The sequence below is a fragment of the Microtus oregoni genome, unplaced genomic scaffold (assembly GCF_018167655.1).
Source record: "Microtus oregoni isolate MIOR12 unplaced genomic scaffold, Mior012 000018F_ref0000195, whole genome shotgun sequence".
Classification (NCBI taxonomy): domain Eukaryota; kingdom Metazoa; phylum Chordata; class Mammalia; order Rodentia; family Cricetidae; genus Microtus; species Microtus oregoni.
Window position 1 is genome coordinate 21,244,126 of NW_024543077.1, and position 72,089 is coordinate 21,316,214.

A 72,089-nucleotide genomic window follows, 5' to 3' on the forward strand; every position below is an offset into this window, starting at 1 on the left:
TTCACTGTGTAAAGGTGCACTACATTTTTGCTGCCTTTTTAATTATGCAAACATGTTTTACATTTTTTTCTTTTTTTATTGAGAAAAGGAAAAAAACTATCCATCTCCTCCCAGCCTCCCACTTCCCTCCCACTCCTCCCAACCTTCTCCCCCTCCCCCAAACTCCTCCCCCCTTCCTCTCCAGTCCATAGAGCAGTCAGGGTTCCCTGTCCTGTGGAAAGTCCAAGGTCCGCCCCCCTCCGTCCATGTCCAGGAAGGTGAACAACCAAACTGGCTAGGGTCCCACAAAGCAAGAACATGAAGTAGGGTCAAAACCTGGTGCCATTGTCCTTGGCTTCTCATCATCCCTCATTGTTCGCCATGTTCAGAGAGTCCAGTTTTATCCCATGTTTTTTCAGTCACAGTTGAGCTGGCCTTGGTGAGCTCACAATAGATTAGCCCCATTGTCTCAGTGGATGGGTACACCCCTCGTGGTCCTGACTTCCTTGCTCATGTTCTCCCTCCTTCCACTCCTCATTGGGACCTTGGGAGGTCAGTCCAGTGCTCCAGTGTGGGTCTCTGTCTCTATCTCCATCCATCACCAGATGAAGGTTCTATGGTGGTATGCATGATATTCGTCAGTATTGCTATAGGATAGGGTCATTTCAGGTTCCCTATCCTCAGCTGCCCAAGGGACTAACTGGGGACATCACCATGGGCTCCTGGGATCCACTCTAGGGTCAAGTCTCTTGCCAACCCTAAGGTGTCTCCCTTAACTAAGAATTGTGGTTCCGTGCTCCCTTGTCCAACCTTCCTTTTTCCCAATCCTCCTGTTTCCCCAAGTTCCCCCCCTCCTTCCCTTCTCACTTTTCTCTCCCCATCTCCCCTTACCCCCATCTCACCCCACCCCCAAGAACGCAATTTTCTCCCCGGCAATTTTGTCTACTTCCCATAGCCAAGAGGATAACTATATGTTTTTCTTTGGGTTCACCTTCTTATTTAGCTTCTTTAGGTTCAACAATTGTAGTCTCTGTGACCCTTATTTATGGCTAGAAACCAATTATGAGTGAGTACATCCCATGTTCATCTTTTTGGGTCTGGGATACCTCACTCAGGATAGTGCTTTCTATTTCCATCCATTTGCATGCAAAATTCGAGAAGTCATTGTTGTTTACCGCAGCGTAGTACTCTAATGTGTATATATTCCATACTTTCTTCATCCATTCTTCCATTGAAGGGCATCTAGGTTGTTTCCAGGTTCTGGCTATTACATATAATACTGATATGACCATAGTTGAACAAATGTTTTTGTCATATGATAGGGCATCTCTTGGGTATATTCCCAAGAGTGGTATTGCTGGGTCCAGGGGTAGGTTGATCCCGAATTTCCTGAGAAACCGAAACACTGACTTCCACAGTGGTTGCACAAGATTGCATTCCCACCAGCAATAGTGGTCCCATGTCCAATAGTGGTCTGCTGTTGTAGAAAATTATTTTCACTGTGTAAAGGTGCACTACACTTTTTGCTGCCTTTTTAATGATGCAAGCATGTTTTACATTTTATGATTAAATAAAATTAACCTGTGGTTAACAGGCAACATCAGCAACCATCTGACAGGAAGCTGTAGGGAGAAACTAAGTCTAGTGAGAGTTTTTAAGTGGGGACCGTGTAGAAAGACACTCCATTTTTCATAAATGCCAACAACAAGGACACATTAGGAACTTCTTATTCAACCTTTCTGAGCCAGCAGGAATTTGCCTCAACATTTAAATCCTGAGTTCAATAGAAGGATAAGAGATTTAGATATAGATTTACTTAGTGTCTTGTTGGGATCCCCTATCTCATATCTCTGTGAGTCTGAGGCCAGTGTCTGAGGGAACAAAATTCCTTCCTCACTGTATCCCATAGCATAAACTGCTGCTGATTAAGTGTGGAGTTGCAATTGCTGTTTGGGACAGAAGCTGCTTGAGGTACAGTCAGTGTATTGAATGCAAAACATCTGTGTGGCCCTCCTGCTAGCTGACTCCAGGCCACCACAGCCCCTCAAAAGCACTCTGTCTGCCCTTTTGTGTTGGCCTCTGTCCACTGGGACTCAGTGAGGCAGGCTAGAAAGAGCAAGGAAATAAAGGAGCAGGGCAAGGGATAGAAGCTGCTCTCCTTGGGGTCTAGTTGGTATATTTTCCTCACTAAGAGTCAAGAAAATTTGACACAAGTGATAAAACACGGATTTTCTGCAGAGGCAGTATGTATCATTCTAAAGATATCTCAAAGAGAATGTTCAAAATGATCAAGAACTCAAGATGGGCAATGGGGTTGTATGCCTCCAATCCCTGTATTCAGGAGGGAGAGGCACAAAGATCTCAATGAGATTGAGACCAGACTGGTCTACAAAGAAAGATTCAGGACAGCCAGAGTGGTTACACAGAGAAACCTTGTTGCCAGAATAAAAATAAATGTATAAAAACCTAACTACAAAACAATCAACAACTCTCTTTAATTAGGGCCAGAATGTCTATGTCTTGCATTTTACTGTGTTAGCATACCATAATCATCTCTAAATCTAATTAATACACCTTACAATTTCATTTAAAAAGGAAATACCTGACGATGAGGAATAAAACCTGGAAGGATGACTCAGCAGTTAAGAGCACTTACTGTTCTGCAGAGGATTCACACCCACATAGCAGATCACAACATAGATCCAGGTGACCCACTGCCCTCTTTGGCCTCCACAGACTCTGCAGAAATATGATGTGCATATATATACACACACACACACACACACATATATATATATGTGTGTGTGTGTGTGTGTGTGTGTGTAGGCATAAATAAGTAATTTTTAAATTTGTATACTTCTGCTTTCAATTTGTACTAAATCTTTAAGTTTTATAAATTACATTACATTATTTTTTTATTTTTTAAGACAAGGACTTTTGTAGCCCATTGCTTGTCTGGAACTCACTATGTAGACAAGTGTCAGCCTGCCTTTGTGGTATGGGAAGTCCCTCAATATACAGTTGCTTTTATTAGTTAATGAATTGATATATAGAAAGAGTAGACAGAGTCAGAGGAGAAACCATGTAGCTGCCACCAGAGACAGATGCCTCAAACTTCGGGGATTAAAGGCATATACCACTATACCCAACTATGAATTACATCCATTGAGCTATCTGACAAATATTTAAGCATCTATTGTAAGGACACCTAAGCACAGTATCTCTCTCTATGTTGTATCTATCTTAGTTATACATACTTTTTCCCTCTATGTCTTTTTGAATTTTGGTGAAAATGGTTTTCTCTTGTATAGCCAAGGATTTAATTTTACCCAAGTGGTGGTTCCTAAGTAGAGATCTCCCCAAGGGATTGGTAGCAATGCTGGACTGAATCTCCCCCACTGTAGTTGATACACACAGAGTCCCAAGGGGAAGATACCACTGCTCATAGATATCTTCTGAGCATGCACAATTAGGGGCAGCAGTGTGGCTATGCTACTTTTTATTCAGTCTCTTACAAGATACCATCTTCCCTTACACACTTAGTGAATCGGCTTTTCTGGATCATGTGCTTATTGTTAACTAAGAAGTGGAAGGGGGGCACAGCAGAGACTCGTCTCGACCCTTCCGTCGTCCGTCTTGGGTATCGTTGCAGGATTCGGAGTACGCCCGAGGACCTCAGGAACCATGCCGAAGCCACACAGCGAAGCAGGGACTGCCTTCATTCAAACCCAGCAGCTGCATGCGGCCATGGCTGACACCTTCTTGGAACATATGTGCCGCCTGGACATTGACTCCGCACCCATCACGGCCCGCAACACTGGCATCATTTGTACCATTGGTCCTGCTTCCCGGTCTGTGGAGATGCTGAAGGAGATGATCAAGTCGGGAATGAATGTGGCTCGTCTCAATTTCTCTCATGGAACTCATGAGTACCATGCGGAAACTATCAAGAACGTGCGTGCAGCCACAGAAAGCTTCGCCTCTGATCCCATTCTATACCGGCCTGTTGCCGTGGCTCTGGACACAAAGGGGACTGAGATCATCAAAGGGAGCGGCACTGCAGAAGTGGAGCTGAAGAAGGGAGCTACCCTGAAGATCACCCTGGACAATGCCTACATGGAAAAGTGTGACGAGAACACCCTGTGGCTGGACTATAAGAACATCTGTAAGGTGGTGGAAGTGGGCAGCAAGATCTACGTAGACGATGGGCTCATTTCACTGCAGGTGAAGGAGAAAGGCGCTGACTTCCTGATAACAGAGGTGGAGAATGGTGGTTCCTTGGGCAGCAAGAAGGGGGTGAACCTCCCCGGAGCCGCTGTGGACCTCCCTGCTGTGTCAGAAAAGGACATCCAGGACCTGAAGTTTGGGGTGGAGCAGGATGTAGACATGGTGTTTGCGTCTTTCATCCGCAAGGCAGCTGATGTGCACGAGGTTAGGAAGGTCCTGGGAGAGAAGGGCAAGAACATCAAGATCATCAGCAAAATCGAGAACCACGAAGGCGTCCGCAGGTTTGATGAGATTTTGGAGGCCAGTGATGGGATCATGGTGGCTCGTGGCGATTTGGGCATTGAGATTCCTGCAGAGAAGGTCTTCCTGGCTCAGAAGGTGATGATTGGATGATGCAACCGAGCTGGGAAGCCAGTCATCTGCGCCACACAGATGCTGGAGAGCATGATCAAGAAGCCCCGCCCCACCCGTGCTGAGGGCAGTGATGTGGCCAATGCAGTCCTAGATGGAGCAGACTGCATCATGCTGTCTGGAGAGACCGCCAAAGGGGACTACCCTCTGGAAGCCGTTCGCATGCAGCACCTGATTGCCCGTGAGGCAGAGGCTGCCATCTACCACCTGCAGTTATTCGAGGAACTCCGCCGTCTGGCGCCTATCACCAGCGACCCCACAGAAGCTGCTGCCGTGGGTGCTGTGGAGGCCTCTTTCAAGTGGTGCAGTGGGGCCATTATCGTGCTCACCAAGTCTGGCAGGAGTGCTCACCAGGTGGCCAGGTACCGCCCGCGTGCGCCCATCATTGCTGTGACGCGCAATCCCCAGACAGCTCGCCAGGCCCATTTGTACCGAGGCATCTTCCCTGTGCTGTGTAAGGATGCAGTGCAGGACGCCTGGGCTGAGGATGTAGACCTCCGTGTGAATTTGGCCATGAATGTTGGCAAGGCCCGAGGCTTCTTCAAGAAGGGAGATGTGGTCATTGTGCTGACTGGGTGGTGCCCTGGCTCTGGCTTCACCAACACCATGCGTGTAGTGCCTGTGCCTTGATGGCCCTCTGGAGCCCCTCTTCTAGCCCCTGTCCCATCCCCTCCCCCATCCCATCCATTAGGCCAGTAACGCTTGTAGTGCTCACTCTGGGCCAGAGTGTGGCGCTGGTGGGCTGGGACACCCCGGAAAATTACTGTTGCTGAAACATGGAATAGAGCCCAGCTGTCTGTCTATCATATGGCCCTACCCAAACCAGGGGTGACAGAGGAATGCAGAATTGGAAACCCTCTGGCTTTATCACAAAGGGGCAGCAACATCTCTTGTGTACTTTGCTCCTGTAGAAAGTTGTCCAGAGAACTCCCAGCCCTGGCCTGGAGTCAGGAGACAGCAAGAGTAGGGGCTTAGGGCGTGGGGCCCAGGTTCCTGTGTAGATAATAACCTCTGGCCCCCAGGCCGGACTTGCTTCCCCAACAGCTTTGGCCTCCCCCACTGCTCGTTGTGCACTTCTCAGCTGTCACTGCGGTCACACCCTGCACTCTCCACCTCCGTTCTACTGTGCAGCATCTCCAGGCCTGTTGCTATAGTGCCCACCTGAGTGTCAATAAACAGCAGCTGAAGCAAAAAAAAAAAAAAAAAAAAGAAGTGGAAGGGGTAATAAATCAATATAAACTTCTTAAACAGTAATTGCGAAATGAACAGACGACCTTAAATGTCAGATCTTTTCATCCTTCTCTGCCATCACTAGGAATCTAGTTTAGGAAAAAATGAAGGGCACATGTATAGCATCGTGGTGCATAACTATAATTCTCATACTTAGGAGACAGAGATGAAGAGATTAGAAGTTAAAGAAACTCCACAAGCACAAAGTAAGGTTGAGATCAGCCTGGAATACATGAAATACATTCACACATGCACACATCCACATGCGTGCATGCATGCACATATGCACACACACACAGAGAGACATAGAAAAAAGATATCGTTAATTCAATGATTAATATGTACAAATTTTACTTACAGCACAATATATGTTAATCCACATTACAAAAAATAATGAAAATTTGATGTGCAATTTGAAAACAATGTTTAAATAAATTTCTGTGGCATTCAATGGTGGTTTTCAACAGATATGAAAAAACATTTTAAAAGAAATATTGGATTATAGAAAATTATCATAGCTTAATCAGTGGGAGGGCAAAAGGGCAAATCATCAAATATTGCATTAGCTTCTGTCCTAATCTTATTTTATAAATTATCTCTCCCATGAAAAGTTGTAATGGCGTAAATGAATGCAGACAGATTGTAAAAATATATACAGCTTTAATGGGGAAATAGACTTACAGAACCACAGGTTCCCGCGGAGAACAGGAAAGCAGAGGGGGCGGCTGGGAGCATGCAGGCAATCTTTATAAGTAAAAAATATCCTTGGGGGACCCTGCCCCCAAGTAAAGTGATTGGCTAAGTCTCCCCTACAAAAAGTCTGTAGAAAATTCTGGAAAATTGTGGTGAGATGCTCACAGTTGCTTCCACTCTGCACAAAGATAACTACTCTTCTCTTCTCCTTTTCAATACTGTTAGATATTTCTCTCTGGTTCATGTATTGAAGAGCTACTAGGCTCCATTTCAAAGCAGCTGCCTAATTTTCGAACTCAGTAGCTGTGTGTAAGATTTTTGGTTCCTTGAAATTCTTAAAGATGTCTTTAAAGGTTCCTTCGCATCTTTCTTTTTAATATTTTGAGCAGTTTATGAGCAATTGGTATTGTTTCTTTAAATGCTGGGTAAATTGACCAGAAAAGTAACTGGGCTTCTGCTTTTTATTATTGCCAATTCAACCTTTTTATTGAGGATAAGTTTATTGAGGATAGTTTGCTCCCAACTGCTTTGAGGAAACAACATGCCAACAAAGCACATGGGGAAGAAACAACTTATTCCATGTTCTCGAAGCAGGAACTGACGTAGGTCCCATGGTAGGGTGCTGCTTACTGGCTTGCTCCTCAGGGCTTGTTCAATCTGATTTCTTACAGCACCCAGGGACACCAGACCCAGAATGAAACCACCCACAATGGCCTGGGCCCTTCCATATGCATCATTAATCAAGAAAATGCCCTACAGAATTGTCTTCAGTCTAGCTGATGGAGGTGCTTTCTCAATTAGTTTTCTCTACGAAGACAACTCTAGCTTGTGCCAAGCTAATGGACAATTAATCAGAACAAAGTCTACTCAGAATTTCTATTTCTTCTGGGTGGGTGAGTTTGGGTGTGTGTAACATGCATGCATACATGCATATGCATGGGTGTGATTAAATGTGTATGAATGCTGGTGTGTGTGCACTTCAAGTGTTACAGCTCCAGAAGAAAAGTGTCCTAACTTGTCAGGACGTCAGGTTATCCCTGAAAGTGTTATAACTTTGGAGAAAAAGTTATCCTAACTTGTTGGGAAGTCCAGATATGCCTACAAGTGTTATAGACATGGAACTAAAGTATCTTAACATCTCATCCACTCATGCTGTACCTACAGCAGTAAGGGAAGGTGTTCTGGGTACATCCAGCTATAAGAAGAAAGGTATCTTGACTTGTAAGAAAGGCAGGAAATATGAACAGCTGTGGAGGGAAATATCCTGTGTATGCCTACAGCTGTGAGGAGAAAGGTATCCTGATTTATTAGGAAGTGAGGCTATACCTACAACTGTGAAGGGAAAGTATCCTGTTTACCTACAAATGTATGGAAAAAGCTGTCCTGTTGTCAGGATGTCAGGCTATAACTGCAGCTGGGATCCAGTGTAGGATGGTCTCCCAAAAAATATGGCAAACCTGCTCTTCTCTTCGAGACAGCTGATCACTACTTTGCTCCCAATGGAGACTCACATCAGAAGCACCTTTTCCTCTCAGCTACTGCCCAAGTTGTTACTTCTGCCTCACTCTGCTAAGAGAATTCCCTGAAGAAATGTAGCAATCCACTGTGGGTATAGAAAAAAAGTTATTTCTTCAGCTATGTTCCCCTGAAGGAGCTGCCAAGCAGAGATTCTGATCTGTGCCAGCAATAGAAAATCTTCACCTAAAATGATTTCAAGATTCATTAGCAGAGGAAGCCAGAAATTTGAGTGACTCTACAAGAGTGTGGAAGGGAAACTCTGAACTAAGCAGACACAGAAACTTTTCTAGGGATACTTAAGGGTAGAGTTTCTCCAGGAAGATTTTCAGGAAGGGAAGTGTTCAGGTTTCAATCTCCTTGATCTTAGACAAGCTCAGATTGGATAGACTTTATACTCAGTGATTAGCTGGTTTTATGCTCAGTTATTGATGGTTTCTCTGCTATGGGAGTGTTTAGTTTTATGTTCAGTTGGTCAGAGTCTTATTTTGTTCTAATTCCAGTGTATTCTTTGGCTCAGGATGTGTTTGCTTAGTTCTGGTTTCAGGGTTAGGGTATACTTTTTTCACTGGTTCTGGTTTCAGGAATAGGGTTAGTTTATTTCACTGAATCAGGACTCAGAGATAGGGTGTGTTTTTTCACTGGTTATGGTTTCAGTGTCACGGTGAGTTTATTTCACTGGCACTGTGTCTAGAGTCGGGGTGCCTTCCTTTTATTGACTCTGTTCAAAGCTAGAATGGGCTTCTTTCACTGGTTCTAGTGGGCAAGGTTGGATTTCTCTGGTTCCAGGGCCAAGGTTGGTTTCTTTTACTAATTCTTATTTTGGGGCCATAATAGGATTTTTTTTACTGGTCATTTCACTCTACATGCACCTTGACACATGTGTGGAGGTCAAAGGACAAGCTTAGATGTGGATCTTTAGCTTCCTCCTGGTTTGAGATGTGGCCTCTTAGCTGTGTTCCTCTGTTACTTATCCCAAACATCCTGGCTGACTACCTCTCAGGATCCTCCCGTGTCCATTCCCTAACTCCCTGGGCAGACACAAATTTGGGGTTATAGACATGAGAAGTACAGTCAGTTTTTTTGTTTGGGTTTTGATAACTCACTGTTATGGACACTATATTTATTTGACAAGTGCTTTGACCCATCAAGCCATGTCCACAGACCTTTTCCCCTTTTCCTTCTTGGAGTGAGAACTGAAGCTGAGTTCTCATCATTACTAGGTAAGAACATTCCTATTGATCTATATGTCAAGCCTTATTTTCCACTTTTGGTTGGATAAAGGCTCTAACTGATTCATTCAAGATTGCCTTATACTCACTCTGTATTCTGGGAAGGTGTTTAAGTTAGAATTCTCCTGCCTCCCAGATTAGCAGATATTGCAGATTTGTGCTGAGGCCTAAGTTTGAGAAATTTTTTATTGCTTTAATAATTTTTATAGAAAATGTTCCATTTGTCTGAGTTGCCTAAATTTTTAGACTATACCTTAAATACATAGCAGCATGTTTTAATCTTATATAATGTGATGTATAAAATATATACACTATACAAATACGTTGTAAAATGTTAAATTAAACTACTTATAAAACACATTCCTTCACATATTTGGGGTAATAGATCATTATAACTACTATTTTTACACTTTTCTTTTTTTAAATAATTTATTTTATGCATAAGGGTATTTTGCTTACAAGTAATTACCAAGTACAAGCCTGGTAACTTTGCTGGCCAAAAGAGAGCAGTGAGTTCCCCAAGACCAGTATTACAAACAGTGGTGAGTTTCCATGTGGGTGCTAGGAATTGAACCTGGATCACCTGCTAGAGCAGCCAGTGCTCTGAACTGTGGAGCCATTCCTCTAACCCTACATTTACCCATGAATTGTGGCATCTTTCTCTTTCAAAATATATTACTTATAGCCACCTTCCATCCACCTTTCTCATCACCTTTCCCAAGCTTTGAGTAACCATAATGATACCCCCAACTTCTAAGGGAACTCTTTAAACACAATATGCAAGTGAAGTTAGCCAGGCGGTGGTGGCGCATGCCTTTAATCCCAGCACTTGGGAGGCAGAGGCAGGTGGATCTCTGTGAGTTCGAGACCAGCCTGGTCTATAAGAGCTAGTTCCAAAACAGGCTCCAAAACCACAGAGAAACCCTGGTAGTTTCACACAAGTGAATTCAGGTGAGATTTGTCTCTTTATGCATGTCATATTTTATTGTATAAATTTGGGAGTGTTGTCTCCCATATCTTTTCTGGTTCTAGTAATGAGTCTTGTTTTCTAAAGATTTACAATATGATTACTCTTTTCAAAAGAATCATATTATGACTTTATTGGTTTTCATCATTATTTTTCTGTATTCTATCATTAGATTGTCTCTAATCTTTTTCCTTGCTGCTGGTAAAGACAGGAACAGAAGTTGTATAGTTGACTTCTCCTTGCTTTTACCATCAAGAAATTTAAAATACCTCATGAATTCACTAGGTTTTAGATCCCCCAAGCCCCAATTCTATTTTCTTACATAGCATGATGTGAGTTCCCAGCTTCATATTCATGTGTTATGGGAAGAGACTCAGAATCCTTGGGCAATCTGCAATCCATACTGTACCTCTCAGTTTTCAATCCATGACTTGTGCTTTAGCCAAGGCTTCCTGTGGTCTGAGGCCTTTGGGGATCTCTAAGTACATAAACCAAAGTTTTAAGGGTCTTCTGCTCATACTTCTCAGTTCCCACAGCTCCAGCTCCAAAGGTTCAACAGGAAGGCCATATTATTTTCTCTGAGTACTGTCTCTGGAAGAGTTCTGTTGCTATGGAATTTCATGCTGAGTTCCAGGATCAACATCCAAGAAGGTCAATTAGACTGTGCTAATTGGTCATTGTTTTGATGATCTTTGTAATTATACAGACATCCTGCTAAGACCCAAGCTCTCACCTGATTGCAATCATTGTTCCTCCCAACATTATGTGACTTGGATTCCAAGAAATTCCCTGACCTTACCATAAGCAATAGAAAAAAAAATCATGTTGCTCAGTATAGGTTGTAGAATAGGCTTCAGATCACTTAGGCAGTAGGCAAAATTGAGAGTGTTGGCTTTTCTCTACCTTAAGGTTTCTTAGTAGCTGCACCAGTGGTACTTTGGAGGGGATCAGTCTACCTTCATGAGGATAGTCACTCCTTTGTAAGATACTTAGTGACCTCTGATTCTTAAACAGTGTGTACTCTATCATGCTTGCAAGTTCAAACATACTTATGTTTCAAAGTGTTTTCCAAGAAAATCCCTATGCCTGACCGAAGACATCAAACCTTATTCTCAACAAGGCAGTCAATGTGATTCACAGCAGCAGAAATGAACTGTATTTATCCACCTTGACTTGTTCCTGCATTTTCAGCTTTCTGACTTCAGTGACTTTGTTGGATTCATCTTTGATTCCTCCAGAACAAAATACAGCTTGGGACACTAGGTGTGAGGGGTGGTTCTGCCCAATAATATGTCATTTCATTTTTCACTTGTGTGATATAATTTACTGACATCTGGAAAAAGTGAATCTCAACAGAGAAAAGGCTCCATCAGATCTGGCCTGTAAGGGTATTTTATGAATTAATAATTTAAGTGGAAGCACCCAGACCACTGAGCATGTTGAAACCCCTGGCTAGGCTAAGCAAGACACAAGGAGCATGCCATTAAGCAGCATTCCTCTGCTTTAGTTCCTGCTGTGATTTCCTCAATAATGGGATGTGACAGGAAAATGTAAGACAAACAAGCCCTTTCCTCCTCAAGCTGCTCTGGACATTGTGGTTGAAATAACAACAGTAGAAAACAGGCACAAGTAGAAGAGAAATCACAGTCACATTTCAAGCTGCTTAGCAACCATAACAGAAATGCAGAAAGAAGAAATAGATATAACTTCAGTGTGTAAATAAGGTCACATTTTGTTTGCTAAGTATACTAACATTGACTGCTGAGTTTTGGAGAACAGACAGTATACAGTACTCACAGGATTTCAACTGAATCATGCTGTGTCTTCTTCCTGGTCATATAATTAAGGGCTGCATTAAAGGGCAACATGAGAAGTTCTCCTTACCTACCCACTGTTCAACAGTTGCCTAGTTTGCCTTCAGTTTTGCCAATTCTGTCTGTCTGTCTGTCTGTCTGTCTGTCTGTCTTTCTTTATTCCTTCCTCTCTTTCATTTCTTTCTTTTGTGTGTAGGTGTGAAAAATTTTCAACACATAAAAAATTGAGATAAACATACAATAAATAGTTAACATTCAATAGCTGGATAATGGATAAAGATAAAATAAACAGCTGTGGTGATTGGTTTCCAGTACATGTGACAAAAGTACCCATGAGAACAACTCAAGTACAGAAAGAGATCAGGTATTCAGTAGGTCAAGTCGATGATCAAGTCAATATAGAAACACTACTCCAACCATGGAAAGGACAACTGATGGTTTACATTTCTAAACAAAATGGAAATGATCAATGGCCCAGTTACAGGTTTCACTACATTCCTTCTTCCAGGAAGAATGCGGTTTTTGAAGTTTTTATAGAAACAGAATAAAGAACAGAATAATGACATTGTTTACATTTGGAGATCATTGTCCTCATATATTGCACAGTTGTTTATTATCTTAGTCCTCAAGTTAGATAGGTATTGAGAATTATAAATCAACAGGCATATATGTTTGGCATCTTTATATTTAGGATAATCAGCTTTTATAGATACATAGAGATTATATTTAGTATAGATAGTATATTCTTCGACCTCTTCAAAGAGCTGTAGAAAATGGCCTTTAATTTAACCTAGAATTCCATGCCAACCAGATACAATCACTCCTGGCAACACCGCTCTACTCCCGAGAGAACATTGAGCACCAGACACACTACTGGAAGCTTGTCTTCTTGGGCAAAATGGACTTTGGGTAAAGAAAAGCCCATACTTTGACTAATGAGAAAGATACAGACTATCCATAGATAAAACAGGATTGTCTTATCTTGCCAAGACAGGGTAGGATAGTTCTAAAAAGTTCCTTGCCTTTGATAATGGTATGTCAGTTATGTTAGGCCTTAGCCAAAGTTGGTTGACTCAACATTGCAAACGAGACTGCCCAGGTAGTCAGTTGTCTCTGTCATTTATTGCACATTTTGGAAGTTTCTCGTTTGTACTTCCTGGTTGCTTAAGTAATATTACTTCCCTTCTCAGATCTTTGATGGAGTTGAAGATTAGATAATTGGAGTTACTCTCTACATTATTTAGACTCCTTGAAAGAGAATGTTTAGTAAAACTTTTGTTACATATTTCTTGCTTAATATTGTTTGTTATTTGTAATTATATATTTATTATTTGTTCCTATTGTATATAATTTTATTTGGTTTGGTTCTGTCTTATTTAGAAAAAAGGGGGAGATGAAGAGGAAGCCCAGCCAATCACCTTGTTTGTAGGACGTGTTCCCCTTAGGCTAATATTTACTTTTAAAACTTGCAGGTGTGCTCCCTGCCTCCTCTGGTTTCCTGTGCTTTGCTGGAACTCTGGCTTTGTAAGCTTCCCTTTTCCCCCTTATTAAAGCTGAATATTTTATCGTAAAGCTAGTCTGGTTAACTCTATAGCCCACCCACCAACACTATGGCATTTGATCCTCGTACTTTCACAAACCTCCGTTCCTATCAGTTCACTCAAATTCCACACCACTTTGTCAATGCCTGATCACCTTAACCCTATACTGACTTCAGTTTTATGTCTCTGGAAGTCCTCACAACCTGGATGTCATCTTGAGTCATCACTGCTTAGAGCTCCCAACTGAATGTTTTTCAGGCACCTGGGAAAGAGAATATGATAACATTCCTACAAGGCAGGCTTCATGCCTGCAAGTTATGATTCTCTCTTTTCAAGAGGAATGAACTCCAGCACGGTAACACCTGGTATGTGAGCTTCTAGGCACCAACTGTAACCAATTGCTTTGATTAAATGGTTAATCAACTTTTAAAAACTTTACTGTTAGTGTGTATTCTGATTACTTTTTGCACTTTCCCTCATTTGGGGGAGACTTGGGCTCTGAAATTCTTTAAGAAGAAAGCCAGTCCAGGCTCTCTCTCCTCCACAGCCGAAGGACCCAGCTGGGAACATCCCCATGAACACCTGGAATCCTCTCCATAGCCAAGTCTCCTGCCAATCCCAAAACTGATCCCAAAATCAAGATATCTTCTTCCCTGCTCCCATATCCACCCCTCCTCCCTGTCCACCCTCCCAAGCTCTCCCCAATTCTCCCATCCTCCCCCTCTCTCCCTCTCTTCTCCCCTCCCCACCCCCATGCTCCCAACCCCTGCCTGACAGTCTTGTCTGCTTCCAATTTCCAGGAGGATCTATATCTGTCTTTCTTTGGGTTTACCTCATTATCCAGCCTCTCCAGGCTCCTGAACTATAGGTGCAATGTCCTCTGTTTATGGCTAGAATCCACCAATGAGTGAGTACATACCATATTCATCTCTCTGGGTCTGGGTTATCACACTCAGGACAGTGTCCTCCATTTCCATCCATGCATACAAAATTCAAGAAGCCACCATTTTTTACCACCGAGCAGCACTCCAATGTGTACATGTTTGACACCTTTTTTCCATTCAAAGATTTACACTTCCTCCCCTCCTCCCATTCCCCTCCCGCTTACCCACTCCCCCTCCTCCCTCCCTCTCTTTCCTTAAGAGAGAGCAAGGAAGCCTGATCTGTGGGAAGTCCAAGGACTAGGAAGCTTTGCATCCAAATAGACTAGGGTCCTAAATAGCCAGTACATGCAGTAGGAACAAGTCCCAGTGCCTTTATCAATTGCTTCTTTAGTCAACACCCATTGTCAGCCACAGAGAGTCCAGTTTTATTGCAGACTCATTCAGTTTCAGTCCAGCTGGATTTGGTGAGTTCCCATTAGAACAGGCACACTGTCTTGGTGGTGGACAAACCCCTCACGGTCCAGATTTTCTTGCTCATCTCCCTCCTTCTGCTCTTCAATTGGACCTTGGGAGCTCAGTCCGTTGCTCTGATGAGCATCTCTGTCTCTATCTCCATCCATCACCGGGCGAAGATTCTATGGTGATATTCGAGATAATCATCCGTGTGTTAGTGGGGCAAGGCCAGTTCAGACACTCTCTCCTCTGCTGTCCAAGGACCTAGCTGGGGACATCTCCATGGACACCGGGGATCCCCTCAAGTGCCAAGTCTCTTGGCAACCCTAAAATGGCTCCCTTAATATAGATATCTGATGTAGGTGGGCCTTCTACTTTCATTGGTTAATAAAGAACCAGGAATGCAGCCTGAAGCTCCTTTGACAAATGGCACCCACGTGGATAACTGCATCCACAGAAAGCCTGAGAAAGCTTGGAAAAGAATAGAGTAAAGCATGTTTTCTTGCTGGCAGCAATTTCTTGGGTCCGTTCTGCTTCCTAGAAGCAAGCAAGCACTCTCATCTAAGAGAGGCTTCCTGACTCAGTCTTAGCTGCAAAACCCTGCAGCTTCTTTAAAAGGTTCTGCCACGAAACACTTAAATGGTGTTGATGAAAAGTTGAATACATGCTTTTCGGTTTTCAGCCATAGCATGAAAAAAAGCTGAGTTGTTTTAAAATGCCAGCTTCCTGGGCCGTGCTGCCAGGACAGACTCTGACTCTGTAAGACAGACATTCTGACTGAGTGTGATCTGTGAGCAGAATGCTGCAGCTTGCTTACTGACAGGGACATTGAAATGCCATAGAGTTGTAGCAGTAAACACGGCTACAGCCGGTACCTCTGAAATGATGCTGGAATACTAAGGAATGGGCTGAATCTAGGCGGCAAAGCCATGGCTTTAATCCTCTCCTTAAGGACTCATGTAGTCAGAAAAAGACAGATATACAGTAAAGAGAGATTCAAAGACAAAGAAAACCTCTAGATGATTTACAGTGTGTTAAAAATATATGCCGGCTAAAAGTTAAAGTTCTTAAAGTAAAAAGAAAAAGAGTACTTGGGTGTGGTAGTACACACCTTTAATCCCAACACTTGTGAGGCAGAAGTAGATTGACCTCTATGACTTCAAGGTGTGGTAACACACACCTTTAATCCCAATGCCTGGGAGGCAGAGACAGACAGATCTCTGAGAGTTCAAGGACAGCCTGGTCTACAGAGTTATTCCAGGACAAAGATTTACAAAGAACCTGTCTCAAAAAGTAAAAATAAATGAAATAGAGGTTAAAAATAAAGCCACACAAAGATGGAAAATACACATATTATCTTAATACTGTATGCTATTATGCTCTCATTGAATTGTTTGAATGCTGAAAATGGAGCAACAGATGCTAAAAGATATTTGTTTATGAATCCTGCTGAACTAATCCAACATACATATTTTGAAAATACCTTGACTTCAGAATTTGGATCTAAGGATATGATGCTTTGGAAAAAAAGATTCTTCTTTTGTTTTCACAGAGAATGAGACCCTGCAGATTGCTTCTATCCCAATATGGTATGATAGACCACGCCCTCCTGAAAGGTTGCTGTGGAAACCCTCAAAAAATTACTTCAGTCAACTGCTGACTGAGATGAACCTGGCACACAGGTTACACCTTAAAAGACCTGATTAACAGTGCCCCCATTCAGCACAAAGCAGTTTGGAATGAAATAAAGTGCCCATATTCCCAAATATTGTTTATCAATATTCATTTTACATTTAAAGAGAGATATGATAGAGATATGAATAATTTGCATTGGTATGGATTTGACTTATTGATTTAAATTTTAGGTCAATCTTGTTATATGTATATGTATTTGTGACCTTTGACTGAGGTATTGTGATTGTGTAGTTCATGTGAAAATGTAATCTATATAGGTTGTTAATGGATAGTCATCTATAATAGTCAAGTTTGTAGTCATGTTAGATTTTCTAGATGTACATAGATATATTTTAGATAGAAATTCTTCATATCTTTTAAAGACTACAGAATATGACATTTAATGTTTTAATAACTTAGGGCTTTTCATGACAATGAAAATGGCAGCACCAATTTACTTCAAGAGGAAGATGGGCATCAAAGAGGCTCCTTATGGAGTTTGACAGCCATTTGGGCAAGAAAATGCTCTTGCCTGGACTGTTGCATGAACTGGACACAGAGAACCCTCAGAGGGAGGACAGCTGAACTTGCTTAAAGGTGAGATGGTTTTTTGGGGTTCCTGATTCATGAAAGAGTCTGTGAGACATTCTGCAGGACACAGAAGTTAGTGACTGAACTCTCTTTAAAATATTTTGATTCATGGAAATGTCTCTGGATACTATGGGCCTAAAAGCCAAAGATGGATGCCCCAATGGTCCAAAAGAACTTTGGGTGACTGTCTAGGCAGTGAGATGTCTCTGTCATTTCTAGAGTTTGGAAGTTGCTTATTTCTTGTTTGCTTAGGTAATATTATATCCTTCTGGAGTCTTTGATGAAGTTAAATAATATATAGATAGTTATAGTTTTCCTTAGTTGTGATAAAAGATAAAGTAGATGTAAATATTGTCACTTTAATTCTTGCTTTGTAACTGCTTTGTTATATGTAATTTTGCTATGTTAAAGTTAAAGTCTTACTTTTTTGTTTAAACAGAAAAAGGGGAAATGATGTAGGTGGGCCTTCTACTTTCATTGGTTAATAAAGAAACGGCCTTGGCCCTGATAGGTCAGAAAATTAGGTAGGTGGAGTAGACAGAACAGAATGCTGGGAGAAAGTGAGGCAGATGCCATGCCTCTCCTCTCCAGGTCAGATGCAACGAAGCTCCAGCCCAAGATAGACTTAGGCTAGAATCTTCCTGGTAAGCCAAACCTCATGGTGCTACAGAGATTACTAGATATGGGTTAAAACATAATATGAGAATTAGCTAGTAGGAGGCTAGAGCTAATGGGCCAGGCAATGTTCACAAGAATACAATTTCTGTATTATTTTTTCAGGGCATAAGCTAGCCAGGTGGCCAGGCTGCAGGAATGCAACCTGAAGCTCCTTCTACAAATATCTTCTTCCCTGCTCCTATATCTGCCCTTCCTCCATCTCTACTTCCCCACTCCCCCAAAGATCTTTCCAGTCTTTCCTTTCTCCCTTCTCTCTTTCTCTTTCCCCTTCCCAGAACCCCACCACCATGCTTCCAACTTTTGCCTGACAATATTGTTTCATTCCAATTTCCAAGAGGATCTATCTATCTATGGTTTTCTTTGGGTTCACCTTGTTATTAGGCTTCTCTAGGCTTGCAAACTATAGGCTTAATGTCCTTTGTTTATGGCAAGAATCTCCTAATAAGTGAGTACATACCATATTCATCTTTTTGGGTCTAGGTTATTTCACTCAGGATAATGTTTTCTATTTCCATCCATTTGCATGCAAAATTCAAGATGTCATTTTTTTTTACCACTGAGTAAGTACTACACTAATGTGTATATGTTCCACACCTTCTTTATCCTTCCTTCCATTAAAGGGAATCTAGGTTGTTTTCAGGTTTTGGTTATCACAAACAATGCCACTATGATCATTGTTGAACAAATGCCTCTGTAATATGACTGGGCATCTCCTGGGTACATTCCCAAGAGTGGTATTGAGGCAGACTGACCCCCAATCCCCTGAGAAACTGCCAAAGTGGCTGCACATGCCTTCACTCCCACCAACAATGGACAAGTGCTCCCCTTTCTCCACATCCTCCCCTGCCTTGTCCCATGGTCACACTGACAGGTATCTCGCATGTTTCCATGGTTCCTTCATCTGGGGATGGAGACAGGGACCCACATTGGAGCACTGGAGTGAGCTCCCAGGGTCCAGTTGAGGGGCTGAGGGAAGCAGAGGATGAGCAAGAAGGTCAGGGCAGAGAGGGGTTGGTCCACTCACAGAGACAATGTCCCTGATCTAATGGGAGCTCACCAATTCCATCTGGACTGGGACTGAACGAGGCTGTGGTCAGGCTGGAATCTCTGGGCATGACTGATGGTGAGGGCTGGCGGAGAAGACATTGATAATGTCACTGGGGCTTGTGTTTGCTGGATGAACTGGCTTTTTGGGATTCTGGTCTATTTGGATGCTTGCGTCCTTGGGACTGGATGGATGGGGGAGGGCCTTGGACTTCCAACATGATGGGGTATCCTGGGACTGGACAGGGAGGGAGGAAGATAGGTCAGGAAGTACGGGGAGGGGGTAGGTGGAAATTTTGGAATGGAAAAATTAAAAAAAATGAAAAATAAAATAAAAAATATCAAACAGAAAAAAAATAAAGCCATGCTACCACTCTTTTATTTCTTCTGGGTCATCAAGGCTGTGGTAAAGAACTTAGATCAACCATTCATACCACACTGGTACTGACATGTTCATGAGACTCAGCAGTTAGAACACTGGTGACTTATCCACGGGGACCAACATTGATACCCAGCACCCACAAGTGTGTGTACTTCCAGTCAGAGGTGATTAGACACTGTCTCCATGTCTACGTCTAAAGTAAACTTCATTCTTTTTGAAGATAACAGGCACACAGAGAAAACCTATTATAAATAAAGAATCACATACAGACCTTTCTGTTCAGCATTTGCATATCTTGTGCCATAAGAAACCAGAATAATGTACCACATATTCAGAACCTACAATTACATGGAGTTCTGACCAATCTGAAGTGTGGGCTAGGAATCACACTTGGGTACCAAGTACTCCTGAGACCAGTACTCCTGAGACCACTCTCCAGTTCCCATATGTCATAATGCTGAAGGAGAAGGTGTCCCAGTTTCCTTCTGTCTCTTGTCTCTTGAAAGATAACATCACCTCTAGATGGTTGTCAAAGGATCTAATAGACTGAATGTGAATGGAATTTCTATATTGCTTCTTATCTTCATTGTTAAAACAGATCTCTTTATGTGAATAAAGATAAAAAACTTGGTTAAAATAAACCTGAGTCAAGCCAGATTTGATTAGGAAAAGTCCACATAGCCAGGAATTTCAAGAGTTCATGATGGGGAACAAGTTGACCTCAAACTTACTGAGATGGGCCCCACACATACTCCTGTGTGCTATGATTATAGCCATACACCTCTAAGTCCAGCTGAAATAAGTGTTTTGAAAGCACTTATCATTGAATCAGAGAAAGAAATAAAATAAGATTTAGAGGGAGCACCATTGTTTTCATGACAAGCAATATTTCTTGAAATTCTATAATATGAACAGTCAAATAATTTCATATGTTCTCAATAATGGGTTATTTTCATTGCATTGTTAATTCCATCCATTTTAAAATGTTTGAAGTGTGACTGTGTGAATACACCTGTAATACACCTGTGCCATGATGTGTATGTAGCACTGACAGGAAAACTAACAGGGGTCTATGATCTACTTCCATTTTGTGAGTTCTAGTGATGATACCTAAGGAACAATTTGGCTGCAAGTGACCTCAATGGCACTTCTTTGTATTTAAAAATTGTTCACAAATGAGCTCATATAGAAGTGTGCACATGGAAGCACCCAAGTGAAAATATGGGAAACAACTGTAGAAGTCTTATCGGTAACCCAGAGATAGAACTCAGGTTCTCAGAATTAGCAGCAATGAACTTTACTAAATGAGACAATTCTCTGCCATATAATTTATTTTTTAAGAAAATGTTATAAATATATATTTAGCCTTCATAATGAACAAATTAGAAATGTATGGTAGTATAAATAAGTACATATGCAAAGATTTATTATTCAAGATATCCTGGGTCCTTATACCCTTGAATGAATTTACATTTACAATCTGAAAGACAATAATTAACTGATGTACTATTTCTTCAAATCAAATTTGATCATCACTGATATAGTTCTGTGGGAAGAAACTGTTGAATACTAGGCAAGAAACCCAATATTGATCCCAGCAGAACATCAAGCTATGGTATGAGATACACAACTGATTGCTGATTATTTTGCTTTATTATATCAATATAATATAAATGAAAATATTTTTTGAATACACACATGAGGTATTTAATGTTTCTTATAATCACATTTTTCAGTCATTTTAACATTAACATTGTTAAATTGTGTTGAGAAAACAGAACACATTGGGAGTTCATCATCTACCCTTGAACTTGTGCTCAGGTGGCAGACACAAAAGCATCATGACTTCAAATGTATCTCTGAATCATTACTGACATCCAAGCCAGCATGAATTATAAGCAAAAAGACCTCAAGGAATTTTGTGAAAAGATGAAAGTCAAAACCAGAAACAACAACTGACCACCCTTTCACTTACTTGAAAATTCCTTACTTGAAAATTATGATCAGACATGTTTTAATATTTTAATAACCAATGGGTCACTTCAATGATGGGGATGTCATCTTATACATTACATCATAAAAATACCTATTACTAGGGAAAGGCACAATAGAAGCTGAACAAAAGCCATAGAAGGAATATAAAGTATAAAAAATAAATTTTAGTAATTAAAGTTGTCACAATATAGAACACTTTAGTACCTACCTCAAATGTTTCAAAATAGAAACCAAAATGCAATGATTTCCACCATTAATCTTGAGAGAACATGTTACGTAATTTACTTCTTTCAAAGTTATGATGAAAAATAATTTTTCTTCAAGCTGAAGACAACGTTGATGGCTAAAGTCAATAAAAATTGTTTTCTGCTTATGAGTTTGTTCCTACTTCCAAAATTCAATGTAATATAAATAGACATTAAAATATTTATAGGACTAGAGTCATGTCTAGGTGACTAAGAAATCTTCATTCCAAGGACTCAGGTCAAATTTTTAAGAGCTACCAGTAATTTCTGCTACAAGAAGATGCAAGGTGTTAACGTTTTCAGAATACAGAATGCACATTAACATTCTATCTCTCTCACACACACATACACATGCACGTCATTACAATAAAAGCAAATTTTTTAAAAAAAATTTTCACACGTGGAAATTTTTCTCCTGTAAGCATTTATTAATGTAAAAGATGAGTCCAGGCATATTACAGCTTACTTACAGAGTTTTTCTTCATGAAGTATTGGTTCATGTAAAGAGAAATCAAATTAAAACTTGAAGTAAGAGAAATAAATCCTTCTAAGTTGGTGGTATCATTTGGGAAGATTTAGGACATGCTGCACTGCTGAAGGAAATATGTCACTGAGAGTAGGCTATGAGAATTTACATTCATACGCCAGTTCCAGTTCCAACACTCTGCTTCATGTGGAAGATTACGGCTTTGAGTTCTTAAGTTCCAGCTTTAGTGCCATGTCTGACACTTTTTATCATGGCTCTTTCATGGTGATCCTATTATCCTCTAGAACCATGACCTGAAGAAGATGCTTTTATATGTTGAAAGACATTATATAACAACTGAAAAGGAGGCAGTACACATCCATAAATATTTACACCTGAATTACATATTCCATGCAGTTGAAGAGAGTATAAAATCTAAAAGGGTTACATTATTGTTCAAATTCATTTTGCAAGTCTTAAAATTATGGAAGGAAGGATACGCTGACTACTGAAAGTTAGGCAACACCAACAGCTGTGAAAAGAAGTTTGCCCCCACTAGACATAGCAATTCTCTTTCTCTCTGAGAGAAAGTCATTACAGCTGGGCTCTGCTCCATTCTTCCATGAAAGCTTCCCAGCAGAAATGTCTGTTGCTGATCTGCTCCACTCTCCTAAGGGAGTCTCCCATAAGAGGTGTCCATTGCTTCTGTGCTCTTCTAGGCTAAGTGAGTTTCCAAACAGTTATGTCAACTGTATCTCAGTTCAACTCCACTAGAGATTTCCTGATCCATTCCAGTGAAAGAAGGTGTTCATATAAATCTCAGTCAAGAGATTTATTTAGGAGGGAAGAATCCAGAGTGTGAGTTCCTCTGCAAGTCTGGAAAGAGGCAGCTGCCAACTGAATGAGCATATGACTCATATAGGGCTTCTTGGAGGCAGAGCAGCTCTAAGGAGATTTAGAAGGTGAGAACTGGTGAGATTTAAATGCCTGGGCTTGAACAAGCTCAGAGATGGGCTGGATTTTGTGCTCTGGAGTTGGTTGGTTTTGAGCTCAGAGAGACAAGTGTAGATTGCATTTTTTTTGCTTTGGTTTGAGAGCCAAAGCAGATTTCTTTCAGTATCCAGATTTGATGTTTGACTGTGTTTTCAGGGTGATGTTGTATCTTTCACTAGTTCTGGAATTAGGAGCAAAGGGTTTTCCTTTGTATCTCATTTCACTACCAGGTTGCGATTCTTATCTTGGCTCTATCTCCTTCCCAAAAGACTTCATAAAATCACAAATTAGGTTTTGTCCATGAGTTTCCTGGTGCAAATAAAATAAAAGCTGGTATCATAATGCTTGAACAGATTGTTGACACTATCATTTTTTAAAGAATAAATACTGTTGGATAATAGACTGTAAATGTGATGGCTTAAAATTAATTTGCAATAAGAAACCCTCAGTGTCTTCTTCAGGTACCCAAAAACTTTATCAGATTGATTACACACAAAAAGTTTTACTCCTGTAACAAGTACAAAACATTTACCACACTAAGTTTATTTTTTTCACTACATTATGATTATTCTCATGTTTTTGAAGACTATAATCCTTAAGTTTACAGTTTCTCTCCAGGATAGTTTGATTCATGTATTTGGAGATTATTGTGACAACAGATTTGCGAAACAAATCCATTCACAAGTTTCTTTCCAATCTGTGTGCTTTTCTGCATTTGAAGATGAATAAGACATGAAAAGACTTTTCCAAACTCATTTCATGCATACCTTTTTGCACCCATGTGTGTTCTTTGATGCCTTTGAAGAGCATTGTTTTGAGCAAAGACCTTATCACACTGATTACATTCATAGGGTTTCTCTCCAGTATGTGTTCTTTCATGTATTTGAAGAGCATTGTGTTGAGCAAAGTTCTTACCACAGTGATTACATTCATAGGGTTTCTCTCCAGTATGTATTCTCTTATGCAATTGAAGAGTATGGGCCTGTCCAAATGCCTTACCACACTGATTACATTCATAGGGGTTCTCTCCAGTGTGTGTTTGCTTATGCAATTGAAGATGATTGTGTTGTGCAAAGGCTTTACCAAACTGATTACAATCATAGGGTTTCTCTCCAGTATGAGTTCTTTCATGTGTTTGAAGATGACTGTGTTGAGCAAAGGCCTTACCACACTGATTACTTTCATAGGGTTTCTCTCCAGTATGTATTCTTTTATGCAATAGAAGAGTACGGGGCTGTCCAAATGCCTTACCACACTGATTACATTCATAGGGTTTCTCACTAGTATGTGTTCTTTTATGGTATTGAAGAGTATTTTGTTGAGCAAAGGCCTTACTACACTGATTACATTCATAAGGTTTCTCTCCAGTATGTGTTCTTTTATGCACTTTAAGATGACTGTGTTGAGCAAAGGCCTTACCACACTGACTACATTCATAGGGTTTCTAGGTAGTATGTGTTTTTTTATGCAATTGAAGAGAATGAAGCTGTCCAAAGGCCATACCACACTGATTACATTCATAGGATTTCTCTCCAGTATGTGTTCTTTTATGCTTGTGAAGAGCACTGTGTTGAGCAAAGGCCTTACCACACTGACTACATGCATAGGGTTTCTCTCCAGTATGTGTTCTTTCATGTATTTGAAGAGCTCTGTGTTGAGCAAATATCTTACCACACTGATTACATTTATAGGGTTTCTCGCCAGTATGTATTCTTTTATGCAATTGAAGAGTATGGGGCCATCCAAATGCCTTACCACACTGATTACATTCATAGGGTTTCTCTCCAGTGTGTGTTCTTTTATGTGATTGAAGATGATCGTGTCGTGCAAAGGCTTTACCACACTGATTACATTCATAGGGTTTCTCTCCAGTATGTGTTCTTTCATGGTTTTGAAGAGTATTTTGTTGAGCAAAGGCCTTACTACACTGATTACATTCATAAGGTTTCTCTCCAGTATGTGTTCTTTTATGGGTTTGAAGAGTACTGTGTTGTGCAAAGGCCTTACCACACTGAATACATTCATAGGGTTTCTCTCCAGTATGTGTTCTTTCATGTATTTGAAGATGACTGTGTTGAGCAAAGACCTTACCACACTGAATACATTCATAGGGTTTCTCTCCAGTGTGTGTTCTTTTATGCGATTGAAGATGACCGTGTCGTGCAAAAGCTTTACCACACTGATTACATGCATAGGATTTCTCTCCAGTATGTGTTCTTTCATGTATTTGAAGATGACTGTGTTGAGCAAAGGCCTTACCACACTGATTACATTCATAGGGTTTCTCTCCAGTATGTGTTCTTCTATGCAATTGAAGATGATTAAGTCGTGCAAAGGCCTTACCACACTGATTACATTCATAGGGTTTCTCTCCAGTATGTGTTCTTTTATGGTTTTGAAGAGTATTTTGTTGAGCAAAGGCCTTACCACACTGACTACATTTATATGGTTTCTCTCCAGTGTGTGTTCTTTTATGATATTGAAGATGATCGTGTCGTGCAAAGGCCTTACCACACTGAATACATTCATAGGGTTTCTCTCCAGTATGGGTTCTTTCATGTATTTGAAGATGACTGTGTTGAGCAAAGACCTTACCACACAGAATACATTCATAGGGTTTCTCTCCAGTGTGTGTTCTTTTATGCGATTGAAGATGACCGTGTCGTGCAAAGGCTTTACCACACTGATTACATGCATAGGGTTTCTCTCCAGTATGTGTTCTTTCATGGTTTTGAAGAGCATTTTGTTGAGCAAAGGCCTTACTACACTGATTACATTCATAAGGTTTCTCTCCAGTATGTGTTCTTTTATGCTCTTTAAGATGACTGTGTTGAACAAAGGCCTTACCACACTGACTACATTCATGTGGTTTCTCTCCAGTGTGTGTTCTTTTATGTGATTGAAGATGATCATGTCGTGCAAAGGCCTTACCACACTGATTACATTCATAGGGTTTCTCTCCAGTATGTGTTCTTTTATGCCTTTGAAGATCACTCTGATATGCAAAGGCCTTACCACAGTGATTACATTCACAGGGTTTTTTTTCAGTATGTGTTCTTGTGTTCATTTGAAAAGAACTGTGATGAACAAAGGCTATACAACACTGATTAGATGCATAGGATTTCTCACTATAATATTTTCTTTCATTCCTCTGAAGCTGAGTATCATATGCCAAGGCTTTATCACATTGAGGATGTACTGAATATTTCTTTCCAGAATTATTTCTTTTAATCCTGCAAGTATAATTGGAACACATAAAAGTTTTACCACATTCAATACACTCATGAACCTACATATCTGTATGTATTATTTTTATAATTTAGTCTAATAGTAAACAGAATTCAGATATTAATGTTTTATAACTTTGTTTAAACTCATGCTTTCTTCTGTAATTAAGGGTTCTTTTGCATTTTTTAAGACACTTGTCATGGTAAATTCCTTTATTATGTGGTTTAAATTTTCACCTTTACAGAAACATTTTTCAATTTGACATATTTCACATATTTGAAGACAACTGAATAACCTCAGAACAACTTTATTGCATTCTTAAACTGTCCTATACTGTAAATCATACTACATTTGCTAAGTAAACTAGGACAATAAGAAGTATTTGCACAATTCTAGAACTCATGTGGCTTCTCTGCACTGTGACTTTTTTTATGTATTAACAGTTATGTGAGAAAACCAATTTTTTATATAGTTCAATCAATTTGAGAAAGGGTACTTAACATGGGGACTAATGCTTATCTTCTAATTGTTTTTAGAGAGAGATATGCTGTGATTTTCCATATTCCCATGCGCATAGGCTTGTATTGAGAGTAATTTGTGGTATACAAGGTAAAGGAAGAATCACAAACAAAAAATTTCCACACTGAATTATCACGGTGTGACATTCTGTTCCTCATAGATGTGCAGTAGAAGTTTCTTCACAACAACTGCCACTTAACTCTAACTGCTTCTGTCACCAATCTTAATATAGTAATAAGAAGTATATGAGTAATACAAGATTTACTATGTGCTCTCGATTTATTAGAAAGTCTTGCAGATATACTTATCATCACTCCAATGTATACACATTTTGTATTATGAGTAGTAAGAAATAAATGGATTGGTGGATCTACAGAATAGCTCTCATGGTTGTATGCTTCAAATGCTGATATCTGTTTAGCCATTTCTCATGATTTCTTAATTAAAAAAAATGCCTTGAAAATGTAATTCAACTACATGAAATTCTATATGGATTTTTCAGAAGTTAATAATCATAAATGCACTTAAAGCTGTGCTTATTCACACTGTTGCTTTTATTTAAATCTTCTAGGACACATTATCATTTTATTAGAGGATCATTATTTTCAGCATGCATAAGAAAATTACCTTTCATGTCTTCTAGAATGTTGACAATGTTCTTTACTATTATGTTCTTCCCAAATGTATCCTAAAATGCAGTACCAGAAAATGTATGTTATAATATTGAATACTATGCATCATTTAAGTAACTATTTTAACTAAACCTTAGAACCATTTTGATTTATTTACCTCATTCTTATTCTCCTTTCTAAATCAAATTATTTTTTTCTCATTTTTTTTTTGTTTTTTTCGAGACAGGTTTTCTCTGTAGCTTTTGGTGCCTGTCCTGGAACAAGCTCTTGTAGACCAGGCTGGCCTCGAACTCAGAGATCTGCCTGCCTCTGCCTCCCGAGTGCTGGGATAAAAGGCGTGTGCCACCACTGCCCGGTTTAAATCAAATTATTGAAGAACATCATTAACCAAGAAAAAGCTGTCCCTTTATTTTGAAACAAGAAGGAAATTAATTTTTACCTATAGTAGTGAGGTTCCTGTAGGTCTCCAGCATCACATCTTTGTAGAGATTCTTCTGGGAAGGATCCAGCAAATTCCACTCTTCCCAAGTGAAGTTGATATGCACATCATCATAGGTCACTGCCTTCTAAAATATGCCATACATGATAGTGACATGATAGTGACACCATTGTAAATGTATACTTCTTTGATAGTATAGTCATAAAATTCTGGTATTCCCTAGTCATATTCTAAGACATAGACACTCACTTTAGAAGGAAAGTGTATAGGAGAGTCATCTCTGTCATTTCTTTACTCTTTGAATGAGATATCACCTTACATGTGAAATATCTATTAGCAAAGAGAAACAAGAAAACATATCAACAGTATATAGTACACATGAGAAAATTTTATGAAGATTAACTAACTACAAATAGAAAAATAAGTTGGACAACCTGGTTGTATTGACTCATGCCTTTAAGCTCAGAACTTCAAAAGCAGAGGCGGGTATATTTTTCCCTGAGTTAAATGCCAGACAAGTCTATGCAATAAGGTCCAGGAAGGTGAAAGTACATAGTAAAACCCTGTCTTCCAGGAAGTGGTGGTGCATGCCTTTAATCCTACCAATCAGGAGGCAGAGGCAGGTTGGTCTCTGTGAGTTTGAGGACAGCCTGTACTTTGAGAGATAGTTCCAGGACAGGCTCCCAAGCTACAGAGAAACCCTGACTCAAAAATCAAATAAACAATAAACAAAAAACAAACAAACAAAAAGACACTGTCTACATTGCAAATATCAGTGAATCAAGCAAGAAAAATAGAGGAACTCAGAGGTTTTTACTGGAGTTCCTACAAAGAAATATACATTCACTCCACTTCTCTATTTATCTTCCAAACATCCGAAGTGCCCTAATTTAAATTGTAATGCCAATAACATTTTACAAACAGAGCTTTATGTTTAAACAGTTACAAATGGACAGATGAAAACATTAGCAATATAAAACTTGGGCATAAGTAATAAACACAGCTGGGAGAGGGATGACTGAGTAGTACCTAGCTTTTGATGGTCTTGAATAGATGTGGCAGAATTGCCAGTACTTATTTGGGAATCATAACTATCCATTATTCCAAGTTCACAAATTCTGTGATCCTTTGATCATGTTGAGGACCAGGTACTCATGTGGTCCATAGTCATGCCGATACATCAAGTTGTTATATTAATTTTAAAAATGTAAAGTAAGCATAACAAGCAGGAAGAAGTTCAAGCACCTACAATTCAATGACTCTGAATTCTTAGGCAGTACTAATGTCACACCTACTGAAAGACTTCCAGACCCCAAAATGGGGAAAAAAGCTACTTCTATCATAGCCAACACAGACCAGAATACCAAAGAGCAGATAGAAACCAAGGAATAAACGTGCATCCAACAAAGACAAACAGAGATACTGGCACCTAGACCTGCAGTCACCTCAGACCCAGACACCTGACAAGAGCACAATAACATGATCAACAACAGACAGAACAATATGTCACTACCATATTCCAACTCTCCTACTACAGCACACCCTGAATATTCAAACCCAGTCAAAGTACAATTAAGTTAGATCAACTATGTAGATGTTTTATGTCCTTAAGAAAGAAGTGAATGAATTTTTTAAAAAAGCAAAGGAAGAGGTGCTTTGTTTATGAGCTACCCATCTAGCACTGAGATCTGATCTGGGCACCAGGAGAGCCATCACCAGGGTGAATGAGTTTCACCTGCAGCAGCAGCCCTAGACATGGAACTCAGACATTCCTCATCCCCCTATACTTCCTGGACTTCCTGCAGGGGCTATACTCCCCAGATACTGCCTCTCTCTTTCTATCCCACCCAGCTTGCATCCAGAACCCCCCTTCTGCCTCCCTCCCCTCTTCAGGCACATTACATCACCCAGCTCAGCCTGTTTGGGCTCTGGGTCCAAATCGTGAGGGCAACCAGGCAGACAGGAGTTCCTTTGTCTCAAGAGCCTGCCTGCACCAAGAAAGGTAGGCGCTTTGTTTACGAGCTACCCAACCAGCATGGAGATCTGATCTAGGCACCAGAAGAGCCATCACTGGAGAGTGCCATCACTGGGAAGGTACATCAGTGGGCAAGGAGACCTGGTCCTGTAAAAGAAATTCCATAGGGGAGCATTTGGAGGAAGAGATGGGCAGGTGCCAATGCAAGAATTCACCCAACAATCTGAAAAACAACATGAAACCACCAGAACCCAGTGACCTCAAAACAGGAGGACATGAACACCTTAATCAAGAAAAAGTAGAAAAAATTGACTTTATGAAAGTGATTGACACCCTTAAACAGCATGTAAAAAATGCCCTTATAGAAATGGATGAGAAGTATAACAGAAAGTTTGAAGAATTGAATAAATCAGTGAATGATACCCTAGGAAACCAAGGAAAAACAATCAAACAGATAATGGAAACAGTTCAAGACTTGAAAACTGAAATGGAGGGAAGGAAGAAAACACACACAGAGGGCCGGATGGACATGGAAAATTTAAGTAAACAAACAGAGACTACAGAAACAAACATAGCCAACAGAATACAAGGGATAAAAGAAAGAATCTTAGCTTCTGAAGATATCATAGAGAAAATAAATGCTCTGATCAAAGAAAACAGCAAGTCCAACAAACTCGCATCACAAAACATTCAGGAAATCTGGGACACAATAAAAAGATCAAACCTAAGAATAATAGGAGTAGAAGAAGGAGAAGAGTCACAGCTCAAAGGCCCAGAAAATATTTTTAATAAAATTATAGAAGAAAACTTTCCCAACCTAAGGAAAGATATACCTATGAAGGTTCAGGAAGCAAACAGAACACTGAATAGGCTGGATCAAAAAAAATCCCCTCACCATATAATAATCAAAACACAAAGCAAACAGAATAAAGAAAGAATATTAAGGGCTGCTAAGGAAAAAGGCCAAGTTACTTATAAAGGTAAACCTATCAGACTTACACCTGTCTTCTCCATGGAAACCATGAAAGCCAGAAGGTCCTGGATAGATGTACTGCAAAAACTGAGAGACCATGGATGCAAGACCAGACTATTATATCCAGCCAAGCTTCCGTTCACTATAAATGGAGAAAACAAATTTTCCAGGATAAAAACAAATTTAAACAATATTTATCCACAAATCCAGCATTACAGAAAGTAATAGAAGGAAAATCACTAACCAAGGAGTCCAACAATGACCACAATAACTCAGACATCTAGAGACCCTTCACCAGCAAAACTCAAAGAAGGAAAACACACAAACCCTACTACTAAAAAAGTGGCCGGAGTTAACAACCACTAGTCATTAATATCACTTAATGTCAATGGACTCAAATCACCTATAAAAAGGCACAGGAGAAGAGATTGGATACGAAAACAGGATCCAACATTCTGTTGTTTACAAGAAACACACCTCAACCACAAAGACAGGCACCTACTCAGAGTAAAGGGCTGGGAAAAGGCTTATCAAGCAAATGGACCTAAGAAACAAGCAGGTGTGGCCATACTAATTTCTAACAAAGTTAACTTCAAACTTAAATCAATCAGAAGAGTCATTGCCAAATTCCTTTTATGAAGCTACAGTTACTCTGATACCAAAACCACACAAGGACTCAACCAAGAAAGAGAATTACAGCCAATCTCACTCATGAACATCAACGCAAAAATCCTCAATAAAATACTGGCAAACCAAATCCAAGAATACATTAGAAAAATTATCCATTATGATCAAGTAGGCTTCTTCCCAGAGATGCAGGGCTAGTTCAACATATGGAAATCTATCAATTTTTTTTTTTTGATTTTGCGAGACAGGGTTTCTCCGTAGCTTTTGGTTCCTGTCCTGGAACTAGCTCTTGTAGACCAGGCTGGCCTCGAACTCATAGAGATCCGCTTGCCTCTGCCTCCCGAGTGCTGGGATTAAAGGCATGTGCCACCCCCGCCCGGCATGTAATCCATCATATAAATAAACTGAAAGAAAAAACCATATGATCATTTCATTAGATGCTGAAAAAGCATTTGACAAAATTCAACATCCCTTTATAATAAAAGTCTTTGAGAGATTAGGGATATAAAGGTCAAACCTAAATATAATAAAAGCTATTTACAGCAAGCCAACAGCTAACATCAAATTAAACAGAGAGAAACTCAAAGCCATCCCACCAAAATCAGGAACAGGACAAAGATGTCCACTCTCTCCATACCTCATCAATATAGAGCTTGCAGTTTTAGCAATAGCAATAAGACATCATAATGGGATCAAGGGGATTCGAATTGGAAATGAAGAAGTTAAACTTTCATTATTTACAGATGATATGATAGTGTACTTAAGCGACCCCAAAAACTCCACCAAAGAACTCCTACAGCTGATAAACACCTTTAGTAATGTGGCAGGATACAAGATCAACTCCAAAAAATCAGCCGCCCTCCTATACACAAAGGATAAAAAAGCAGAGAGAGAAATCAGAGAAGCATCACCTTTCAAGATAGCCACGAACAGCATAAAATATCTTGGGGTAACTCGAACCAAGGAAGTGAAAGATCTATTTGCCAAGAACTTTAAGGCATTGAAGAAAGAAATTGAAGAGGATACCAGAAAATGGAAGGATCTCCCTTGCTCTTGGATTGGGAGGATCAACATAGTAAAAATGGCAATTCTTCCAAAGGCAATTTATTGATTCAATGCAATCCCCATCAAGGTCCCATCAAAATTCTTTACAGATCTTGAGAGGACAATAATCAATTTTATATGGAAAAAAAACGGGATAGCCAAAATAATGTTATACAATAAAGCAACTTCTAGAGGCAGTACCATCCCTGACTTTAAACTCTATTACAGAGCTACAGTAATGAAAACAGTGTGGTAGCAGCATAAAAACAGAGAAGTTGACCAATGGAATCGTATAAAAGATCCAGATTTTAACCCACAAACAGAGAAGTTGACCAATGGAATCGTATAGAAGATCCAGATTTTAACCCACAAACCCACCTCATTTTCGATAAAGGAGCTAAAAGTATACAATGGAAGAAGGAAAGCATCTTCAACAAATGGTGCTGGCAAAACTAGATGTCAATCTGCAGAAGAATGAAAATAGAACCATATCTATCACCATGAACAAAACTCAAGTCCAAATGGATCAAAGACTTCAATATCAATCTGAACACACTGAACCTGATAAAAGAGAAAGTGGAAAGTACCCTACCTCATATGGACACAGGATATCACTTCCTATGTATAACCCCAGAAGCACAGACATTACGGTAACATTATATAAATGAAACTGAGTACATTCTGTAAAGCAAAGGACACTGTCACTAAGATCAAAAGACAACCTACTGACTGGGAGAAGATCTTCACCAACCCTGCAACAGACAAACATCTGATCTCCAAAATATATAAAGAAATCAAGAAACTAGACTTTAAAATGCTAATTAACTCAATTAATAAATGGGGCATTGAACTGTATAGAGAATTCTCAACAGAAGAAGTTCAAATGGCCAAAAGACACTTAAGGTCATGCTCAACCTCCGTAGCAATCAGGGAAATGCAAATCAAAACAACATTGAGATATCATCTTACACCTGTCAGACTGGCTAAAATAAAAAACACCAATGATAGCCTTTGCTGGAGAGGTTGTGGCGAAAGGGGTACACTCATCCATTGCTGGTGGGAATGCAATCTTGTGCAACCACTTCAGAAATCAGTGTTTCAGTTTCTCAGGAAATTCGGAATCAACCTACCCCAGGACCCAGCAATACCACTCTTGGGAATATACCTAAGAGATGCCCTCTCATATGACAAAAGCATTTGTTCAACTATGTTCATAGCAGCATTATTTGTAATAGCCAGAACCTGGAAACAACCTAGATGTCCTTCAATGGGAGAATGGATGAAGAAAGTATGGAATATATACACATTAAAGTACTACTCAGTGGTAAAAAACAATGACTTCTCGAATTATGCATGCAAATGGATGGAAATAGATAACACTATCCTGAGTGAGGTAACCCAGAACCAAAAAGATGAACATGGAATGTACTCACTCATAATTGGGTTCTAGCCATAAATAAAGGTCATTGAGTCTATAACTTGTGATCCTAAAGAAGCTAAATAAGAAGGTGAAGCCAAAGAAAAACATATAGTTATCCTCTTGGATATGGGAAGTAGACAAGATTGTCGGACAAAAAATTGAGATCTTGGGGGTGGGGTGGGATGGGGGTAAGGGGAGATGGGGAGAGAAAAGTGAGAAGGGGAGGATGGGGGGAACTTGGGGAAACGGGGTGATTGGGATAAAGGAAGGGTGGATAGGGGAGCAGGGAAGCATATATCTTAACTAAAGGAGCCATCTTAGGGTTGGCAAGAGACTTGAACCTAGAGGGGCTCCCAGGTGCCCAGCGCAATGTCCCCAGTTAGTTACTTGGGCAGCTGAGAATAGGGAACCTGAAATGGCCTTATCCTTAGCCATTCTGATGAATATCTTGCATATCACCATAGAACCTTCATCTGGCGATGGATGGAGATAGAGACAGAGACCCACATTGGAGCACCAGAACGAGCTTCCAAGGTCCCAATGAGGAGCAGAAGGGGGGAGAACATGAACAAGGGAATCAGGACCATGAGGGGTGCACCCATCCACTGAGACAGTGGGGCTGATCTATTGGGAGCTCACGAAGGCCAGCTGGACTATGACTGAAAAAGCATGGGATAAAACCGGACTCTCTGAACATGGCAGATGATGAGGACTGATGAGAAGCCAAGGACATTGGCACTAGGTTTTGATCCTATGTCATGTTCTTGCTTTGTGGGAGCCTAGCCAGTTTGGATGCTCTGCTTCCTAGACCTGGATGGAGGGTTGAGGACCTTGGATTTTCCATAGGGCAGGGAACCCTGACTGATCTTCAGACTGGAGAGGGAGGGGGAGAGGAGTGGGAGGGAAATGGGAGGCAGGGAGGAGGCCGAAATTTTTTTTCAATAAAAAATAAATTAAAAAAAAGAACAATTAGTAAACCATAATTTCAGTTCCCCCAATCAAACTGTAGTGATCTCAACACTGGCTTTGTATTGTTGCATGTTTTTTAAGTAGTAGCACATTCTTTGTTATGTTTTTATTTGTTGTTGTTGATTTTATTTATTCATTTATTTTTGTTTTTTTCGAGATGAGGTTTCTCTGTACCTTTGTTGTCCATCCTGGAACTAGCTCTTATAGACCAGGCTGGTCTCAAACTCACAGAGATCCACCTGCCTTTGCCTCCTGAATGCTGTGTTTAAAGGCCTGCACCACCACCGCCCGGCTGAGTTATGTTTTTTTTTAGAAGTATCATATTCTTTGAGTTTCATCCCACATCATTTCAATAGATAATGTTTACAATAAATATTATTATGAATTTCAGTTTATATGATGTAAGATCAGAGAAGTTACCTAAAATAATAGGCAATGTTATAGTGAAACTACAAGTTAAAAAACAATAAACTCAATAGATTGGAAATAAGTGATATAATAACCACCTTTGCTTTATACAATCAAAGAAACTGAATATCCCACATTAGCTGCTCGAACAGATCAGTGGCAATGCTGGGTGTGCTCTCTGGTCTTCTAGTTGGCACCTGTCTAGTACATCCCCTTCAAGTTACTTCTAAATCTCAGGTTTATTTAAAATTAGCTCTCATTTATTATATTTAAGTTAACCTTATATTGTGTGTGTCTATTGGTTATAGAAAGAGAAGACATAAAAAGAAGGATACTAGTCAGAACTAAATGTGATGATAACACCCGTTCCATTCATAGTTTGTGAGATATGTATAGTTCATTAACCTTACAAAAAAGGTTTAATGATATAGCAATTAATATTTGACAAAAATGAAATTATATATCCTATAGGAAAATACATCAGATATCTTGCAAATTTTGTTTAAGACAAAGATACACGTGTTGCGGTAGCTCATTTTGCTCCTTCAGCCAATAGCCGATGAGATACCAGACCATTGGAGCGTGGTCTCTCTCCCTTTTTTTTTTTTTTGATTTTAAGAGACAGGGTTTCTCTGTAGCTTTTGGTTCCTGTCCTGGAACTAGCTCTTCTAGACCAGGCTGGCCTCGAACTCACAGAGATCCACCTGCTTCTACCTCCAGAGTGATGAGATTAAAGTTGTGCACCACCACCGCCTGGCTCTCTCTCTGTTAGGAGCCAATTTCCTCCTAAAATCATTGCAGGAACCATCACCCTGGAGAGTCTGCAGAGAACCCCACACCCTTAATTGTGTTAGGAATAGTTCTATTGACAGAGCCTACCCCACACCCAAATTGGCTGTTAATGAGAGCTATCTGTTAGCGGAACCCACCCCACATTCCAAACTATCTAGGGATCTAGGTGTGTCAACTCGCGACTTCCTGGCCTACAGTGACCTGACCGAAGACAACCTCCTGCCTACGTGACCAACTCGGACCATGTGACCAACGTGAACCACGCGGCAAGAGCCCAGGCCCCTGTGCCCACCCCCCAACTCTTTACCCTATAAAAGTTGTACCCCGTCTCTAATAAACGGAGGCTTTGACAAGAATTCTCGCTTAGCCTCATTCCTCTTTCCTAGCCCATGTCTTCCAGGTGGTGCCTCTCCGGGACCCTGGAATAACAGATTGCAGGGTGGGTTACAACCCCTAGACTGAGTAGCCCACCCAAAGGCAATCGACATCTCTCCCTTTCAAAAAGCTGCCACTTCCCTCAGCTCACTCTCTGGCTTCCGGCTCTGCTTTTGGCAACTGGGCTCCCTTCCTGATTACACAGAGGGCTGTTGTCTGGGACGGTGATCTGTAAGTTTTCCCCCCTTAAATAAATATCCATTCTATTAATCATAAAAAAAGCAAAGGGAAAGATAAATGAAATTTTGGAGAATAATAATAAACCCCTTAAAGAAAGTCAAACAAGCAAACAGTTGACAGAAATGAATAACTCAGTTCAAGAAGTGAAAATTGAAATAGAAGGATGTAAAAAACCACAAGCTGAAGGAATTCTGGAGATAAAAAACTAGATAAATGAAAAGAAAAAACTGGCAAATTAAGGTGAAGTTTATCCTATCTTTGTGAGTCTAAACTTTTATATATAATTTACACACACCATAACTAAGGAAAACGTTGGGGGCTGGAGAGATGGCTCAGAGGTTAAGAGCATTGCCTGCTCTTCCAAAGGTTCTGAGTTCAATTCCCAGCAACCACATGGTAGCTCACAACCATCTGTAATGGGGTCTGGTGCCCTCTGCTGGCCTGTAGGCATACACACATAATAAATAAATATTAAAAAAAAAAGAAAGAAAAACGTTAACGATATAATTGTTTTCAACTCAATCAAAAAACCCAGGGCATAACATTAGCCTGGAAGGTCTGTGGCAGCAAAAGCAGAGCCTATTTTCCAAAGTAACAAATTTTGAAGTCAAGATAACTTTAAAGTATGTGTGGGGTTACCATAGCAGCCCCAAATCAAATGTCTCTCTCTGCAGTCCAAAAATTCAAAGAAAGCACAAAGTATAACCCAGACTCTGTGTGTATTTTCTATCTTTTCAAGGTCCATTAATTGTTTTACTTACTTTTTTCTTTAAGAACCTTAGTGTAAATTCCTTAAAAACTATTTTGAATCCATGACTCGGTCTATATTTATCTTCTCTGTCTTAAGCCCATGGACATTTATCAAATAAACTATCACACCCACTCAGAGGCCTTTTTATCTGAATGTTTTTACTGTGTATCTGTAATCCTTTTCTGATGAGGAGTGTTTTTGTAATTGGAAGCTGCATTTGACTTCCATTTTTGTGCTTTTACAACCCCTCATTTTTAACTTTCTTAGGGTTTATGTGGATTTAGTTGCCAAACATTTGGTGTCCTAATGTAAATGGGGACTACACTTTCATCTTCTGGCTGCCTAGACCCAAATAATCACACATAAACTATATAATTATATCAGCATTTTAAAAATGCCTCAGGCATATTCTTAGTTAGATTTTACATGTTCAATTCATCCATTTCTATTCATCTATGTATCACCATGCAATGTTTTGGGATATTTCACCTTCAGTGAATACATGGCATCTCTTTGATCTTCCCAAATAGTGCACCTACCAGTCTGGTCTGTCTCTATAAAAAAAAAACAAGTAACAAATGCTGGAAAGTAATGAAATTGGTCTCCAGCTACAATCAGGTTTTTTTTTTCATAATTGGGACTCCAGCAGTCCTATTTTCCTGTGCAGTGCACACTCAAAACTGTTGCTTCTATTCTGGACTGAGGTAGAAACCACTCTCCACATGCAAATCCTTTTCCGTTACCTGCAATGGATATTCAGTTTCATAACTCAAATTTATAACTTTGAAACTGTGGTAGAATCATTTAAGATTTTAAAGGTGTAAAGTAGGACAAGGTCATTACTAAGGAGAGGAGAAGACAGGGACCAAATCCTTTTATGTCAAGATAAGATAGATAGTGTTAAAAAATTTTCTGAAATACTAGAAGTACAGCAGTTCAAGAATTAATATGACTTCCTAGGGAGAAATCACTCCACATGTTTGCCAGATTAATAAACAAAAAATCATTTAATAATATTCACATACATCTCTGACTAATGCTCAAAGAGGACCCAGGCTGGAATAAATTTTTGCATTTCACATATTTTCTTATCCTTATGTCTTTTAGGTTCAGGCTCCACACTCTGAACAATTTAAATAGGGGTGGAAGGCTACAAGTCTACCCACCTGGACAGATGGAATACTTACACAGTAAAGTCTTCCCAGCATTATTTCTTACATAAACCAGTGACCTTAAACAGTAAGACCATCTTCATCGACAAGATCATGAGATGTCAGACTTTTCTTCCATTTTTACAAGCTTTTCATTAGCCTCTTAAATGAGTTGATGGCCTGATTTTGGTACATTTCTGTCCAGAATTACAACATGGAGATTCCGGGGGATGTGAAGGATAGGAAAAGTATAAGGCAGAAAAGATAAAAACAGGTTAGGGAAGTCTTGCACAAGCTATGTCTCATGTCAAGTAAATTTCCCAAGAAGAATAAATTTGGGAGACGCACAGAGGCAGAGCGGCGGGGCGGCCAGACGCACAGAGGCAGAGCGGCGGGGCGGCCAGACGCACAGAGGCAGAGCGGCGGGGTGGCCAGACGCACAGAGGCAGAGTGGCGCCACAGCTAGACACACAGAGGTGGAGCGGCGCGGCAGCCAGACCATTCAGGAAGAGGCTTTGGGGGACCGGCGTGGCGGCAGACGCAAGCAGTGGGGACAGGCGTGCGATAAGCAGAGCAGATCGCCCTACTACAATTAAATCAAAGAGGTAGGCCTTTGGTTGGCCAGGTCACTGGCACACGGGGAGCCTGGTCCTGTCCTGAAGACCCTTCAGAGGGGTGAGAGGGTTCTTGTTCTGCAGCAGGAACCAGGAAACAGAGCGAGGGCATTTTGTAAGTGGAGCCCTTGGCCAGCAGGGAAACCTGATCCGTTTTTTTAAAAGACCCATTAGATAGGATCAATAGGAGGAGATGGGCAGGCGCCAAGGCAAGAATTCACCCAATAATCTGAAAAACAACATGAAAACACCAGAAACCAATGATCTTACAACAGAAGTATTTGAACAACCTAACACAGAAGAAGTGGAAAAAATTGACTTTATGAAGACAATAGAGTCCCTTAAACAACATGTAAAAAATGCCCTTATAGAAATGGATGAGAAGTATAACAAAACGTTTGAAGAAATGAGTAAATACGTACATGATACCTGGGAAACCAAGAAAAAACGATCAAACAGGCAATGGAAACAGTTCAAGAATTGAAAACTGAAATGAAGGCAAGGAAGAAAATACAAACTGAGGACCAGCTGGATATGGAAAATCTAGGTCAACAAGCAGAGGCTACAGAAACAAGCATAATCAATAGAATACAAGAGCTAGAAGAAAGAATCTCAGATGCTGAGGACACCATAGAGAAAATAAACGAACAGATCAAAGAAAACAGCAAAGACAACAAATTCTCAACACAAAACATTCAGGAAATATGGGACACAATAAAAAAAAAACGTAAGAATAATAGGAATAGAAGAAGGAGAAGAGTCACAGCTCAAAGGCCCAGAAAATATTTTCAACAAACTTATGGAAGAAAACTTTCCCAACTTAAAGAAAGATATTCACTTAAATATTCAAGAAGCATACAGAACACCAAACAGACTGGATCAAAGAAAAACATCTCCTTGCCGGGCGGTGGTGGCGCACGCCTTTAATCCCAGCACTTGGGAGGCAGAGGCAGGCGGATCTCTGCGAGTTCAAGACCAGCCTGGTCTACAAGAGCTAGTTCCAGGACAGGCTCCAAAGCTACAGAGAAACCCTGTCTTTAAAAAACCAAAAAAAGAAAAACATCTCCTTGCCAATAATAATCAAAACACAAAATATACAGGTTAAAGAAAGAATATTAAGAGCTGCAAAGGAAAAAGGGCAAGTAACTTATAAAGGTAAACCTATCAGACTTACACCTGACTTCTCTATGGAAACCATGAAAGCCAGAGGTCCTGGATAGATGTACTGCAGAAGCTAAGAGACCATGGATGCAAACCCAAACTACTATACCCAGCCAAGCTATCATTCATTATCAATGGAGAAAACAAGACATTCCAGGATAAGAACAAATTTAAACAATACGTAGCCACAAATCCAGCCCTACAGAAAGTAATAGAAGGAAAATCGCAACCCAAGGAATCCAACACTGCCAACACTGCCTACAATAACTCAGGCATCTAGTGACCCTTCACCAGCACATCTCAAAGAAGGGAGACACACAATCTCTACTACCAAAAGCAATAAGAATAACCAGAGTAAACAACCACTGGTCATTAATATCACTTAATATTAATGGGCTCAATTCACCTATAAAAAGGCACAGGCTAAAAGATTGGATACGAAAACAGGATCCAACATTCTGCTGTTTGCAAGAAACACATCTCAACCACAAAGACAGGAACCTATTCAGAGTAAAAGGTTGGGAAAAGGTGTTTCAAGCAAATGGTCCTAAGAAAAGAGCAGGTGTGGCCATACTAATTTCTAACAAAACTGACTTCAAACTAAAATCAATCAGAAGAGACCGAGAAGGTCACTTTATACTCATAACAGGAACAATTCATCAGGATGACGTCTCAATCCTGAATATCTATGCCCCCAATATAAAGCACCTACTTATGTAAAAGAAATATTACTAGAACTCAAGGCAAACATCAAACCACACACACTAGTAGTAGGAGACTTCAACACACCTCTCTCTCCAAGGGACAGGTCAATCAGACAGAAACCTAATAGAGAATTAAGAGAATTATTGGAGGTAATGAAGCAGATGGACTTAACAGACATCTATAGAACATTCCACCCAAATAGGAAAGAATATACCTTCTTCTCTGCAGCTCATGGAACCTTCTCAAAAATTGACCACATACTCGGAAACAAAGGAAACCTCCACAGATACAAAAAAAAATCAGTGTCCACCTGTGTCTTATCAGATCACCACGGATTAAAGTTAGAAGGCAACAACCATGCTACCCCCAAAAAACCAACAAACTCATGGAAACTGAACAGTCAACTACTGAACCACACCTGGGTCAAGGAAGAAATCAAGAAAGAAATTAAAGTCTTCCTTGAATTTAATGAAAATAAAGGAAACATATTCAAACCTATGGGACAAAATGAAAGCAGTGCTAAGAGGAAAGTTCATAGCACTAAGTGCCCACTTAAAGAAAATGGAGAGTGCATACATTGGGGACTTAACAACAAACCTGAAAGCTCTAGAAAAAAAAGAAGCAGACGCACCCAGGAGTAGTAGAAGACTCGAAATAATAAAACTGAGGGCTGAAATCAATAAAATAGAAACACAGAAAACAGTCCAAAGAATCAATGAAACAAAAAGCTGGTTCTTGGAGAAAAATCAACAAGATTGACAAACCCCTATCCAAACTAATTAAACGACAGAGAGAGAACACGCAAATAAGATCAGAAATGAAAAGGGGGACATAACCACAGACACAGAGGAAATTCAGAGAATCATTAGATCTTACTACAAAAGCCTGTATGCCACAAAACTGGAAAATAAAAAAGAAATGGACATTTTTTTAAATAAGTACGAAAGCTAAACCAAGACCAGGTGAATGATAAACAGACCGGTTTACTCGCGAAGAATTAGAAGCGGTTATCAAAAATCTCCCTTTGAAAAAAAGCCCAGGACCAGATGGTTTCAATGCAGAATTCTACCAGAACTTCCAAGAAGAACTAATACCTATACTCCTTAATGTATTTCACAATATAGAAACAGAAGAGTCATTGCCAAATTCCTTTTATGAAGCTACAGTTACCCTGATACCAAAACCACACAAAGACCCAACAAAGAAAGAGAATTACAGATCTATCTCACTCATGAACATCGACGCAAAAACTCTCAATAAAATACTGGCAAACCAAATCCAGGAACACATAAGAAAAATTATCCATTAAGATCAAGTAGGCTTCATCCCAGAGATGCAGGGCTGATTCAACATACGCAAACTATCAATGTAATCCACCATATAAATAAACTGAAGGAAAAAAACCATATGATCATTTCATTAGATGCTGAAAAGGCATTCGACAAAATTCAACACCCCTTTATGATAAAGGTCTTGGAGAGAATAGGGATACAAAGGTCCTACCTAAATATAATAAAAACTATTTACAGCAAGCTGACAGCTAACATTAAATTAAACGGAGAAAAAGTCAAAGCCATTCCACTAAAATTAGGAACACGACAAGGATGTCCACTCTCTCCATACCTCTTCAATATAGTGCTTGAAGTTCTAGCAATAGCAATAAGACAACATAAGGAGATCAAGGGGATTCGTATTGGAAAGGAAGAAGTTAAGCTTTCATTATTTGCAGATGATATGATAGTATACATAAGCAACCCCAAAAATTCTACCAAAGAACTCCTACAGCTGATAAACACCTTTAGTAATGTGGCAGGATACAAGATCAACTCAAAAAAATCAGTTGCCTTCCTATACACTAAGGATAAGGACGCAGAGAGGGAAATCAGAGAAGCATCACCATTCACGGTAGCCACAAATAGCATAAAGTATCTTGGGGTAACTCTGACCAAGGAAGTGAAAGATCTATTTGACAAGAACTATAAGTCTTTGAAGAAAGAAATTGAAGAAGACACCAGAAAATGGAAGGACCTCCCTTGCTCTTGGATTGGGAGGATCAACATAGTAAAAATGGCAATTCTACCAAAAGCAATCTATAGATTCAATGCAATCCCCATCAAAATCCCACCAAAATTCTTCACAGATCTGGAGAAGACAATAATCAACTTTATATGGAAAAACAAAAAACCCAGGATAGCCACAACAATCTTATACAATAAAGGATTGTCTGGAGGCATTATCATCCCTGACTTCAAACTCTATTACAGAGCCACAGTATTGAAAACAGCTTGGTATTGGCATAAAAACAGAGAAGTCGACCAATGGAATCGAATAGAAGACCCTGACTTTAACCCACAAACCTATGAACACCTGATTTTTGATAAAGGTGCTAAAAGTATACAATGGAAAAAAGAGAGCATCTTCAACAAATTGTGCTGGCAAAACTGTATGTCAATCTGTAGAAGAATGAAAATAGATCCATGTCTATTACCATGTACAAAATTCCAGTCCAAATGGATTAAAGACCTCAATATCAGTCCGAACACACTGAACCTGATAGAAGAGAAAGTGGGAAGTACTCTACAGCACATGGGCACAGGAGATCGCTTCCTATGTATAACCCCAGCAGCACAGACACTAAGGGCATCATTGAATAAATGGGACCTCCTGAGACTGAGAAGCTTCTGTAAAGCAAAGGACACTGTCACTAAGACAAAAAGGCAACCCACTTACTGGGAGAAGATTTTCACCAACCCCGCAACTGACAAAGGTCTGATCTCCAAAATATATAAAGAAATCAAGAAACTGGACCGTAAAAGGCTAATCAACCCAATTATAAAATGGGGAATTGAGCTGAACAGAGAATTCTCAACAGAAGAAGTTCAAATGGCCAAAAGACACTTAAGGTCATGCTCAACTTCCTTAGCGATCAGGGAAATGCAAATCAAGACAACTTTAAGATACCATCTTACACCTGTCAGAATGGCTAAAATAAAAAACACCAATGATAGCCTTTGCTGGAGAGGTTGTGGAGAAAGGGGTACACTCACCCATTGCTGGTGGGAATGCAAACTGTGCAACCACTCTGGAAAGCAGTGTTTCGGTTTCTCAGGAAATTCAGGATCAACCTACCCCTGGACCCAGCAATACCACTCTTGGGAATATACCCAAAAGAGGCCCTATCATACAACAAAAGTATATGCTCAACTATGTTCATGGCAGCATTGTTTGTAATAGCCAGAACCTGGAAACAACCTAGATGCCCTTCAACGGAAGAATGGATGAAGAAAGTATGGAATATATACATATTAGAGTATTACTCAGCAGTAAAAACAAGGACTTCTTGAATTTTGCATACAAATGGATGGAAATAGAAAACACTATCCTGAGTGAGGTAAGCCAGACCCAAAAAGAGGAACATGGGATGTACTCACTCATATTTGGTTTCTAGCCATAAATAAAGGACATTGGGCTTATAATTCATGTTCCTAGAGAAGCTAAATAAGAAGGTGAATCCAAAGACAAACACATAGGCATCCTCATGAATATTAACCTTCATCAGGCGATGAAAGGAGACAGAGACAGAGACCCACATGGGAGCACCGGACAGAAATCTCAAGGTCCAAATCAGGAGCAGAAGGAGACGGAGCATGAGCAAGGAACTCAGGACCACAAGGGGTGCACCCACACACTGGGACAATGGGGATGTTCTATCGGGAACTCACCAAGGCCAGCTGGCCTAGGTCTGAAAAAGCATGGGATAAAACCGGACTTGCTGAACATAGTGGACAATGAGGTCTACTGAGAACTCAAGAACAATGGCAATGGGTTTTTGATCCTACTGCACGTACTGGCTTTGGGGGAGCCTAGGCAGTTTGGATGCTGACCTTACGAGACCTGAATAGAGGTGGGCTTCCCACAGGTCAGGGAACCGTGATTGCTCTTCGAGTAGATGAGGTAGGGGGACTTGATCGGGGGAGGGGGAGGGAAATGGGAAGCAGTTGCGGGGAGGAGGCAGAAATCCTTAATAAATAAATAAATTTTAAAAAAACTAAACAATTTAATTGCATTTATGCCTACGTGTAATCAATTACACTTTCTAATAAAGTTATTAAACTAGAAAAATAAAAAAAGAATAAATTTGGGCTAGAGAGATGGCTCAGCAGTTAACAGTATTGACTGCTCTTTGAGAGGACCTGGGTTCAATTCCCAGTACCCACGTGACAGCTCCTAAATATCTGTAAATCCAGTTTCACAAGATCTGATCCCTACACACCAACACATATAAAATAAAATAGAATAACTCATAAAATATCCAGTATTTATACTGGCTGAGAAATAACTTGGGGCTCTTTCATATTGACTTTCAGTCGGCTCAGTCTGTTTTATGTTTATGTCTTCATTTCTCTTAATCTAACATTTCCTCAGCCTCAGCATCCCTTCCCAGAGAACTCCCAGCTGAATTCTGTTGGACAGACCATATGGGGTATCCAACTATGCATGAACAAAATTTACTGCAGTTTCTGTATGATGCTGCTTTTGATACAAGGAATTACTTTGCATAATCTGTCCATAAATTAAGAGCTTAGCTGGATAGAGCCTTACACATTAGGGCACCTTGTTAAGATTAAAATGTAAAGCAAGGGCCTTCTCCTTAGCTGTGTAAAATTCTTGAAAATCCCTCTTGCTTTCACTACTGGACAGCCATCTAAAACAACCTAGTGCTTTTTTTCCTCATCAAAAACCTAGATTTTTTTCATTCTTTTTATGTGTTTCTTTTTCACAGTAGATTTGAAGGAGTCAGCAGTAATAACCATACAGCAGAAATAATATTTTGTCTAAGATATCAGTCCATTAATTTTTAATTCTGCCTTTGTCACTTTCTTGGGACATGGAAAGATTAAGAAAGACTGGGGGCCAAAGTGTCACACAACTGATCTCCAGCAAACTTTTTATGAAGTCTTCTAAGTTCCTTTACTTACTTACCAGGCCAAAATAAATCAATAGGGCCACAAGGAATAAAGTCAAGCTTGGGATGGAGGGACCAGAACAAGATGAGGTTATGAGAGCAATCATAATTATTATATCTTTATGAGAAACAGAAAATAATGGCAATTTCCAGGATCAATACAGTGTAGTTGCCAGGATATCATGAACTGCAAGCTATACAGGGAATAAAGAATTGTGGTCTCAGATCAAGTGTACTGTTGAACTTCCATACTTCCTTGACCACTAAGGGATTACTCAGAGAAACACAGATTAGTCTGAATGACTCACTGCTCCAGAGAGTGCATCCCTATGTCAGCAACTTAAAAAAGCACACTGTGCCCCAGGAGCCATGGACTTTAATGTGACATAACCAAGACACACATCTCTCAGGGTAGATGGGCCAATCCAACTCCTTTGTTCCCTGCAGAGTCTTTGCCCACTAAAATCCTATAACCTTGAACTCTAGTGCCTGCCAACACTCCCATCTTTCAGGTCCTACAACGACAGTCAGTTAAGCTGTGTAGAGTTTTCTATGACTTTTGCCATCTAAAGTCCTGTTAGCTTTAAAATTCTTCCACAGTCAATATTCCCAAGTCCATTGCAGCAACAAAACCATTTTTCTGGTACCATTTTTATTTCAACTTGCTTCTTTGTTCCTGTGATTAAATTATCTAACCTAAAGCAACTCTAGTAATGGACAGGTTGATTTGTTACCCCTAAGTCAGAATCCACCATTGTGGGAGCTTAGGATAGGAACTCAAGTTAATCACTGGAGGCAAAACATTTGGAACCATTGTTTCTTGGTTTTCTCTTGTGCTTTGTCACTGTTTTGTGCTCAGCTAGCCCCCTTATTCAGCCCAGGCCCACTTGCTTAGAGACATTGCCAACTCAGTGGAAGAGTCTTCTTCAAACATCAATCATCAATCAATATAATCACTTTCAGACAGAAATCAGACATTCTGATCTAAGCACACACTCAATTGATAATTCCTCAGATGACCCTAGGCTTTGTCTTGTTGACAGCTGAGGCTAATTATCACACAGAGACAATATTGTATGAGAATGTTTTAAAGAACAAAAAATATAATGTATTATTCCTGTCAATCACTTAAGCAGCACGTACCCATGAAGGTAACAACAAATGGAAAACACAGATTGCCAGAAAATGGAAAGAGATAAGGATCTAAGATCAAGAAGAGAAAACTAAAACTTTCAATCCAAAGAAACTATTCAAAACAAAAACATGATAGCAGAAGAAATATTCTGAATACAAATTGATGAAGGTTCATTATTTTTGAAATTTTAATGATATAAATAGATTATGGTTCATAAAATCAACAAAAATGTCACCAGTGCCAAAACAAGACTCAAAGACAGACCTATGAATATACATTATGGTCCCTTAAAAAGAACTATAAGATTCTAGTCAAAATCGAACTTCAGAAAATCACTGGCCATCATTCATCCTGTACACTCCAGTTCTCTTCTTTAACAATAATAAAAAAAAGGGTTTTGTAAGAAGGGCTATTCCACCAAAATTCAAAAGATTCACTTGACGCCTTCTGATATTTTTGCTTTGTGGAAAGAATTTTCATGACTAAAAGGACCTCATTTTCTTATGATAAAGAAAATGATGTTTGTTAGGATCACTTACACAACATTTCATTTCGTACAATTGGTGATTGCCTCTAAGTCTGTATCAGAGTGAGGAAATATAAGCTTTTTAAATGAAATTTTAAGAGAACAGATTTTTAAAGAATCACTGTACATGTGAAGTAACTTGCTTTATTCAGACTGCTTTCTAAATCGCAAAGAATTTTGAAAACAAGGTTATTCCAACAATTTATAAGAGGAAAGCTAATTACAAAGTAACATTCACAGTGGAAACACTCAGAATGCTCATTGGGATTATGTGTTAATCACATCAACATTTAAGTAGCAAAGACTCAAATATGAAGATAGCAACAACTGGAACATATGCCAGGAAATGGAAAGATGCTGGCATCTAAGATGAAAAAAAAAATTCCGCACGGAAACATCCCCCAAACCTCAAACTTAAGGAACTGATGAAGTAAGAAATTTTCTGAATAAAATTGGTGAAGGTCCATCATTTTCAAGAAAGTGAATAATAAATTAGATTTCAGTTGTAGATTACAAAAAAATCATATACAGATTCACATGATATGGTTTCTGCATTTTTCACAAAGATCCATCAATCAAGAATGTGTACAATATTTGTGAAAGAATAAAGTGTTAAAGAGAAAGAACCGTGAACAAAAGCAGAAATATGTAGTCAATTTTAAATCAAAAGATCAAAGTAAACTTAGGCAAGGAAAAGTGTGATCTTGGTCAATGCTACCCAGCGATCTTTGGTTATATGTGTACAGAAATTAAATAAACATAAACTGTTCAACTTTCACAAAGATATCTCAAAGTGACCCTTAAATTGTTGTTTCTGACCACAGATCTGTCTTCTGAGATGCAGCCACATGATATAGATGCTCTCTTTGCAAATAGAGAGGATCTCTTGTTACAGCTCTCCAGATCCTTGTGCTATCTTCTGGTTGAAGGTAAACACAGTCCCACTAATGTCCAATCACAAAACAACCTAAAAAATGATTTAAAATCTGCTTCCTGCTACATGAATTATGACGGAATTGGTAGATTGTGCCCTATCTACCTGGCTAACACAACGCACACCTGAGAAATCTCTGCACATAAGAAACTCCTTAGCCGGGCGGTGGTGGCGCACGCCTTTAATCCCTGCACTCGGGAGGCAGAGGCAGGCGGATCTCTGTGAGTTTGAGACCAGCCTGGTCTAGAAGAGCTAGTTCCAGGACAGGCTCCAAAACCACAGAGAAACCCTGTCTCGAAAAACCAAAAAAAAAAAAAAAGAAACTCCTTTTGTCCCCTGGTAAGCTTCACTGGATCACACCATTGTGGCAAGTGGCAGAATCACATTAACAGAATTCTACTCAAGTATTGCTCTACCAGTTCCTAAACAATTTGTAATCTTTAGAACAGAAACCTGAAATTGGAAAGCAATATTCAGATATTCAATAGTCTAGAAATTAGAACTTCACTTTTCTAATCTCTCTTCTCACTGCACAACAAAAGCAGTGCCCATGTGTATACTCTGGACATAGATACAACCAGCATCATATCTTTCCATTCCAGGGCTGCAGAGTCTCCCCTTCCCCACTAAATCTACACACAGGGAGGCTCAGAGAACAAGGGCCACTGTCAGCATGAACCACATGAACCAACATAACCACAGTCTGGCTCATGATCCTTCCAAATCACAGCAGAAATAACAGTTCAACAGACCTGCTCTATACACCACCCCCACTCAGCAAGGGATAGCTTGTGGTCTTCCTTAAAGGTACCTCCTACAGAGGCAGAGGAGAGTCATGGAAATAACCCACAAACTATCTGCCACTAGTACTCTTGATTGTCAGTGCTTCCCAGAATTCCCTCATTGCCTAGGACCTCCCAGCTAAGACTCAAAATATTAGCAGGTTTTCTACTGGAGGATCAGAGATCAAATGACTCAGACAGCACAGCCCTTCCAGTTCTGCCCTCCCAGCCCAGCAGACAGGGCCCCAGTTTAAAAACTTTCTATTTGCCGGGCAGTGGTGGCTCACGCCTTTAATTGTAGCACTTAGGAGGCAGAGGCAGGTGGATCTCTTTGAGTTCGAGACATGCCTGGTCTACAAGATCTAGTTCCAGGACAGGCTCCAAAACCACAGAGAAACCCAGTCTTGAAAAACCAAAAACAAAAAAAAAAACAAACTTTGTATTTAGCACACATTATTCCACTCTCCTAGAGCACACACATCCTGTTCCTCATCCAAAGTGCAGGGCCCATTGTGTGCACATTCCATTACACACTTACTTTCCAGTGCAGCCATCACCTTGTCTGAGAGATGCGAAATTTTGGAGAAAATCATGTCAGATTCATAAAGTACACAGTACTCTTACTGTGTAACTGTGGTTACTTTGTAACTGTTGTCAAAATGACAGACCATGAATTAGAAAACAATTCAGGCATATTAGGACTTGAAGGCAGCAAAGAGAATGTAAATATGACATAGTTTTCATCTCAAAAATTATTTCGAAAACTTGAAACACACTTTCTGCCCATGTGCTCCAGAGACTAGGGAATTCATGCACATTAAATATTTCTCATATATTTTACTAAAGATGTATGTCCTAATGCAGAAAAGTAACAGTCCTTTTAAGCAGGGCCACAACATTTTAACTACATCTTCTATTTTAGATGAACTTCTGTAAATAGAGCAATTAGATTTAAAGATATGGTCAGTCCTTTTCCAAGATTCTTGACTGCTCTGGTCTATGGACTGCAAACAATGGTCAATCAGGACAGTCATAGAGCATCTACAATTGACTCCCTCATTCCACATAGCTAATCTCAACTTCTATTGAAGGAGGAAAGCTCTCACCCTCAGTCCAACCTTATTTTTTTCTTTCAACACAGGGTTTCTCTGTGGTTTTGGAGCCTGTCATGGAACTAGCTCTTCTAGACCAGGCTGGTCTCGAACTCACAGAGATCCGCCTGCCTCTGCCTCCTGAGTGCTGGGATTAAAGGCGTGCGCCACCACCACCCGGCCAACTTTTTTGTTTCTGCCCTGTGTCTCCACCAGCTTCAAGTTGGTCAATGAGCTCAACTTTTGCACAGGTCTCTCTGCTTCTAAGTCCCCAACAAAAGCCAGAAAGATCAGCAGACACTCATTAACTACTCTATTTTTCTTTCTCACTTACAAATCAAGGTCAAACCTGTAAGGAGTTACAGAACTGTTTTCCCAGCACTGGCAGCAGAGGAAAGATTGATTAGGAGTTCAAAATGATCCTCAATTACACAGCATGAGGCAAGCCTAAGCTATAGGGCACATTGCTTTACACAGAAATCAATAATCAACATCACTTGAAAGAAATAAAATGCAAATATTAGTGACTTTGAAATGTTGGAGAACTGCCTGGTGGTGGTGGCAAGCCTTTAATCCCAGCACTCAGGAGGCAGAGGCAGGCAGATCTCTGTGAGTTCGAGGTCCACCTGGTCTACAAAGGGAGTTTCAGGACAGGCTCCAAAAGCTACAGAAAAACCCTGTCTCGAAAAAGCAAAAAAAAAAAAAAAGTTGGAGAACAAAAACAGAGACAAGAGCAACAATACACTTAAAGAGAATAACTGAAAATGACACCAATAAGTGATTTTTTAAATGACAAATATACTGCCCTTTTAAGATTAAATAAAACTTTCTACATTGACTTTGACAGAGTAGGACCTTCAATAAGAGAGGGGATGTCATTAATGAAAGATAGATTGATGGTGCCCATATACATATGTTGGCTGCTGAGATCAGTAACCTGACACATAAGAGTTAGTCAATGGGGGGGCTGGAAATATGGCTCAGTGGTTAAGAGCACTGATTGTTCTTCCACAGGTCCTGAGTTCAATTCCCAGCAACCACATGGTGGCTCACAACCACCTGTAATAAAATCTGGTGCCAACGTCTGGCCTGCAGAGACACATGCAGACAGAACATTGTAAACATAATAAATAAATTGAAAAAAAAAGAGTTAGTCAATGGCCTGTTTCTCAGATCTCTGAGTTGACATAACTGTGTCAAGCAAGATCAACCACATCTGCACAGGATAGTGGCCTAATTGCAAATTCAATGTTCATTGGCTCAAGATGACCTTCCCAATCTGTACACCCCCACAAATGATATGCATTCAATCACATGGGATTAAATTAATAACACATGCTGGGAAATTACAAATTCACTGAACCTACCACAATCAGACCCTTTTTCATAATGGTGGCTTCAATAGTTGATTGCCTCTACTGTTTCCCCTGCAGTGTACACAATAAACTATTCATCCTATTCTGGTCTGAAGACAGAAGGTATGCTCCATATGCACATCCTTTACAGTGACTGCATTGCATGGTCAACTACATGACTCAAATGTGTAAGTCTAAATCTGTGGGTGGGCAATGGTGGCGCATGCCTTTAATCCCAGCACTCGGGAGGCAGAGGAAGGCGGATATCTGTGAGTCCGAGACCAGCCTGGTCTACAGAGTTAGTTCCAGGACAGGCTCCAAAGCCATAGAGAAACCCATTCTCGAAAAAACAAAAGAAAAAAAAAACCTGTGAGGTTTTACGGTCATTTTTTATAGGAATTTTGAGAGTGTAGTATACCAAGGACACCTGAGTCAAAATAAGAATTTGTCTCAGAAACTATTTTTCTAACAGGATGGAAATGCAGCTGTTCTAGAATTAATACACCTTTCCATTGAGAAATCACATCATACACTTAGGAGATTAATAAAGAAAGACCTCTTTAATGATGGTATACATCAATCTCTGGCTAATGCTCAAAGAAGAATCAGCTAGACAGATTTCACATTTGCTGTTGTCCTTAAGCCTCCTTTAGGATTAGGCTCTAGGTTACACTTTCAATAACTGAAATAGAAACAGACAACTTGCCAGGCTAGACATTTAGTCAGATAGGAGAGTTACAGAGCAAATACATTTCCAGCATAATTTCTTATGTACACTGGTGACCTGAATCAGCAGATCATGCTTCAGTAAAAGGGTCCTGAGTTGAAGGTCACAGGGGATGATAAGTTAGGAAAAGTAAAATGTGAAAAGTTAAAAATTTAGGGTGGGGAGGTCTTGCAGATGCCTAGTAAGCTTCCTGAGAAAAACAGCAACTTGCTGGGCATTGATGGAACATACCCTTGATGAGCCAAGGGAGATCTATGAGTTCAAGTACAGCCTGGTCTACCCAGTAAGTTCCATGATAGTCAGGACAGTCCTACAGAGAAAGACTGTTTCAAAATATTATTAAAAAGGAGTAAAAGAAGAATAGCAACTTGGATCCTTCCAGAGTGGAAATGGAAGGAAATGGGAGAATTATAAGAAGTCAGTAAACAATATCATGTGAATTTGGGAGGAGGTTCGTCAGACATTTCTACTCAATTGGAACACAGGTTATCTCAAGAACTTTACTAAAGAGCACAGTGGCCTGGGGATTGATAACCATAGCTCCATATGGTGAAAGGCTTGGGTTCTTGGTCCTAAAGGAACCCCTCCACAAAGGCCTTGGCACCAGATCATTACCAGCTCTCCAAAGAATATTCCTTAGAGAAGGAGCTCTGTTTTATTATCAATACATCAGGTCTTTAGGGAAACTCACAAGACTTAGCCCCCAGGCTGTTACTAGATCTTCTAGGAATGTCCCTGATCTCTGCCAGAGGGAATAAATAAAACCCTTGATTGATCAGGTAACTCCTTAGCAAAACAATGTTTGGCATTTCAAATATATGTCACCTGGTGTCCTATTGCCCATCTGGAAGAACTGTGCTTTTCATAAGAAGAAAACTGGAACTTTGAGCCACATCAAGCCTTAAGGTTGTTTAGGAACCTGTAATGCCTCCTTGAAAAGCTTGCTTGAGGGTTTTTTTTTATATGAGCATGTGCGTGGTGTCTGGTTTTAAATCAGTGGTGGCTTCTCTGTAGCAGTTTGGAGCTAAATATCTGGACAATCCAGTTGAACAAAGTGTGCCCTAGCATCCTAATCTCTAACAGCCCTGATTAAAATACATTTATCTTCTGGGTGATTTAGAGGCAGTCCTCCCCCAGCTAATTCTACTTTGTGAGACTGATCTATTTCCAAGGCATTGGAAAATTCTTTATATCAGCAATTCAACTCTTCTATGTTGCAGCTTAGAAGTGCAGCGCTACCCAACAGGTGAGCTGCCTTGATACCATTCAGAAGTTAAACACAAATCAAGATTTATGGAAGTACTCAATTTTGAGAAGACACTGGAGAAACTAGACCTCTCTGAGTAAGGCAAGTTAAAGTTGAGAAGAAAGATGTTTGTATACATAGCACCCTGCTCCCAATTCTCTAAGCAGATTAAGCACACAGCAATAGGTCTAGGAATTAACAGGACCACAAGGGACTTCACGAGGCAGGGAATATGGCGGCAGGTTCCCACACAGATCACGCAAGGATGCACCATGCTGTTTGCCGCACCTCACCCTCTGCTCCTCCCCATCTGGAGACAGCATTCCCTAGCTCACCATGTTGTGGTTCCCCAGATCGCAAAAGCTCTCAGACCGTCATCTCCCTGCAGCAGCAACTTCAGCACAGCACAGGAAACAACTGGCACAAGCTCCTCCACAAAGCCAAGTCTGAAGGCGGGTGCCCGGAAGAACCCTGCACTGTTTCTGACTGGCAGGTCACCTGGAGGGCCTGATTGGCTGGTGCGGTCTGAGTGGCAAGAACACTCTCCACAGGGCTATAGTGTGCTTAAAGACACAGTACAGTGATTCCTGGCCATTCCTTCCATCTGAGTCAAAGATCTTTTCTAGATTGTCCAAGCTTTGCATTTCAATAGCACTTGCCCCGTGCTCCAAAAGGAGACACTTTCACAATCTTGCACTCCATAGGAACTTTTCCTTTTTCCTCCAGGACACAGTGTGCCTAGCTAGCCTGTACTGTGCACTGTGCTGTGCTAGGTGTATGCAGGGATTTCTTGTCCTACAGGGGGATGGGTGCACAGAGTATTAACAGCTAAAGATAACTTTAAGGTCACTAAAGATGATTGTTCTGTGGCTTCATGCTGAGGTCACATGAACGTAAGGTACTTTTTACATGGTTTTCACAGGGATTTCACACAACAGAAAAGAGAAAAGGAGGAACCAGATCTTAAACAAGATGATTAGTCTTTCCCCAACTGATGGCTGGATGATGGCTCCATTGCCTAATGGGTTCTATTCCTGAAATTCAGGGCAAATTCGAGGCAAATGAATGATAATAAAAAAGTGTAGTGTTCATGAAAATTTGAATACATAGATAATAATGAAGCTAGGAATAATGTCTTCATGAGCACTATTGTTAGCCAGCACATTTCTTTCCTTGGTCAGGTAAATAAAATATACAACTGCAGTATTTAACATTCTACATGACCAGGACAGGTAGAATGAATCTCACCATTATGTAAAAAGTGAGTTTATTAGAATGTCTCACAAGCTGTAGTCCAGGTAACTTAAAAATACCTTGCTACCAATGGTAATTGGAAAAATCCAGTCCATCACTTCTCAACGTTTTGTCTAAGATCAAGTGAAGAATTCAGTAGTTTTTTCTGTCGACGAGACTGGCTATTGTGTGTGTTTTGTTTTCTGCTATAAATTGGAGTAGTGTGCTTTCAAGGCCTGGGAAGAAGAGTTTTGGGATGTTGATGGAGATTGCATAAATATATTAATTGCTTTTCGTAGGGTTGCCATTTTTATCAAGTTGATTCTACCTATCCAAGAGCATCTTTCCATTTTCTTGTATTTTCTTCAGTTTATTTCTTTAAAGATTTAAAGTTTTGTAATAATAGGTATTTCACTTCTTTGGTTACTGTTACCTGAAGATATTTTAAATTATTTGTGGCTATTGTAAATGGTGATGCTCCTCTGATTTCGTTCTTAGCTTTTTTATTTTTATATAGGAGGGCTACTGAATTTTTTGAGCTGATCTTGTATCCTGACAAATTACTGAAGGTATTTATGAGCTGTAGGAGTTCCCTGATAGAGTTTGTGGGGTCACTTATGTATACTGTCATATCATCTGTGAAAAGCAAAAGCTTAACTTCTTACTTTCCAGTTTAGATCCCCATGATCTTCTTTTGTTTTCTTTTCTCTCTAGCTAGAGTTTCAAGAACTATGTTTCCTAGGTATGGTGAGAGAGAAGAGCCTTGAATTGTTCCTAATTTTAGTGGAATCATTTTGAGTTTCTCTCCATTTAATTTGATGTTTGCCCTATGCTTTCTGTATATTTCTTTTATTATGTTAAGATACCTTCCTTGTATCTCTCATGTCTCCAAGACCTTTATCAAGAAGGGGTGTTGGATTTTGTCAAATGCTTTTTCAGCATCTAATGAAATGATTATTTTTTTTCAATTTATTTATATGGTGGATTACATTGACAGACCACATGCTTCATATGTTAAACCATTCTGCATCTCTGGGATGAAACTAGATTCATCATGGTGAATAATTTTTTTGGTGTGTTCTTCGATTCAGTTTGTCAGTATTTTATTGAATATTTTTGCATTAATGATCATGAGGGTGATTGGCATGTAATCCTTTTTGATTCTTTGTGTGGAATTAGTATCAGGGTAACTGTAACATCATAAAATGGAAATGTTTGTATGGAAATGTTCCTTCTGTTTTTATTTTGTGTAACCATTTGAGGAGTATTGTTACCTCTTCTTTGAAGTTCTGGCAGAATTCTTCACTGAAACCATCCAGTCCTTGGCTTTTTTTTTAGGGGAAGGGATGCTTTTCATGTCTGCTTCTATTTACTTGAAGGTTATAGGTGTATTTGAATTGTTCACCAGGTCTTGATTTAATTTTGGTATGTGGTACCTATTCAGAAAATTGTCCATTTACCTTACATTTTCCAATTTTGTGGAATACAGGATTTGAGGTATGATGAAATGATTCTCTGGATTTACTTAGTGTCTGTTGCTATGCCCACTTTTTCATTTATGATTTTGTTAATTTGGATGTTCTCTCTCTGCCTTTTGGTTAAGTAGGATAACGTCCCTAAGAGTCTCTGCTTTTACATTGTGATTATGGTTAGAAGTGGATTTGTTAACTGAGCATGCTCCAGGAAAGGGAGAACTTTGCATGACCATGTTCAGACTCCCTACATACTCCAAAACCACAGAGAAACCCTGTCTCAAAAAAAATAAAAATAAAACAAACAGACTCCCTACATAAAATCCCCATGCTTCATTTGTTGGGGAAAACACTGTTTTGAAAACAACTCCCATGTTTTTTGTGCCTTCTGCAGGCAAGAATTTTTTTCTCATTTCTTCTGTCTTGGCTGTTGAAATGTCTATTTTTGGTAGTCAAAACTGACTACCCCTGGGATATCAGACATTCTAATAAGCTTGCTTTTTACGTCATGGTGAGATTTATTCTATCTGTCCTGTTCATGTAGAGAATCTTGAATACTGCAGTTGTATATTTTATTTACCTGACCAAGGAGGGAGATGTGCTGGCTAACAATAGTGCTCATAAAGACATTTTTTTCTAGCTCCATTATTCTCTATGTATTCAAATTTTCATGAACACTACTCTTTTTATTACTATTCAGTTGCCTGGAGTTTGCTTCGAATTTAAGGAATAAAACCCATAAAGCAATGGAGCCATTATCCAGCTTTCTGATGGGGGAAAGACTAATCATCTTGATTGAGACATGGGTCCTGCTTTTCTCTTTCCTTTTGTGTAAAATCCCTGTGAAAACCATGTAAAAAGTACCTACAGTTCATCTGACCTCAGAATGAAGCCACAGAACAAATATTTCATTTTGTAATTTTAAAACTCTCTTTTGTTCTTAGTATTCCAGGCATCCTTACCTCTGTGGGACAGGAATTACTCCACCCACCTAGCACAGTGCACCGTACAAGTCACATAGTGTGCTGGAAGAAAAAGGGAAAGTTCCTAGGAGTGCAAGAAGATGACATTGAACTGGGCGGTGGTGGCACACGCCTTTATCCCAGCACGGGGGGGGGGGGGGGGGGGGGGGGGGGGCAGAGGCAGGCGAATCTCGGTGAGTTTGAGACCAGCCTGGTCTACAAGAGCTAGTTCCAGGACAGGCTCCAAAAACACAGAGAAACCCTGTCTCGAAAAAAAAAAAAAAAAAAAGAAGATGACGTTGACTGCTTTTGTAGACAAAGGCAAGTGCTATTGAAATGCATATGGTCTCAGATCTCTGTTGGGGTAAATGGATTGGACAGGAACAAGTATTGTGTCTCTTTCAGCACACTATACCCCTATGGGCAGTGCTCTAGCCACTCAGGACTCACTAGCCAATCAGCATTCCAGATGACCTGCCAGTCAGAAGCAGTAGAGGTCTCTTAAGGGCAGCCGCCTTCAGGCCTGGCTTTGAAGAGGAGCTGGCGCCAGTGGATTCCTGTTTTGGGTGCAGTTGCTGTTGCAGAGAGACAATAAGCTGAGAACTTTGGCAAAATGGAGAAGCATAACATGGTGAGTGAGGGAATGCTGCCCCCTGATGGGGAGGAGCAGAGGGCGAAGTCCGGAAGACACTATGGTGTTACCTCCATGGGTTTGGGTGGGAACCTGCTGTCATATTCCCAGTATTGTGAAGTCCCACATGGTCCCTGCTAACTCCTGAACCTAGGGGCAGGCCTCTGAATAACTTTGCTTTGTGACTTCATCTCCTTAGAGTATTGGGAGCAGTAAGCTCCAAAACTCCTTCCTAGTCAACTTCAACAGGGTTCATGCATTCATAGATACAAGTTGCCAAACTCAGAGAAGCCTCGTTTCCTCAGTATCTTCTCTATATTGACCACTTTGCATTTAAGCTTTAAATATAATCTGAATTAATATTTAAATTTGTGGAGGTTATCAAAGGCTTCTCACATGTTGTGTAGCTTTCGACTACTGTATCATAATGATGAATAGTAGAATTGGTGATACAATAGATTGACCAATGCTTAAAAAATAATTAAGTCCCATAAAGTAGAATTTATCAGAGGGAGAACTGCATCTAAAACACCCAAAATGTAAGTATATGCTAATTAGGGCTGGAAGAGATTAGAATGCCTGTTAGAATGATTGTTCACCAGGATTGTCCAGATATTTGACCCCAAACCATTTCAAAGAAGCCATCACTGATTTAAAGGTGGTGGTAGAGCATGCCTTTAATTCGAGCACTCTCGAGGCAGTGACAGGTGGATTTCTTTGAGTTCAAGGCCAGCCTGATCTCTCAAGAGTTCCAGAACAGGCTCCTCAGGTACTGAGAAACCCTATCTTGAAAAATCCCTGAGTGCTGGGATTAAAGTCGTGCACCACCACTGCCCAGCAAAGATGCTATTTTTCTTCAGAAGCTTACTCGGCATTGCATGTATCTTCTGCAACACCTCCCCACCCTATCATTTTTATCTTTTACTTGTCCAGTCCAGTCTTCCTCCTCCCTTGTGATCTTCACCTTAGAACCCTGTCAGTGAAGAATGACCTGCTGTAACAAGTCATGGGCATACTTGAGAAAATAGTCTGGGAATATTCTTGCCTAGATATTTAGACTGGCAAGTTGCCTGTTTCTATTTCAATTGTACAGAGTATAATCTGGATCATTATCCTAAGGGATACTTATGGATAACAGCATATATTGAATGCACAATCTATCTAACCTAGCTCCCCTTGAGCAATGGACAGATCAATGCATAACATCATTAAAGAGACTTTTCTTTATTAGTCTTCTAAGTCTGTGATGTGAATTCTCAGTGGGAAGACATATTAATTCTTGAAGAGATGCATTTCCATCCTGATAGAAATATTTTGCTGAGGCAACTTCTGTTACGTTGACTCAGTTGGCCTTGTTCCCTGTCTGTTGCTTTCCTGGACAGTGACCTTGAGTGTCCTCTATATTACACCATCAAAGTTCTTTTTTTGTTGTTGTTTGTTTGTTTGATTTTTGAGACAGGGTTTCTCTGTGGCTTTGGAGCCTGTTCTGTAACTCACGCTGGTAGACCATGCTGGCCTTGAACTCACAGAGATCCACCTGCCTCTGCCTCCCGAGTGCTGGGATTAAAGGCGTGCACCACCACCGTCTGGCTCACCATCAAAGTTCTTAAATAAGTGTACCAATTCACAGTTCTAAAATTATGTATTTGTCGGTCAGTGGTGGTGCATGCCTTTAAAGCAAGCACTCGGAAGGCAGAGGCAGGCAGATCTCTGTGAGACTGAAGCCAGTGTAGTCTACAACAGCTAGTTCCCGGACAGGCACCAAAGTTACAAAGATACCCTGTCTCAAACAAAACCAATAAAATAAAATAAAATAAAGCATTTGAACCATGTAGTTGACTGTGCAATGCAGTCACAGGAAAAGGGTTTGCATATGGAGCTTTTATTCTCTCCTCAGACCACAATAGGAAAAATAGATTATTGTGTGCACTGCAAGGGGCACAATGTAGGCAATCAGCCGTTGGAGACATCACTATGGAAAAGGGCCTGATTGAGGTGGCAGGAGAGGTTAGTAATTGCCCAGCATGTGTAAATTAATGTCATGTGAATGAACACAGACCAGATTGTGTGGGCGTCCACATTAGGAAGGTTATCTTGAGTCAAGTAACATTGAATTTACAATTATACAGTTATCCTGCAGATATGATTGATCTTTGTTTATTGATATTTACTGAGCTCTACAATTCTCTTTGCTTCACTCCCTGCCTCTCCACTCCCCCATTCAACCCTCTCCCAAGATCCCCATGTGCCCAATTTACTCAGGAGATCTTGTCTTTTTATACTTTTTACTTCCCATATAGATTAGATGTATGTAAGTCTCTCTTAGCATCCTCATTTTTGTCTAAGATCTGGGATTGTGGTTTGTAGGCTGGCTTTCATTGCTTTATGCTTAAAAACCACCTATAAGTTAGTACATGTGATAATTGTCTTTCTGTGTCTGGATTACCTCACTCAAAATAATGTTTTCTAGCTCCATCCTTTTTCCTGCAAAATTTAAGATATCGTTATTTTTTTCTGCTGTGTAGCACTCCATTGTGTAAATGTACCACATTTTTCTTATCCATTCTTCTATGGAGGGGCATTTAGGTTGTTTCCACATTCTGGGTGTGACAAAAAAAAAGCTGCTATGAAGATAGTTGAGCACATGTCCTTGTGGTACGATTGAGCATCCTTTGGTTACATACCCAAAAGTGGTATTACTGGGTCTTGAGAAAGGTTGTTTCCTAATTTTCTGAGAAATTTCCACACTGACAACCAAAGGGACTGTATCAGCTTGCATTCCCACACTGATTCTTTAAAATTCTGTTCTTTTGATAATCCAATTTAAAAGTTTTCATTTTCTCACTGTAATGCAGACTTGGATTCCATCACCAATTGTAGGAAACATGGTAAGTGATCCTAACAGACATAATTTTCTTTATCACAAGAGAATGAGATGCTTTCAGTAATCAAATCTATTTTCTCTAAAGGAAAAACATCAGAAGACTTCAAGTGAATATTGTAAATTTTGGTGAAAGAGCCCTTCTCACCGAACCCATTTTCTATTATTGGTAAAGGAGAGAACAGGAGTGTACAGGGTGCGTGATGGCCAATGATTTCTAAAGAATTGATTTTGAATAGAAACTTCTTGTTCTTCTTTAAGAAACAATAATATGTGTGTGTGTGTGTGTGTGTGTGTGTAGATTTGTGTTTGTCAATGGTGTCATCTATATTATTGATTTTGTGAACCATAATTTAATTATATCATTCATTGTTTGCAAAATTGATGGACCTTCTCCAGTTTGTACTCAGAATATTTTTTTTTTGATTTTTCGAGACAGGGTTTCTCCGTAGCTTTTGGTTCCTGTCCTGGAACTAGCTCTTGTAGACCAGGCTGGCCTCGAACTCACAGAGATCCACCTGCCTCTGCCTCCCGAGTTCTGGGATTAAAGGCGTGCGCCACCACCGCCCGGCTCAGAATATTTTTTATATTCTTTGGTGATAAACATTTTTACTTTTCTCTTCTTGATCTCAGATGCTTGCTTCTAATTATTTAATTTTATTTTTTCATTTATATTTTAACAATAAAGCTTGCTTGAAGATCATAAAGTAAACAGATTCCATGGCCCGCCTTACACCCCAGGCAATACTGACACACACCTTTAATCCCAGTAGTCACACTAGTTTGTTGTAGAGTCAATGCTGGTGTCTAATATCTTTAATCCTATCACTAAGGAACTGCAGATAGAAAGTGGCATGCCTGGGCAGAGAGAGGAATATAAGGTGGTACGAGAGAGGAGCTGAGGATTGAGTGTTTTGTAGAAACAGCATTCACTCTGAGGACTTACAGAGACAGGATACCCCATTTGGTGAGTCTAACAACATTTATCTAGAGCTTCCCTTGGAGGGAATGCTGAGGCTAAGGAAAAGTTAGATTAAGAGAAATGAAGACAGAAACATAGGTTAGACTGAGAGGATGAAAGGTCAATAGAAAGCAGCCTGAGTTTATTTCTCAGCCAGCATATATACTAAACACAGTCAAAAGGCAGATCAAAAAGCAGTACAGTCAGCTCCCCACCTCCCTGCACTGTGCTTGGAGGCAGCTCAAACCTGTGCATTATCTGATCCAGCTAAGCAGCTTCTAATCACTAACAAGGAGTGCCCCTGGCTGGCCTCCAAGCCCAAATCTTAATAGAAAAAATATGCTCTTTTAGCTGAGAAAAATGCTTTTTCTGTTGAGAAACACAGATGTTACTCATCGCCCACGAGTTACTGTAAGAACAGCAGGCATGCTTGAACTCAAATGGAATTTTTTTTTAAAGATTTATTTTTTATGTAAACAGTGTTCTGGCTGCATGTAACCTGCATGCCAAAAGTGCACCAGATCTCACTACAGATGGTTGTGAGCCACCATGTGGTTGCTGGGAACCGAACTCAGGACCTCTGGAAAAGCAGCCAGTGCTATCAACCCCTGAGCCATCTCTCCAGCCCCTCAAATGGAATCTTTAAGTCTGAAATGACTCCAGATGGAAACTGAGTCACACGTGGGCTCCCACATTGGACTGTGAATTTCATAAAGTTAAGAACTAGTGGCTGGATGCTGTGCTTCTCTAATCTTTCAGCCTTCAGCCCTACTATCTGACTACAGGATTTATGAATAAGATCAATTTGTACTACGTCTAAAATCTAATTTTAAGAAAGGCTTCTTCTTAATTCCTCTTCATGATTTTTGGTCTAAATTTTTGTCAAGTAACTTAAAATTAAGATTTTGAATTCTGTATATAAATAAAAAAAAACTATGCTCCTTTAACCTCTTTTAGCTTTACTACATACAGCCATACAGCACTTAAAAGGTTTTCTACAGTAAACCATGATCATTCTTAGCAGTGACCATTAAAATCTTAAACAAGGGCTAAGGGCCCCACACCATTGATTCCTCCTAGAGTGTGGTAATGCCACTAAACTGACTACCCTCCTCCAAAGGTCAGCTTTGGGCTATAAATTATTCAGGACAGTTCCAAGATTACTATCTAAGATGGTCCTCATGCACTACACTAGCCAGGACATGAGACAATTCCACCACTTTCCCATTACACAAAGACTGGACAATTCTCCCATGAATTGAAATTATCCTAGGTTTATTTCAGGGTCTCTTATAGATGTCATTGCCCACAAACAACCAAAAATAATTTTTGAAACATGGTGCCCATATTTCCAAGAGTTTGGGTAAGCAGTTTGGACATGCATTAGGTCATGATTCATGTGTTCATTGAGATGGAGGTGGTAACAAGATACTATGGGTAATGGTAAAAAATATAAACAAAGGAGATTATATTCAGTTGTCTTGAAAAGAAAAAGGGAAGATGTATAAATTATAGGATAAATGATAGATTACTAAATTGACTTTAAATAAAAACAACTATTTTTATTAAATATTTTACATTAGTATGGATTTTGTATATTAATACATATTTGAGATTATTTTTGTTATATTATAGATGTTTCTAATCTTAACATATTTGTGTATACTCATGCAAATTCACGGTTATTTTTGATAAAACATACTGTAAATACATTTCTAACTCTTTTTTTTTGCATTTCTCAGTTTTCATTTTTACTGATTTCAATCACAACCCATGGGGTAGTGCTTTGCATGTTTGTGACAGGTTTTCTCCATTCAGTTAGCTCTCTCTGGGAGAGCACTCACAGAAAATTCCTGAGACATGTCTTATGAAATGCGCTAGGCATTTGTTCATTTAATCAAGCTGACAATGGAAAGTAACCATAGCAAGCGTATCTGTTATCAACTTGATAAACAAATACTTTATTCCAAAAGATAACATTGCACTCATTACATAAAAATGCCTTCAGTTTGTCTCCAATATTCCCAAAGTCTTAACATTCTAACATTGCTCAAACGTCTAAGGTCAGTGTTTCAACTGAGACTTTGGCAGTTTCTTGACAGTGAGGCCTGTAAGATCAAAAACAAAGAAAGGAAGACCACCATACTGCATACTTCAAGTATATAACAGCACAGTGTAACCATCCCCAGAAGGAAGGAATAGAAGATCAAAGAAATACTGGGCCACAGTCAGGCAGAATCCCAGCCGACTCAACACCAAATGCCCGGATGTGGCACCTGGGCCTGTGATATTCTCTTCTGTGTTCCACTAGCCTTGGCTGTTCCCACAAGCACTTTCTTCAATGCTGCGTCTTCTCTCTTGACTATGTGGATTGCTCCCCTCACAACGTGGTTACTCTCCATTAAGTCTTTTCTCTTTAGGAAAAACAGTTCTCATGAGCACAACAAATAATGTGTCATATTAATAACTTGAGCACTAATCCCATCAAGTTGACAATTGAAATTATCCATCAAACAATAATATATATACATATATAATTATATAAATTTAGTTATTTTTGCACTAACTGTAATTTATCTCCTTTTTTTTATTGAGAAAAGGAGAAAAAAAAACAAGTTTCCACCTCCTCCCAGCCTCCCATTTCCCTCCCCCTCCTCCCCCCCTACGCCCCCTCCTCCCACCCTTCTCCCCCTCCCCCCACTCCTTTCCCCCTCCCTCTCCAGTCCAAAGAGCAGTCAGGGTACCCTGCCCTGTGGTAAGTCCTAGGTCCTCCCACCTCCGTCCATATCTAGGAAGGTGAACATCCAAACTGGCTGGGCTCCCACAAAGCCATCACATTACGTAGGATCAAACCCCCGTGCCATTGTCCTTTGCGTCTCATCAGTCCTCATTGTTCGCCATGTTCAGAGAGTCCAGTTTTATCCCATGCTTTTTCAGTCACAGTCCAGCCGGTCTTGGTGAGCTCTCAATAGATCAGCTCCACTGTCTCAGTGGGTGGGTGCATCCCTCGTGGTCCCGACTTCTTTGCTCATGTTCTCCCTCCTTCTGCTCCTCATTGGGACTTTGGGAGCTCAGTCCAGTGCTCCAGTGTGGGTCTCTGTCTCTATCTCCATCCATCACCAGATGAAGGTTCTATGATGATATGCAATTTACAATTTAACAACAACACTAACCACAAAAAGCCTAAAAACCCATGGAAATTGAACAGTGCTCTATTAAACTACCCCTGTGTCAAGGAGAAAATAAAGACATACTATAAAAAAGCTGTTCTCCACAAAACTGGAAAGGTTAAACACATTTAAACAAGGTTAGTCAGCAAAATAAAATCAACCCAATGACAGCAGGCAACTTATCCATCTGTTTTTGACCAACTTTTATGAGACCTGATTTTGAAAATCGGGAGTTCCTGTCTACCACTATAATCCATCAATCTGTCATTGAAACATTCCTTCAACAGTGTCAGTTTTTCTTTTCCAATGGAGGAATTGTAGAAACTAAGAACATTTTGGCTCTTCCTTCACCCACAAATCCAGGACTTGGTGGAGTCAATGATAACACTTCGTTGCCACCACAGTTGGAACCGCAGCTCATTCACCCACAATTGCTAATAGGTCCTCTTGATATTATATAAACAGAACACGATTGCAAATGGCCTGAAATTGGACAAAAGCAAATCTAGACATGCACATTTCAGGGTTTAGTAATATATTTCATGTTTCATACAGATAAGCTACATTCAAATTGATGAGACATTTTCTCTTTGAACTATGTTGTATTCCCATACCTTGCAAACTTAAAATGTGGTAAGCATGACTGGAGAGGCTTAATTTTTATAAACAAATAATAGTTATAAAAATGCAAAGCTGCTGCTGCATGCACCCTGATTGCAATGAGTATATCATTCCTGTGGTGATTTCTGTCACATTATATTGTGAATAAAATTGTTCTATAGAAATTAAATGATTTAAAACTTATATATGAAATGTTTAATGCTTTCAGCCTGCTTTATGGCTGGTTTTGTTATTTGATGTGCTAATTTTTGAACTTAATTCACATTCAAGCAGCCTGTATAGATAACTAAAGCAGAGTTAAGTATTTTATAATTTCAGGCTGCTATGCCATGCTTGGGATATTGTTGGAAAGAAAGAAAAAAAAATAAGTAACATATTTCATATTTCTGCACCTTCATCTTCTAAGTAAATCTTTGGATGATTTCATGAAGAGTGAATGTTTCATATACTCAAATACCAAGGACACACTTGTGGTTAAAGTGAGCTGATAATGTGGTGTAAAGGGTGGTTGTCCCCAACTCATTTCTTTATGATCTCTAATGAAAAATACATTTTGTGGGGGCTGGAGAGATGGCTCAGCAGTTAAGAGCACTGACTGCTCTTCCCGAGGACCCAGGTTCAATTCCCAGCACCCACATGGCAGTCCACAACTGTCTGAAAATCCAGTTCCAGCGATCTGATCACCCTTACACCAATGCACATAAAATAAAGTTAAATAAACCATAGAAAATTTAAAAAAAAGAAAAATACATTTTGTATACAGTTAATTCTGTAAACAGATGCATGTTCATAAGATCTATGATGGTCTTATAATCTTAATCTAAAATATTTTAGATATTTTTAACTTTTTCCTCTTGGGAAATACATTTAGTATAGTGTAGAAAAATACTTCATGACATTTTTTTTCATATAATGTTATATAACTTATCATACATAAACATGAAATTTGATGTAGAAAATATTTTAAATGAAACATTTTATCTAGGACTTCAATTTAATTTGTTTCTTGAATCTATTTCTATGTGGCATTGAAAATATATTCCAAAAATTCCATTGCTAATACAGCAATAAAAAGAATTTCAGTACTGACAAACTTCTTGGAGTATGTATATATACAATTACAAACTTGTATTCCTACTCTTTCTGTGATATGTTGTTTTACAGTCAAGAATGGCTTTTGTGAAATTTTTTAAACCAGTTTTCCCCTTTGATGTTGGTACCAGAGTTGCTATAAATGACTGCTGCTTTAGGGGTTAAATATTTTGTTAGTGGAGATACAAGCAATACACTAAATGATAATAAAACTTTCTGACTGGATAATAGGTAAATATAGTTGGGCTATATTCAAAATTATTTTAATACACTAATTATATCATGTCGATTGCCTTTGGGTGGGTTACTCAATCTAGGGTTAGTAACCCACCCGGCAGTCAGTTATTCCAGGGTCACGGAGAGGCACTACCTGGAAGATATGAGCGAGGAAAGCGGAAGGAGGCTAAGCGAGAGTTCTTGTCAAAGCCTCCATTTATTAGAGACGGGGTACAACTTTTATAGGGTAAAGAGTTGGGGGATGGGCACAGGGGCCTGGGCTCTTGCCGCGTGGTTCATGTTGGTCACATGGTCCGAGTTGGTCACGTAGGCAGGAGGTTGTCTTAGGTCAGGTCACTGTAGGCCAAGAAGTCACGAGTTGACACACCTAGCTCCCTAGATAGTTTGGAATGTGGGGTGGGTTCCGCTAACAGATAGCTCTCCATAAACAGCCAATTTGGGTGTGGGGTAGGCTCTGTCAATAGAAGGATTCCTAACACAATTAAGGGTGTGGGGGTCTCTGCAGACTCCCCAGGGTGATGGTTCCTGTAATGATTTTAGGAGGAAATTGGCTCCTAACAATATCATTTCTTTTAATGGGAAAAGGAAAATGGTTTGTTTTTTATGCTGGGTCATGTTTTGTGTAGTAAAGAAAAAATTCTTTAGTCAATATTGTAATCTTTGTATTTCAATGTTAAGATTTCCTTGTTTGTATTATACTAAATCAATGATTTTGAGAAAAAAAGAAATCAACAATTTTCTGAATAGGTATCACATACCATAATTAGATCAAGACCAGGTGAATAATTTAGATCAACCTATAACCTGCAAGGAAAGAGAAGTCATTCCAACCAAAAAAAGTCCAAGGCCAGAGAGTGTCAGTGCAGAATTCCATCAGAACTAAGACCCAATAGCAATACTCCTCAAAGGGTTCCACATAATAGAAACAGAAGGAACATTGCCAGACCCCTTTTATGGTGCTACAGTTACCCCTATACCAAAACTATGCAAAGATTCAACCAAGAGAGAATTATAGACCCATCTCACTGATGAACATACATTCAAAAAATACTCAATAAAATACTAGGAAAGGAAATCCAAAAACACACCAAAAAATCATCTACCATGATGAAGTCAGCTTCATCTCAGAGATACAAGAATGGTTCAACATACAAAAATCTATTAAGAATCCTGCCCTCTTTAAGTTCTTTCCTGACATCCTTAAGTAGTGAATGACAATATAAGCCAAATTAATCCTGTTCTCCCACTAGAACTCCTGATTGCTAAGGCTTCCCAGATCCCTCATTGGCTAGGGCCACCCAGCTGGGACTCACAATATTAGCAGCTTCTCTACTGGAGGATCAGAGACCAAATGACTCAGACAGTACAATCCATCCAGTTCTGCCCTCCCAGCCCAGCAGACAGGGCCCCTGTTTAAAAAGATTGTATTTAGTATACATTATTCCACTACCCTAGAGCACATCCTGTTCCACATCCAAAGTACAGGATCCTTTGTTGCACATTCCATTGCACACTCACTTTACAGTGCATCCATCCCATTGCATCAGAAGTGGGAAATCCTGCAGACTAACACAGGCCACATTCATAAAGTAACTCCTGTTACTGTGTAACTGTGGTTACTTTGTAACTGTTGCTAAAGAAAAACATACCATGAATTAGAAAACAATCCAGGCATATTTGGGTTTGAAGGCAACAAGGAAAATGTAAGTATAATGTGGATTTCATCTCTAAAATTATTTTGAAAACTTGAAATAGACTTTATGGCCATGTGCTCCAGAGACTAGGGATTTGTATTAGAGCACATTAAAGATTTCTCATACATTTTCTCAAAAGATGAACATCTTAATGCAGAAATATAACAGTCCTGTTAAGCAGGGCCACAACCTTTTACCCAGATTTTGTATTTTAGCTGAGCTACTGTAAATATAGCAATGTGGTTTAAAGATAATGTCAGTTTCTTTCCCAGATTCTTGATTGCCTTGGTCTGTGGACTGAAAACAATTGTCAATCTGAACATTCATGAAATATCTACAATTGACTACCTGATTCCACATAGCTAATCTCAACTACTGTTGACGGAAGAAAGCTTTCACCCTCAGTACAACTTCTCCCTTTGTGCCCTGTGTCTCCAGCAGCTTCAAAATTGGTCAATGAGCTCACCTCTTGCACAGGTTCCTTTTCTTCTAAGTCCCCATAAAGACTAGAAAGATTAGCAGACACTCAGTAACTACTCTACATTTCTTCTTCATTGACAAGTCAAGGCCAAGCCTATAAGAAGTTGCAGGACTGTTTTCCCAGCACTGGGGAGCAGAGGAAAGATTAGGTGTTCAAAATGATTCTCAATTATGTAGTATGAGGCAAGCCTAAACTAGAGGAGACATTGTTCTCCACAGAAATCAATAATTAACATCACTTGAGAGACATAAAATGCAACTATTAATAACTTTGAAACATTGGAGAACAGAAATAGAGACAAGTGCAGCAATACACTTAATGAAAACATCTGAAAATAATACCAATAAGAGCCGGGCGATGGTGGCGCATGCCTTTAATCCCAGCACTCGGGAGGCAGAGGCAGGCGGATCTCTGTGAGTTCAAGACCAGCCTGGTCTACAGAGCTAGTTCCAGGACAGGCTCCAAAGCCACAGAGAAACCCTGTCTCGAAAAACCAAAAAAAAAAAATACCAATAAGAGATTTTAAAATGATAAAAATATTGCACTCTTGAGATTAAATAAAACTTTCTATATTGACTTTGAAACAGAGTTGGCCTTTGTATAGGAGAGGGAATGTCATTAATAAGAGATAGATTAATGGTTTCTATATACATATGTTGGCTACTGAGATCTGTAACCTGACACATAAAGTTAGTTAATGGCCTGTTTCTCAAATCTCTAAACAGACAAAACTGTGTCAAGCAAGATCAACCATGTCTGCATAGAATTGTTGCCTAATTGCCTTTCCTGGAACTAGCTCCTGGAGACCAGGCTGGCCTTGAATTTACAGCCAGCCTTTGCCTCCCTAGTGCTGGGATTAAAGGCCTGTGCCACCTCTGCCCAGCCAGGAACATCTTCATAATGGTGGCTCTAATAGTTGATTGCCTCCACTGTTTCCCCTGCAGTGTACACAATAAACTATTCATCCTATTGTGGTCTGAAGACATAAGGAATGCTCCATATGCACCATATGCAAATCCTTTCCCTGCAACTGCAATGCACAGTCAACTACATGACACAAATGCATAATTTTAAAACTGTGAGGTTTGTTTTTTTTTTAGGAATTTTGTGTTTTTTTTTTCTTTTTTGGATTTTTCAAGACAGGGTTTCTCCATAGCTTTTGGTTTTGAAAGTCTAATGTACAGGACAGCAAGGTCATTGCCCTGGACAGCAGCAGGCACCTGAGTCAACATAAGAGAACTTCTCTCGGGGGCTGGAGAGATGGCTCAGTGGTTAAGAGCATTGCCTGCTCTTCCAAAGGTCCTGAGTTCAATTCCCGGATACCACATGGTGGCTCACAACCATCTGGAATGAGGTCTGGTGCCCTCTTCTGGCCTACAGACATACACACAGACAGAATATTGTATACATAATAAATAAAAAAAAAGAGAACTTCTCTCAGAAACTATTTTCTAACAGGATGGAAATGCAGCTGTTCTAGAACTAATATCCCTTTCCATTGAGAAATAACTTTACACACTAGGAGATTAATAAAGAAAAACCTCTTTAATGATGGTAGACATCAATCTCTAGCTAACGCTCAAAGAGGTGCCAGCTAGACAGATTCCACATTTGCAGTTCACCTTAAGTGTCCTTTAGGTTCAGGCTCTGGGTTACACTTTGAACAATTGAAATAGAAACAGGCAACTTGCCAGGCTTGACATTTAGGCAGATAGGAGAGTTACAGAGCAAAGATATTATCAAGGTAATTTCTTCATTAAACTGGTAACCATAATCAGCAGGTGATTCCTTCAGTGACAGGGTCCTGAGGTGAAGGTCACAGGGATGAGAAGGATAGGAAAACCAAATTGTAAAAAAGATAAAAAGCTAGGGTGGGGAGGTCTTGCAGATGCCTAGAAAGCTTCCTAGGAAAAATTGCATTTTTCTGGGCATTGGTGGCACACACCCTTGCTGGGCCAAGTAATCTCTGTGAGTTCAAGGATAGCCTCTTCTACCCAGTGAGTTCCAGAATAGTCTGGACACTCCTACAGAGAAACCTTGTCTCAAAAGAATTTTAAAATGGAGAATAGCATCTTGTATTGAAAGACCCCCACAGTATAGACAAACAGCTAAGCAGCAGCAATGCCAGGCTTAAACTTTGGAGCAACGCAAGTAACATTAGAGCAGGGAAGTTCGACTTGAGAACAAGGGCGGAGAAGCCAGGCAAGATATCTGCGGTCAGCCGGTCAGCCATCTGGCCCCAAGCGATAAGGAACCCGCAGCTGGCCTGCTCTAATGAGAACCTCCCGTTTGCTTAAGGAAACAGGATGCCTATAGTCAGCACATGTGCCCAACTTAGAATATCAGTAATTCACAGAAGAGACAACTCCCCCTATGAAAGATCCCAGCTTGGCTGCTGTAACGTCATTTCACAAAGCTTTTGATGAACGACTGTAAGTGCAGAGTAAGGTCAGGGTCCCTGGCTGCAAAACAGGATATTTATATCCATAGATTCGGGCAGGACATCAATTAACAGGATATCTGTTCCCATACATCTGTGCTGGGAGAGGAAAAACCACCTGTGCCCCTTGCCCCATTCCAACTGACCACTAACGATGCATTTGCTTCTGTAATCTGCTTCTGCTGCCCTCTTTCCTATAAAAAGACCTTCCCCCAGTCTGCAGGCGCGCTTTGTCTTTCGAGAGACTAAGTCGCCCCAGGTACCTGTGTACTGAATAAAGCCTCTTGCTGTTTGCATCCGAAGAGTGATCTCGCTGTTCCTTGGGAGGGTCTCCTTAGCCTGAAAGACTGCCCACCACTTGGGTCTTTCAGTATACTTCCAAGGGAGAAATGAAAGAAATTAGAGAATTATTGAA

The 72,089-nt window shown here is 39.9% G+C and overlaps 1 protein-coding gene and 1 pseudogene across 1 annotated transcript; one reads left to right on the forward strand and one right to left on the reverse strand.

Moving 5' to 3' along the window:
• Nucleotides 1–3,577: 3,577 nt before the first annotated feature.
• LOC121459118 lies at nt 3,578–5,671 on the forward strand (annotated as a pseudogene).
• An 18,787-nt stretch (nt 5,672–24,458) lies between these two features.
• LOC121459062 (zinc finger protein 431-like) lies at nt 24,459–27,866 on the reverse strand. Its single transcript, XM_041668571.1, has 3 exons — nt 27,833–27,866; nt 27,389–27,449; nt 24,459–26,163 (listed from the first exon to the last, which is right to left on the reverse strand). Exons 1-3 carry the CDS (start codon nt 27,864–27,866, stop codon nt 24,459–24,461), a joined length of 1,800 nt encoding a protein of 599 aa, XP_041524505.1.
• Nucleotides 27,867–72,089: the final 44,223 nt, after the last annotated feature.

Excerpts from the sequence above, each read along its gene's own strand:
- LOC121459062 (XM_041668571.1), bottom strand. The coding sequence starts at position 27,866 with ATGCTGGAGACCTACAGGAACCTCACTACTATAG. Across the intron at positions 27,450-27,832 it reads CAGGAACCTCACTACTATAG|GATACATTTGGGAAGAACAT; the intron begins GTAAAAATTAAT and ends ACTGCATTTTAG. Across the intron at positions 26,164-27,388 it reads CATTCTAGAAGACATGAAAG|GAATGAAAGAAAATATTATA; the intron begins GTAATTTTCTTA and ends TCAGCTTCAGAG.